A 68,491-nucleotide genomic window follows, 5' to 3' on the forward strand; every position below is an offset into this window, starting at 1 on the left:
CCACCTTGGACGGAGCGCCGTCGATGCGCAAGGACGAGCAATGGACCGCGAGGCTCAACCGCGGAGAAGAGCCCGTGAAGGACCCGCCGGAACCCAAGGCCAGCATGCGCCCAGCTGAAGCAGTTTCCAGCAACCAAGGAGCTTCAATCTGCGGAAGCCAACCTCAGCCGGAACTGTCTGGGCCCGTAGCCGTTGGGCCTTCCGTGCACCTCACGGAGCCAGCCAGCTGTCCCGATAGCCCAAACTGCTTCGCGAGCTGGCCACTCAGCCTGCCTGCGAAGTCTGCCTGCCTCTCTGCTGCGGAGGCTGCCTGCCAGCCAGCCTGCAAAGCCTCTTTGCCTTCCGAAGAGCTGCCTGCCTTCTCGCGAAGTCTGCCTGCAGCCGCGGCCTTCCGTTCCCGCCTGATTTGCTATCTGCCATTTACAAACCGCGCCGAGCTGACGTCGCCTCGACCGGTTTCAAATTCAATATGCTGCCTGCGAAGCTCAACCCTCTGGCACACCAGTAGATCGATGTCCCTCAACCTGCTGACACGCGTCGAATTGAGGTCGCTTAAGTCCTCTGCCTGCCAACGCCAAAGCAAGTCAGTGTTTCCTGCGAGACTCGCTTCCCAAGAGCCGCCGTCACGATGCCTCCCAGTCTTCCCTATGCCTCCAGGGCTCACTAATTCCTCCCTGGGAAGCCTGCCGTGTGAGCTCAATGCCGGGCCACCGCCTGCCTGCTTCCTGCCTCCCTGCGATGTCGGCCTCCCAACGAGAAGCCCGAGGGGCTCAGGAAGGCCAGCGCCTCCCCGCTCAGCCGCTGCGCGCCCGGCTCCTCTCGCACGAGCCTTCCGCGGCCACTGCGTGCTGCATGACCCAGCCTGCCTTGCCTCCGCTGCCTGCTGGTCCTCCCAAACCGCCGAGGCCCCGCGCCCTCACCGCCTGCGCAGCCGGCCCTGCCGTCTCTACCCATTCCGAACCTCTACTCCTCCCAAAGCCGCTCGTTTGCATGCCTTCAGCGCCTCCACCCGTTCCGAGCTTCTACTCCTCCCAAAGCCTCTCGTTGCGTGCCTTTGGCGCCTCCAGGCCTCCGCCGCCGCCTTCCTGGGAAAACTGCAAACCTCCCAAGGCCACCTGTCTCCCCTTCGCTGCCTCCAGGGCAGGTGGGCTAATTATAATCTTAAACTATTTTTGGCTTACTATACAGATAATTTAGTGCAAAGCTATGCACAACAGTATTAGATTTCCGTGGTTTTATCTTCCTTGGTTGGTTTTGGGAAGAGCTATGGAACGTTAAAACAAATGCTGTGTAACAAGCGTGAAACATTCCTTTTGATTCATTGGAGAATTAAAACCAAACCTTATTTCAAAGGAGAGAAGTTTCATATCATGCAACTTTCATCAAAACTGTTTCACATGCCCTTAAATCTTGGGTGGGGGGGGAGGGAGACAATAGTGAACATCGAGGAAGTAGGGTAGTAGTGGCAAATATCTTAGAATAATACTTTGATACAACTATTATAAATTGTTCAGCAATGATTTAACTAAAAGAATTGTGCATACTATATATAAATTGTTACTTTTTAGCAGGAAGTCCAATATTTTTTTCTTTGGATTTTTCCATTTGGCTGAGTTTTTCAGTAGTCCAACATACTATTCTTTTTTATTGGGGTTATATTTATGAATGTATTTTTTAAGCAACAGGCCAGACTCTATTCATATTAATAAGTAGGAAATCTGTTGGACATCAAAGTTATTTTAAAAGTATCATTATGTAGAATTTTTAGTAGTCTGGATTATGAAAGAATTGCAGGAAAATATTAGATAAGACAGAAATAAGCTAAAATAGGGGTGGTGGTGGTGAATCAACTTCTTGTTTCTTGCCCATATTTTCTTACAAGGTACCCCAAAACCAACCAAGGAAGACTGCTGCCTGTTTTTTTAAGCAATAATGATTACAATGAATATGAAATTAATATATAAAGCATGTGATATGGTTCCAGGATCAGAGCTAGTCTATATTTGAATGGCCTGAAGGTGTGTTAACATTCAAGGAAGCTAAAGCTGCAATCTAGGAAAGGCAGTTCTTGGCCCTCTAAGTACTTGGAAAATAGACCACCTGGGAACCATATGTAAAACCACCCTGATTGCCGTATAGAAGAAAGTGTGAAATAGGCTTGTATAAATCATTTGGTGGGATTTCAAAGCATTGGAAAGTTGTGGGAATACTTTGGAACATCTGCTTCATTGACCAGATCTGGAGGAGTGCTCAGAGCCCTGTAAAATAATTTGCCTAGCTTTAGTACAAATGCTAGGACTGAATGGTACTTTGGATTCTATTCCAAACAAAGTACTGAAGAGAATACAAGAATGGAAATATAGTACCCCACCCACAACTCTTTAAAGTAGATATTTCATGAATCCAGGAAAAAGGTGCCGCTGCTTTAAAAAGTACCAAGTAGATGCTGTGGGCTTTACATTCCTATATATTGAAAAACAATGCATAGCCCTAACAACATTATTATTTAATGAATTTAAGTTATTGCCACTGCTTTGAAATTAAATTCAGGTGTATGGATGCCTCTTTCTTTTCTGTGTAATTTATACCTCTGTCTTGACTGGGAATGCTGACATCATCTTGGTCACTCCCACTCGGTCACATGGCTGGCAAGCCACCCCTACCTGGTCACATGGCCAACAAGCCACTCCCACAAAGCAGGCCACACCCAAAGAGTAGGTTCCAACAATTTTTGAAACCCACCACTGATGTAGAGAAAATTAACAGGCTGAAACAAGTGAGAGAACTATATTTTCTTTATTGCTTTTCTTGCCATATTTACCCTCCCTGAAGGCACAGAAAGTAGAAGAGGGAAAAAGGGAGAGAAAGATGGGAATGAGGCTCTAATTTTGTGCTTTCTGTTCATTTGGGAATACCTGACATGGATGTGTAATGAATTCACATCTTCTAGGATTTGGCAACTCTTAACAGGATAGTTTATTAAAAGCTTTTTTAGAACAAAGTTTGGTGGGACAGGATGGGACCAGGGGTGGGTTCCTGCAGGTTCTAACCAGTTCGGTAGAAGAGGTTCCAGAAATTTACCGTGCTGGTTAGAACCCATTCCACTGGTAGACCGGTACTGAAATGTCTCCTCTGGCCTGGTCACTTGCTCACCCCCGCCCATCTGCTCACCCCTCGTCTGCTCACTCCTTCGCCAGTCCGCACTAAGCTAGCCCAGCCCGCGACTCACTGAATTGGCTGGAGTCCAGCTAATCAGAAAGCAGGCTGGAGTCACCCCACCTGCATCTAACACCCGTTTAAAAGTGCAGTGCCAACAGCCTACTTTCCTCTTTTGAAAAGAGTCCTTCTGTTTTAAAAAAGAGCCCTTCTCCGAGCAGGTGTCACATCACGCTAGCTGATCGGGTCCCCCCTTCACTTCGCCTTCCCTGCTGCTCTTGCTGCTTCCTTCAGGTGAGCAACTAAACGTGAGGGTGGGGGGCAGCAGCAGCGGGAGGCTAGGGTATGCCAGCCCGCGGCTTTTGCTAGGGAAGGCCTTCAGGCCATTCCTCATGAAAGCCGCAGGCTGGCATACTCCATGTGGCCGAGAATGGGTGGGTGGCAGCAGGAGGCTAGCGTACGCCAGCCTGTAGCTTTCGCGAGGGAAGGCCTTCCTTCCCTCACAAAAGCTGCAGGAGAGCATATGCAACGTGGCTGAAAGGGGGTTTCCTGCTACCCCGCGTCCCCGCCCTAGTCCCCAGCCTCGCCTGTCTAGCTAAGCCTGCCAGGCGGTGGGCCTAGCTGACCCGGTTGACCCTTGTCCCTTCAGTCCAGCTTACCTGCTGCCTCGTCACCTGCCTGCCCTTCTCCCTGCTGCACCCATCGCATCAGAGATCTCCTGATTCTGCATCCTGGTAAGTGACTCGTTTTTTTCTTTTATGCTTTTAATGTTTTTTTAAAGAATATTTTATTTATTGTGTATAAAATTTTTAAAAATTGTTTTATTTAAAAGTATTGAGTATAGAATTTTTAAAAATGATTTATTTTAATTTATTGTTGGTAGAATCTTTTTTAAATTGTCTTAGACTATTTAAAAAAATATTCTATCAACAATAATTAAAAAGAAATCATTAAAAAATTCTATACTCAATACTTTTCAAAATATTCTATATTCAATACTATATTGTGTATTGAATATTCTGAAATGGTTTCAGTATTTTGAAATGGTTTATTTTAATTTATTGTTGATAGAATCTTTTTAAATGTTTATCTACACATTACTAATGATCAAGTACTAATAATATTTCCTTATACATTTTAGTGACCTTTCCTTACATAATTGGTGTTTTCATCCATACTTTTAGATTTCTAATTTCTGTTTCTGTTAGTTAGCCATTGGTAAAACAAACCCCACGTGAAAAAGTATTCGAAGCCACCTTGATTTTAATTGTCAATTTATTCATTCTTGCACATTCTAATATTTATTCATTTTCATATCTTTGTTTTTCCACTGTTGAGCAAATGCAATTCCAGCAGCTGCTAACATGTGTAAAATTAAATATATATTGTATTCCATTTGAAATACCCAACAAAATATTTCTGGTTTTAAATCCATATCTTGCTTTACCATTGCTTCTAACCACTAACTCTTGAATAGCTACTTGGACTGACCTAAGTACTGAACCTAATTCATATATTCCTGTTTTTTGAACTGAGGAATAAATTTCAGAAAAAGAAATTTGTATTGCTCTGTGAAACTACCTATGAAATTCGGTTGTGGCCCGGCAGGAGCCGTTGGAACTGCCGCCAGACTCCGACAGCGAGGGGTCTTATGAGTCGGCCTTGGAGGAGGTGGAGGACCCTGGACAGGGTGTCAACTCTGAGCAGGGCAAGGAGAGACTGGTTGGCCACCAGGTGGCAGCGGAGCATTGGATCAAATGTTCAGGAAAACATTTGGGAGTTGTTTCAGGATGCACGCAGGCGCAGGGCTACTCGGCTTAAAGAACAACGGAGTAATTACAGGAGGTGATTACGAGCAGCTGATGCTGATTAAGATCCTCTCCTGATTATAAAAGGGACTGTTTGTACCATGCCCTGGTTGCAGGACTCAATGTTCTTGTTCACGTTCATGATTCAGAGAAATCAACTTGGATAAGTGGTTTGCTGTGAGAGCTTGTTTAATTGCTGCCAGAGAGCTTATCTCTTTGTTTATTTTGGGCTTGCAGCCAACAAGAGTCTGGATTGATTAAAACATTCTTTTGTACATCTGTTTTGGCTTTCGTTCCTGGATGGAGAAGGTGGTGGGTCAGAACAAAATTCATTCTTAATCTAACTTCTTAGATGAAAGACTATATCTTTCCTGTTTGTTGCGGGGCATTCTTCCTGAAAAGACTATACATTGTTAGGTGAAAACAGAGGTCCCTTCTGTTACCTGTAGTCCTCAGTTTACAACCATAATTGAGTCCAATATTGTTTTATTTCTTTTGCAGTTAGTATTATTTACCAAGATGAAGAAGGGGCAACAGAATATGACCGCTTTCTTCTCCAAAAAAAACAAGAGATGAGGAATCAGCTGATCTACAACAGTCACCATCACCATCACCAGCACCACCACTTCCACCACTTGAAGTCAGAGAAAGCAGCAAGTCCATCTCCAGATTCTCCTCCACTGAAGTTCCACAAACTTCCTGACTGCTGGAGTTTGCAGCAATACAGAAACTTCCAGGAGAAGTATGATGGACTGGCAGTATCCGACAAAAAGTTAGGTTGTGAGTACTGTGCAAAACCCATGTTGTCATTAGAGAGAGGTATTCATGTTTCTAGAGAGTGGAAACATTTCCAGGTTGTGCCAACAGGATCAACCAAGGAGAATCAACAAGCATCGCTCAGAAAAAAATTAAAGGAACATTTTCAATCAAAAGCAAACCTTATTTGTTTAGAAAGCAGTAAACAACGGGAGCAGGATGCTTTAACCAAATCCATAGGTAAGTCAACTGACAAACATTTGTCCAGTACTTGCAAAATATTTTATACTGTTTACGATCTGGTGCAAAGATGCAATCCATTCTCACACATCAAAGCATAGGTAAATTTGCTAGCTATGGTTGAAGTAGATGTGGGAGTTGGCTTGCATTTACGGAGATCCGGAGTGAATATAGTTGAATTCATTGCGAATGAAATCAAAACTATCGTGTTTTCAAGGATTATTGCAAATTATTGTGCCTAATAATGGATGAAGTCTCAACACTTTCAATGAAAGGCTCCTTGATGTGAGTGATGGCAAGTTGGCCACGCCCACCCAGTCCCATGACAAATCAGCCATGCCAACCCAGTCACATGACCATCAATCCATGCCCACAAGACAAGCCATGTCCACAGAACTGGTAGTAAAATTTTTGACCACCACTGCTACAGACTCTACAAAGAGAAAATTGATGTGAATAAGGGTAAAGAATCTGAAATGAAGCATTCCATGTCAGCAAAGCTGTGTCTCCCATTGGTTCTGCCAGCTTCATGTGTGACAGCCCCCATTCTATGTGGTCACTAAACTATTCTCTCACTTCTGGGTTCTCATTTGGTTTTGAAGCACACCAGAACACTGGCTTCTACAGCCATTCTATGTTATAAATATTGTCAGTCTTTAAGAAACTAAAAAAAACATAACTATAAAGTTGCCTTTCTGGAAAAGAATGCCATAGTTGAACTTAAATGATGAAATAATGTATCTTTTTTACTTTAAACGTAAAGGGAATTTAAAGGAAATTCCCATGAAATTCAATTAAAGACCTGTCCTTGGACTTTTATCTCGACCTTCTTCCAGCAGAAATGCCATTTATTAGCCACTGGGGAAAAGATGAGAATTTTTTAAAAAAACCTTTTACCTCAAGGAACTGGCAGTGTTGTTCTCAATGCCAAGGCAAAGAACAGATCTAAGACACTATCCTTCTGCTAACATTCTTCCCCTTTAAGTGCTTGTTTTCCTTCTGGAGCTGTTGCTCAGAAGTAAAAGCAACCACAATGAGGAACACTACACTTAGCAAAAATACACAATGCAAAGATAGTATGACTGAACGATGCTAGAAAACTTCAGACCACAAATCTGGATCTAAACTTCATCAAATCCCTAGTTTCTTTGAAAGCAAACAGCACCATTTTTCCCACTTGGCTATTCACAATTACTTTAGAAGACATAAAAAAAATATTTGACCATTTATCACTGGAAGAACACTGGGCAAGCAAAACCTCAGAGATAAAAAGAAAAATAAAGAAGATAATTTAAGTTTGGTAAGTTTTTCTCTGTTTGTATTTGTAAAATAAATGATGGAGTCCTTCATCCAGACAGGAGACTTCGAAGCCGTGTCTCTGGTCTGGTTATTCTAATGCTTATTGGTTGGAATTCTTGCTAGCATCTCTCTCTCTCTCACTACTCTCTTTACCTTTCATTCCAAAAATGTTTTTCCTTTTGTGAGGTTTAGTTCTCTAACCAACCTTTATTCTCAATCTTAATCTTTTATGAGTAGGAGGCCAAGAATTTGTAACATCTGCTTTGGATTTTAGTACAGCAGAAAAAAAGGTATCCTGGATAGTTTGGGAATGGACTACCTAGTATATTGTTAGTTTTTCCTAATAAAAGCATACCATATCTGAATGGTAACATAATTGTGTTGCAATCTTTCCACCCTCCGAATGAGTGAATTGGTGCCATTAAGTGAAATTCTGATCATTCTTTAACTAACAATAATTCCAAAGCATTATCATTAAAAAATTAGTGTCCTGTTTATAACATAATAAACAAATATGTATCTTAATAGTGATACCTCATGTTTAGAAACATTATGCCCTGCAACAAATTGTATTTGCTTAAAAGATTACCCTGCGTGCCATTCCTTCTTTTTTTTTTTGACTTTGTCAAATCCAAAAAAGAAAGGATGGTGTTCGTGAGATCAGCATTGATTCTGCTCTGCTTTGTGAATTATCTAAACATGAACTCATTGCTTCTAATGAGTTGACTCAGGACATTTTGGTTCAGTTTCTACTGCCCTCCTGGTAAATTAGGGATGCTGATGAAGCTGCCAGTTTGCTGCTTTCATTACTTTTGGAAAAGGATTTCTTCACCTTCTACCTGGGGTTGGATCTGAATACATAGCTATGAGACAGAGGGTAGCTTATTGAGTTTTGGCTTAGCAGTTTATGCTCTCATTGCAGTTTGCAGACAACATATTCCTTAATGCAGTGTGTGAACCTACCCATGTGGGAATCCAACAATTGTATTCAATAAATCATGGTTAAAACAAATTCTATCTAAGCATGATGCACAAAGCAGTTTTCAATCAGTTTTTATTGCATTTTTATTTTTTCTATACCGAAAATCGCAATCTAAACCCTTAAAGTGAAAGTATTGCATCTCTCTTGAATGTACTCAGTAATCACACCGTTCATTCTTTTCTGCAGGAATGGGAGAAAATAGAATAGGAACTTCAAATGAATCACTGGTGACCAAATTCATCCTGATCGGATTTTCAGAATATCCCAGAGCTCAGATTATTCTCTTTTGCTTCCTCTTGATGGTCTATCTCATTAGCTTTCTTGGCAATGGACTCATCATCATTTTGATCATTGCTGACTCCCGGCTTCATACCCCCATGTATTTCTTCATTTGTGTCCTTTCCACGGTAGACTTTATTATTATCAACAATGCACTTCCTGAGGTTTTAGTGAACTGCTTCATCTACAGGCCCACAATTTCTTTCTCCAGATGTTTAGTCCAAATGTACATAGGCTTATTTCTGGTTGTAGCAGAGTGCATCATTTTGGCAGTCATGGCATACGATCGCTTGGCAGCTATATGCCAGCCCTTATACTACACACAGATCATGAGTTGGAAATTATGCTTTTATCTAGTAGCCATGTCAGTGGCCCTTGCCTTCATGTCAACATTGACCGCCGTACTCGTGCAGCCCACTGACTTCTGTGGCCATCACACCATCAACCATTTTGGATGTGAGCTGCAATCTTTACTGAAACTGGCTTGTTCCAACACAGTCAGTGAGCTCTTTATGCATATCTTCAGCTTCTTTCTGCTATTCCCTCCCTGTGGCTTCATAGTTGTGACATACGTCCGCATAGGCCTGGCTATACGACGTATCAGCTCTACCCAGGGACGCAGAAAAGCCTTCTCCACTTGTAGTTCTCACCTTGCTGTGGTCAGTGTTTTTTATGGAACAATCATGATCATGTACTTGAGACCTGAAGGGAAATCCATTTCTGAAAATGACAAGGTCATATCCTTAGCATACGGGGCTCTGACTCCCATGCTCAATCCTCTGATCTACAGCCTGAGAAACAAGGATGTCAAGGGGGCATTTTGGAAGCTGGTTCAAAGAAAAATCCAGGTATGATGTACATGTATGCTCACCATGCCCCATGTAGGTTTCTACTGCTGACCATTTCTACTAACCTTTTAAAAAGGAATTTAATAACCAGCATTACTGTTCCTAGTAAACCCATGAGGGCATAAGCAATACTGAATGTTAAGGGGGAATGTGTTAGGACTCCAAGAATTATAACTCACAATGCTTTTGGAGAATATCAGGCTGGGGAATATATTCACAAATAAGCTGAGAATTATAGGTGCCAAAATACACCCCTAAATATACTATTGTTTTAGCTTATTGTATATAGCAATACTTTTTGAAAAAGATTTGTTATCCCATATGAGCTCACAGATAAGCCATCCATTAATAAATTGATCTTTGATTTTCTAAGCAAAACACCTGTGCTGGAAAATAAGGAGGTTGATTTCAAAGAGGGAGGGGCCGTATTTCATAGGAATAAGAGGTAATTCAATCCATATATTTTGTATGAGAGAAAAATGGGTGAAGACAGCCGCTCCCTAATATTTTGCAGACTACGGTAAGTTGTAGAAGTTGACAGTAGCATTTTTAATCGGAAAGATTTTGTCTGCTGGTGTGAAACTATAAAGAATCGTGAAGGATGAAAGAAAATAAATAAAGCATGAAACAGGTAAAGGCATAATGCACAATATACAATGTATTGAAGCAGGTTTTGAAGGTTTTGTCTGCAGGTGTGAAACAATAAAGAACTCGCTTGCTTGATTTCGAGCCTGACATTTTCATGAATAGCCAGTTTGGTCTCACAATTAAGGCACCAGGCTAGAAGGCAGGAGACTGTGAGTTCAAGTCCTGTCATAGCCAGGGTGGGTTTGGGTCAGTCATTCTCCCTCAGTCCTATCTACCTCACAGGGTTGTTGCAGGAAAATAGGAGGAGGAAGATGCATTGGATATGTGTGCTGTCTTGAGTTATTTGTAAAAATAATAAGGATAAGATACAAAGAAATAAAGAACAATTTCAAGTAGGTTTACAAGTATTCTATGAAGAGATGCATCAGGATCTCTGTCAGGTGAAGTTAATCGTTCAACCTATAACATTTGTGGTTGTATAGATCTGCTGTGCCAGAGGAATGACTGTAGCCTGTTCAATTTTGCAGGAATCATGAAGGATGAAAGAAAATTTAAAGAAAGAATGAAACGGGGAAAGGCATAATGCACAATACACATTTCATTGAAGCAGGTTTTGAAGATTTGAAAAAGCAGACTCGTTCCCTCTTCCTCACCCAGAAACCTTTTAAAAATCATTATTTGTATACAAAAAAATCCATGCACCCCAACCTGTGGAATACAAGGATAGAACCAAGTTGCTAAATGTTGGTTATATAAGAAATAGCACCGTTTTCCTCCTCCGAGGAGAAACAGAAATGGAAGGAAGATCAGTCTCAGAGGTTGCAGCCCCGAGTCCATCTTGACAGATCTCTTCCATGGCAGTTTTCTCTCCAGCCATACCTAGGAGTAAGAATAAGAATATTGCTTTCCTTTCTACATCACACGCATGATACTTTCTTTGATGAGTACTTCAAGAGATTCAGGAAGTTTCAAGGGAGCTAGTTTTTCATTGAAAGTCCTAAAGCCTATATGCTACTGATACCCAATAGATAGTTTGGACTCCCACATAATCTTGCCCATTAGGGCTATAGAGACTTAAAACCTAGTGTTATCCTGAAAATAAGACAGGGTCTTATAAAATAAGTCCAAATGCTTATTTTGAGTATCAAAAGAAAATAAGACAAAGTCTTATTTTCTTTTGACACTCAAAATAAGCATTTGGCCTTATTTCCGGAGAGGTCTTATTATTTTTGAGTTGCATGAGGTGGTGAGCGTGGTCACCTCATGGCTGATACTGTGTTGTGTGTTACTGGGCCTGCCACTCTTTTTGCGGTGGCCATTAGCATGACAAAAGAAGTGTGGTGGCTACGGTTGCAGGAGCAGCTGTTGGGTAAGGGCAAGTGGGGTGCATGTGGTATGTTCCCCCTCCCTTTCCCCCCCTCTGGCCTCGCCGCCTCACCTCGTGTTGTTTGCGTATCAACCAACCAAAGGAAATGTCGGGGACCGGCTGCGCACACATTTAAATATTTTTGAGGAGGGCTCATTTTTGGGGATGATTTATTTTAGTGCATGCACTCAAAAACTCAATTGGGCTTATTCTCTGGGGAGGTCTTCTTTTCAGGGGAACAGGGTATGTGGTGACCACCAGAGGCTCACAAAATCCTGCCCAAAACCTTAGAGTGTCTCAGAAGGGCACACAGCAGTGTAACTTTTAGATAACTCTAATTGTTGATCATACAATGTCTTTATGAATTGCTTTTAAATGCTGATTGTTGGCTTTAAGAGTTTCCTATCGAATGATCTGCTGCTGTAGCCCCCTTTCCTGCCCATCGTATAATTGGAGGCTTCACAAACTATCTCTCCCTGGTTCTCTTACTACTGTGCTGTTCAAAAATCGACTTCGGATCCCTTGGAGCTTATTCCAAGGTGGTGAGCTGTGGTGATGCAGTAGTTAGAATGCAGTACTGCAGGCTACTTCTGCTGACTGCCAGCAACCTGCAGTTTTGCAGTTCAAGTCACACCGGCTCAAGGTTGACTCAGCCTTCCATCCTTCTGAGAAAGGTAAAATGAGGACCCAGATTGTTGGGGGCAATTTGCTGACTCTATAAACCACTTAGAGAGGGCTGTAAAGCACTATGAAGTGGTATATAAATCTAAGTCTGCTATTGCTATTCTTGGGATCAGAATCCTGGTGTTTAAAGGGCCATTTGCAAATTCTTTTCCTGTCTGTCCCAACTCGGTGCTAAACCTCAACGGTGAACCTGTGTTTTAAAAGATGTATAAATAGTCAGCAAGCAAAAACTGGATAATGGATGTCAAATTACTGGGAAGAAATTTTCCAGCCTATAAAAATAGGCCTCAATATTCACCCGGCTAATCTGTGTGCCAATTAGCCCCCTTTAATCTACTTTCAAATCATGATTTAAAAGACCATTAAACCCAAATTCAAAAGGCTGTTAAACCCCTATTCTAAAGCAACCAGAATTGAATAAAAGCAATAAAAATACAGTGTCGTATTCTGAAAGTATTTTTCTCCACCAATGTTAAAGTTGTACAATAGTCTAAAGAAAGATAATTATCTTTCATGAGCAGCAGTTGATTTGCTACTGAATGCCACAAGTAGAAAGATTTTAATGAGAGATTGACTCACCAGACATTCATCCCATTGGCATCACGCACAACTCTCTTAACACAAGCAATATCATCTGTGATATCATCATTTAAGAAATCTGATGGGAGAAGCAAATAAAAATATGTCCCATCCCATATATTTCAAAGTTATTTTCAAACATTTGCATAAAATTATTATACAAAGCAAAAAAAAAGTAGGAGAAATTCTGAGGATATTGAGCCATGTGGGACACTAGGACCTCATCAAATATGAGTCTGGTGCTCATTAAAACTCAGACCACACTGGATTGGGTGATGTAGAGGCCCAAAGTCATATATGTCTTTCCAGGGGAAGGTAGACAACTTGTGAGAAGCTTAAAAATGGGATACTAAGTGGAGGACCAGATTGAGGAAGGATAACAGGTCAACAAAAAACAATATGTCTAGATATTATTACAAATTATGACCCAAGTAGGAACTCGAAACAATTTTGTGTGGCAGGATGATTAAACACGAATCTTCATGAAGTGATGGGAGCAATTGGACAATTACAGAGACCAATAAAGGAGGAGGATTAGAATTTCCCTACAAAATTTTCAATTGAGTTATTTGGGACATTTCACCTTTTTGCTTTTCTAATGAAATAAATGTCAACCCTTGATAGTAGATCAGGTCAGGAAGCGAACAGTAGAAGGATTGTGGGAATCTAGAGGGGGAGCAGCCAATGTAGCAACGATACATTGTGAGGATTTGACTGTCCGAATCTCCCGATGACACTTTTGTCCCTGGACGGTCCGGCAGGACCTAAACTGTCCCAAAGAGACGGTGACTGGGAAGACAAGACCTTGCTGGTCACAGGGACATCGCAAAGTCCCTGATCGACCCAAGGGAAGTGCTTCCAACCCACGGCAAACAGGCAGCCCCCCCCCAGCTGACATAGTTGGAGACGGCTCCAGGAAGAGAGAAATGAAAGTGTTTCTACCTGGTGAGGTTTTTTTTCTTTTCTTTTAGAAGATTGCGCTCAGAAACTTTTTTCTTAAGATTAATTAGTCCATTAAGCAAGAACAAAGTGGTGTATTTAATCCCTATTGGACTGCCTTAGAAAGTTTTTTGCTCTTGCTTGTAATCTTTTGTGGATTGAGTGATTTCAACGCTTCCGTTTTTTCTGCTTGAGGTGAAGGGATTTTTTCCCCTATTTCCCTTTACTACTTTAACTTTTTTGGCTTAAATTAAAACTCTTTTTAGTTTAATAAATTTCTTCTTCTACTTGTTACAGTATTATATCAAAGATACTTAAGGAAAGAGGTTTTAAAAGAATCGAATCTGCCACTTGAAAGCCCAAGTCTGAAGCTTTTTTTCCTTTGCTGTTGTAGCAATGTTTCTTTTGTTCACTCTTATCTGACTATACTGACTGTGCAAAAAAGGGTTTGGAACGTCTCTTTAAAACCTGACCCAAGGTCACAAATAGTGGTGTGAGGAAAATATTTTGACAAAAAGTGGAAAAGGAAAGAAAAACTTTAGAACCCTTCTTCTTTGAAAACCATAAAAGAACATTTGTCTAAAATAAAAATAGATATATTCTTCAAAATCTCTGGCAGGCTAGAGTGGCAGATAGTACCAAATTCTTCGTCTTGCTCTTTCTCTATATTTTTCCTTACTCTAAAAAATGGAACAATACTCAGATGAAGTAAACTTGTTAATTCAAAACATTTTGGCTGGACTTCAAAACATCTCAGAAGGACTTGAGAGATTTTACAAGAACTGGGACAGACTATAGGATATTACAAAAAAGATGATGGGGTTATAGCCCCAGAAATTAAAGAAGTGAATGAAAATACAGAAAAAAAAGATAAGAACTCAGGTGAACTTATAAATGGAGTAAACATGAGTGAAAGTGGAAAGAAGGGAAGCTGGAAAAGTGACTTTGATAATTTGGTGTTCCACCCCAAACTCCAAGATGTAGGAGAAAAAGAAAAAGCGAAAAAGATGGAGTTAATAAGACAAATCTATTCAGAAACAAACCTGACAACCAAAGTTAAGCTTACATTAATAACAACTCAAGGGCAACAAAACCACATGAGAGATCGTTTAAGCTTCAATGTGCGGAGACAAGTCTTAAACCCTGGAAAGGTTCTGGATATAGAATTGACACAACTGGCGAGAGGTGAAAGACCATTTTGTTACTGGAAAGATACTGATTAATAATGCCAATTGTTGGAAAAAAGCTAGTTAATTTTTGATGATTATTAAGTAGAGATTTTAGTACCTTATAGACTGTTTTAAATTACCACTGAATGTTTATCCATTAACATAAATTTTCTATGATAGTAATAGAGAAATAATAACCCTAGTTAGGATAAATAACCAGGCCATAGAAATGCTAATGTACATTCTGGGTGAATGTCAAGTAGAAATATTAATATTTCTTAGATTGTCTTAAATGTCTAATGTTTATTTTCTTAGCGCGTAATTAACTAATTTGGGATTGAGGGAAAAGTCCTATAAATCTTATTAATAAATCATTGTTTAAAGACGGTTATAAAGTTATAACATTGTGTGGGCCTGGAGAGGAGCGGTGAGGTAATCAGTAAATAACCTTTAGTTAACTACAATAATAACAATGAAATGTTAATGGACAATATTTAATGATACAAACAGGTGTGTTATGGGGGGTGGGAATGCTTAGATATCTTACTTAACCAAATTAATTTTAGAACATGTCATAAAGGTGCAATGGTATTGGAGATCTATCGAAATTGCAAATGAAAGCCAGTAGGTGGTTGTGTCTTCTAATATAAATGATTCTAGATAAAAACATGTTTAAACAATGGTAACCAAATGAGAATTAGGGTACAGGGATAGTAAAATACATAACTTTTCTTGACTTAAAATGTACAACATGATTTGAATGAAGTATATGTAAGGACTGTGGAAGAAACAGACGGAATATATTAGTAACCAATCGATATGCTTTCAACAAGATGTAACGAAAGATGGTTTTTTTTCCTATATTTTTTTTGTTTAACTAAAACAATAAAAAAAATTCTCAAAAAAAAAAAAGGATTTTGGGAATCTATACAACTTCATTGTCGTAAGCCACAATAATAAGAATGGAATTTTAAAAGCTTCTCTCTCCCACCTCACTCACAAACAGGATGAAAGTGGGGTCATTTTCAATCTCTTTCAGATCCTTCCTTCTTTCCCAGGACTGAGATGTCATTCCTTTCTCGTCAATTTTCTCTTAATAGTTCTCCTCACAGCTCTTGCATTCATTTATCAAGATTATATCTCTTCTACTCTGCATAACTTACCACTACAAATCTTATTGCAGCCAGTAGATGTACGGCCCCGGTTATGGTTGCACCAATAGCGGCTGTTTATTTGGAAAATCCCATAGTCGCGACTGCCATTCCTGTTTATCCTACCCACAGCTTGGGTGTCAAAGTTGCTCTCATGAGCAACCATACAGATCCCTGGAAGAAAGCAAACGAGAAAAGGGCTACAAAAGGACTGTGCTGTAAATGAAAAAGCTGTCCTGGTTTCTCACACGGAACATTTAAAACAGAATATTTAACTATCTTCCCATTTTTTTCCCCAATCAAGGAAGGAGCCAAGAAATTCAATACATTTTGGAAACCTTCAGGAGAATTTGGAATAAGCCTGATTGCTGTCTCCAAGATATTCCTGGGGTTGTTAATGGGATATAAAGCCCCCCTCTCTCCTTTTTCTCTCTTTTTTATCTAGGCCTTCCCAGGAGGAGATACTTCTCGATTGTGGATCTTTTGCACTCTGTACCTTTGGAAAATCTTCTGGGATGGCTCCTTTAACCATATCTGGAATTGAAATGATTTGGGGGTGTAGGAAGTTAGCACCCAACCATCTCCTAGAAAAATGAAATATCCTGGGAAATATTGAAAAGGAAAAATATATTTCCCTGGATAAGAAATGGGGAAACATGTCTTTAGGCAGGAAACAGACTCACTTTTAATGCCCCCCACCTTTTTTTATTTGAACATATTTTTATTTCAATTTCATAACATACAATCACATGTATACTATACATAGCCAATATCATATAGTATTAAATAGTAATTACATCAGTTCCTCTTGTCCTCAACGTCCCAAAAAGATTGACACCCATTATTAGCTCTTCTACTCTCCCTACACCTCTTTCTTCTACCTCTCTCTTATTTCCTATCTTCCCTCCCTCTTCCTTTCCTACTCTATTTCCCCTTCCTTTCTCCTTCTTCTCTCTCTACATTCCACTCCTCCTTATCCCCAACCTCCTCATCTTCCCCCCCTACCCTCTCTCCTATCCCTCCCTTCCCACTTTTCTTCTCCCTTCTGCTTCCCACTCTTCCTTTCGTTGGTGTATTTCCGCTTCCATACTACTCTATTTCCTCTTCCTTTCACTTTCTACTCTCTCCCCTTACCACTCCTCCTTATACTCCTCATCTTCCCCCTTCACCCTCTCTCCTATCCCTCTCTTCCTATCTTCTGCTCTTCTCTACTTCCAACTCTTCTATATCCTGACTTCCCTCCATCATTTTCTACTCTACTTCCCCTTCCTTTCTCCTTCTCTTCTCTACCACACCTCCTTATACACCTCATCTTCCCCCTTCACCCTCCCTCCTATTTAATGTGTTTCGGCATCCCCCCCCTTTGTTATGGGCCATTAAAAAGAAAGCCTGGGCCAGACTATTTACATAACAAAGATCTCCCCTTTCAGATCCATGGTGATGGGATTAAGGCATGATAGTATTAGCCCTTTACCCAACTCATGACATGGCATCTGAGAACTCAACCAAACCTGGACTCAAAACACAGCCTAGAGAATTGACCCTGTATGGCCCCCATGGGAGTCTGACAACCAATCAGAATACATTTCTTACACAGGAACAGGAAACGGAGAGGGGGGCCAAACAGAGTATAAAAAACTCAGCAAGTACCTTCTCTCGCTCTCTCCCTCTTCACCCAAAATTTGAAAGCATGTGATCACCTTTCCCCCCAGCATCTCAAGCCATGTGATCCTATGCACCATTAAACCATCTTTCCAAGCAGCTTCCATGTTTCCAGTGTCTTTTCCCCCACTTGGAACTGAACCCAGATGGACATTTTTTTCAACAGGAGAATCTGAAGGAACTTAACGTTTGAGAGGATGCGTATAGCTGCCTATTTGTAAACTGTCTATATTAGTTAAGCCAGTTATTGTTAATAGGCAATACAGTGTTCTAAGCAAATCCCACTTCTGCTTTTGCCCCAAATAGGTGACAAACTGGAGATCAACCACCCTAATTAAAGTCAGAATGTGAATGCAGGTTTAAAAAGGAAAGGCTTCCCTGTCCAGTCATTTTCAATTCTAGAGTGCAGGATGAAACATGAAATCTCCTCAGTTGTGATGGGAAGAAAGGGCATTTTCTCATTCTAAGAAGATAGAACAGAGCTTTTTAATCACTGAGTGGGCTGGATGCAATTTTCTGGAAAGGAATTGCCCCATTTTGCATCCCTCTTGCAAACCTGAATATTTCTAAGGTGGGGAAAAAAGAGAGTAAACTCACAGTCTTCCAAGCTGATATTGAGATATCCATCCATGCCCTTTCGTTTCAGAAGTGAAGCCAGTTCACATCTGGAATATCGTTCGGCTTCACTGGCTGCAATAAGGAGGAAGAGGAGGGTGAGAACTAATGCCTTCATCATTGCTGCGGCTCCTTGGAGGAAGATGTCTGACTTCTCCAGGACAGCTAAGGGATTTTATAGTCCCAGAAATTGGCACATCTGGAGACACTGTAAACAAAGTATGTAGCAACAATAATTCTGAAACCTGAGGTAATTATTCACTGGTCAGCAGAGAGTGGAAAGGGCAAAAGCCAAAGGGAAAGAAAAACACAATTTTAAATGTCATTTCAATTGAAAAATCAAACACAACCAAAATGGGGGAGAAGCATTTTTGTAACCTGCAGTCATGGGTCAAGGGAGTCTGCATAAGGAGTACCAAAATTGTAAAAGTAAGCATTGCAACCGTGTGATTGAAGCCCCACTCATTTTATGTGTCTTGCACTCGATGCACATGAAAAAGGGAGTGGGTTTTCATTGTGGGGTGGCTTCCGACATCTTTATTTTTCTCAGTCCAAGCCCATAGACATTCCTCTCTGGGGGGCCATTGCTTATTTGACTTTTCTGTTTGTTTGTTTCAATTGCAACTGTGGTTTCAGTGTATATTTCTTTTGTCAGGTGAAGTTTGAAGGAAAAAAAACACACTGAAACAACTGAGAAAACTATATTTAATTTCTTTCTTTTCTTGCCATATTTACCCTGCTTGAAGGCACAGAAAGTGGGAGAGGGACAAAGGGAGAGAAGGTGGGAGTGAGGCTCTAATTTTGTCCTTTCTGTTCATATAGGGATACATGACATGGGTGTGTAATGAATTCACACCTTCGAGGATTTGGCATTTCTTAACTGGATGCTTTATTAAAAGCAGTTTGAGAACAAAGGTTGGTGAGGCAAGATGGGACCCTTCTCCTTCAGTTTAGTTTACCAGAGAGAAATCCACTGAATCTACCGCACACACCCTCCCCCAACTAGGCACAGCCATCTAAGGAACTTGTAAGTCCATGTTGCTCTTTTTCCAGTCCAGGATTAAAATGGCTTCTAGCAACCAAAGCTGCCATTTGTCTAACAGAGCAGAGACATGCCATTTCTGGGTGGAGTCCTAGGATTTGGCAATTCTTAACAGGATGCTTTATTAAAAGCTTTCTGAAACACAATATTGGTCCATTAATTCATTTTTATCTTGAACTGGATTGGATTGGATTGAAGTTTGTTTTGCAGTCATGCTGACATTGCTGAGAAAAAAAACCTTACTGTGACGATACTAAGGATATAGAATAAATGAAAGCCCAAGTTGTATCCAAAAATATCTTTACTGCTCTCAGAGCAGATAGCATTTTAAATGTATCTTGGTCTGCTGTTTGTTTAAACAGAGTGTCTTCTCCTTGCAGTCATGGCACATGATGACTTTGCAGTTATATGCTAACCCTTACACTACATACAGGTCATGAGTTGGAGTTTATGAACTTCACTGGTAGCCACATCTGTGACCGTTGATTTCATGTTTACCTTGGTCAATGGGCTTTTGTAGCCCACTGAATTCTGTGGCTATTGCATTATCAACCATTTTGTCAGATTGGGTTGTTACAATTCACATATCAGTGAGGTCTTGATGAATGTTTTCAGCCTTTTTCTCTTAATCCCTCCCTTTGGCTTCATAGTTGTGACATATTGTCAAGCCAGCCTCTTTAAGCAACCAAGAAAGAAAACACTTAACTCAATTTTTTAGAATTAAGAGTACTTTTACTGGTTATGAAAAAATAGCACCTAAGTAAAGCAAGGTCTGAGGCAGAAACGTGTGAAATCATACATATCAAACATTTGCCCAGCCCCTTCCCCCAATAACCCCCATCCCATTGCCCAATCTGCAAATCCCTTAGGTGTCATGTGAGTGCACCTTCAAGAAACATTATCAGGTTGGTATGCAGGACGGTTGGCCTTGACCAACTCCAAACATCGGCCATCCGCATGCACAGTAGATGGTGAGAACTAAACTCCCTTTTTTATTATCACTCCTGTCTCAATACTTCCTAGCCCAAGTACCATTCTCCCCCTCCCCGTTTCCATAGCAGCCGAAAGCAAGAAGCGAAGCAGAGGCTGATATCCGGCCCTCCTTTAGGAAGAGAAAGTCATCCCTGCAGGAAAAACTATGCACATGAAAAAAATTATCAAGGCTTAGCAGGGTACTTAGCGTAGAACTTCTGCAAAAGTCTAGGAGCCCTAACATGAGATTTATCAACCCATTCAGTATGGGAGGAGGGAAAATGCTTCCAGGACACCAGATACTGAATTTGACTCCTATATTTCCTGGAGTCCAAGATGTCTTTAACTTCAAAATGCTGTTCTCCCTCAATAAGAAGAGGAGCAGGGGGAGCAGGTTGAGGTGGACAAAAGGAAGAAGTGTGCTCAGGTTTCAACAGGTTCACATGGAACACATAATAAATCCAACTAAGGTTCTTAGGTAGCTCCAGTCGTACAGAAACAGGATTCATAATTTTCACTATAGGGAATGGACCGACATACTTCGGCCCCAGTTTTTTCAATTTTTGGGTGGTTTGCATAAACATGTTGGACAAAAACCCTTGGTCCTCCACTTTGTATTCTTTCAGCTTCACCCTCTTTTTATCAGCCTGTTTCTTGTGCACCTGGTGAGCAGCCTCCAACGCCTTGCAAGTCATGGGGCCAAAATTGGTGAAGTTGATCACTCCACTCAAAGAGGGACAAAATTTGTGGTTTCTCTTGGGGTAACTCAGGAATCGGTACAAAATCCTATCAAAACACAACTCTAAAAGGGATCAAGCTGGTACGCCACCTCAGCATGTGGTAACAGTTCAGCCCAATTATCTTGATAATTGATAAAACACCGGAGGTACTGTTCCAAAACAGAATTAGTCCATTCACAAGTGCCATTTGTCTGGGGATGGTGGGCGGAACTTAGCCCCTGGGCGGAGCCAATCAACTTCAGAAACTCCTTCTAAAAGAGGGAGGTGAATTGGATCCCCTATCTGAAATTATGCATGTAAGCACTTCATGTAATCGATATACATATGAAATAAACAACTTAAATTTAGCTGATAGGATTTTGGAACAGGGGACAAAATAAACTTGTTTGGAAAACAGGTCGGTGATAACCCAAATCACAGTGTTTTCTTGACTCTCAGGCAACTCGACAATGAAGTCCATTGATATCTCCTTTCATGAGGCCTCAGGGCGGACAACACCCTGGGGTTTCCCTGGTGGTCGTTTTGTGGCTGCACAAATGGGACAACTAGCTATGTAAGACTCAATGTCCTTTTTCAATAAAGGCCACCAAAATTGCCACTTAATCAAATGTAAAGTCTTCACAAATCCATAATGGCCCGCCATTCTTGAATCATGGGCCCGTTGAAGAACAACAGGTTTCGGTTAGTAGGAACATACAATTTAGCTCCTACCCAAGCCAGTCCATCTTTCATGGTGCATTCGTTTGAATGTTTCTTGAACCAGTCATCGGACTCAAGGCCCGCCTTGAGTTTTTACATTAGGTCCGTGGTGACCTCTAAATTTGCTGTTCCTTGGCTCCTAGTAACCACCAGGGCAGCTAGACTTTTTGCTGAGATGACTGGGTGAACAATGCTTAGCCTAGAACTGTTGTACCGGGGAAGCCTAGACAAAGCATCAGCCATAAAGTCCCCCTCTCCCGGAATGTATTTGAGGGTAAAGTTGAAGCGGTTGAAGTGTTCTAAGAAATGTCGCCATGTCCTCAAAGCCCATCTGACCGTGAAAGCTTCCTTCTCCCATATAGCCCATCTCCTCTCTGTCTCTGTAAGCTTAGCAAAAATACATGATGCAAAGATAGTATGACTGTATGATGCTAGAAAACTTCAGACCACAAATCTGGATCTAAACTTCATCAAATCCCCAGTTTCTTTGAAAGCAAACAGCATCATTTTTCCTACTTTGCTTTTCACAATTACTTTGGAAGACATTTTTTAAAAAAACATTTGACCATTTATTACTGGAAGAACACTGGGTAAGCAAAACCTCAGAGATAAAAAAACAAATAAAGAAGATAATTCAATTTTGGTAAGTTGTTGTCTGTTTGTATTTGTAAAATAGATACAAAATAAATCATGGGGGCCTTGATCCAGACAGGAGACTTTGAAGTCATGTCTTCAGAAGGAGCTTTGCCTGGTGTCAGTCATATGTAGTTGCTATGAAGTGGGCACAACAAGCAGATGTCAAACTCCATCGTATCTTTGGGTAGCGGGGGAGTGTTTGAGTGTCTGTATTTCTGTGCGCATCTACAGGCATAGCAGGACTATGTCTTACGTTTGCCACTAAATGATGAGACAGAAATAGGGTGAATGACCTTTAAATTATCCATCTGAACAAAGGCTAATTCAAAAAGATAAGAAGGGACAGAAAATTTTAATTAAAAAGAAGACTGATGCAAAAATAAAATGATTGAGAATGGAACTGTGACTGAAATGTATTGTGTTGTGGTCAGGTTGTTCTAATGCTGATCTTTCTGATAAGGTTGGACTTGTTGCTAGCATCTCTTCTCTCTCTACCCTCTTTACCTTTCAGTCCAAAAATGTTTTTCTTTTTGTGAGATTTAGTTCTCTAACCAACCATTATTCTCAATCTTAACCTTTTATGAGAAGGAGGCCAAGAATTTGATTTATAACATCTGCTTTGGATTTTAATACAGCACAAAAAATGTGACCTGGCTAGTTTGAGAATGGACTATCTAGTGTATCCTAATAAAAGCATCAGCCTATTTTTTATTCTGAATAGTAACATAACTGTCTTGCAATCTTTCCACCCTCCCAAAGAATGAATTGTGCCATTAAGTGAAATTCTGATCATCCTTTAACTAACAATAATTCCAAAGTATTCTAGTTAAACTATCAGTGTCCTGTTTATAACATAATAAAGCAAAGAAAAATAAAGCTAAGGTTGGTATGTTAATGGAGATACCCCAGGTTTAGTAACAACATTATGCCCTGCAACAAATTGTACTTGGTTACAAGGTTACCCTGCGTGCCATTCCTTTTTTTTTTTTTTTTTTTGGCTTTGTCAAATCTAAAAAAGAAAGGATGGTGTTCGTGAGATCAGCATTGATTCTGCTCTGCTTTGTGAATTATCTAAACATGAACTCATTGCTTCTAATGAGTTGACACAAGACATTTTTGTTCAGTTTCTACTTCCTTACTGGTAAATCAGGGATGCTGATGAAGCTGCCAGTTTGCTGCTTTCATTACTTTTCGAAAAGGATTTCTTCGTCTTCTACCTGGGGTTGGGTCTGCATACCTAGCTATGAGACAGAGGGTAGCTTATTGAGTTTTGGCTTAGCAGTTTATGCTCTCATTGCAGTTTGCAGACAACATATTCCTTAATGCAGTCTGTGAACCTACCCATGTGGGAATCCAACAATTGTATTCAATAAATCATGGTTAAAACAAATTCTATCTAAGCATGATGCACAAAGCAGTTTCCAATCAGTTTTTATTGCATTTTTATTTTTTCTATACCGAAAATGGCAATCTAAACCCTTAAAGTGAAAGTATTGCATCTCTCTTGAATGTACTCAGTAATCACACCGTTCATTCTTTTCTGCAGGAATGGGAGAAAATAGAATAGGAACTTCAAATGAATCACTGGTGACCAAATTCATCCTGATCGGACTTTCAGAATATCCCAGAGCTCAGATTATTCTCTTTTACTTCCTCTTGATGGTGTATCTCATTAGCTTTCTTGGCAATGGACTCATCATCATGTTGATCACTGCTGACTCCTGGCTTCATACCCCCATGTATTTCTTCATTTGCGTCCTTTCCATGGTAGACTTTATTCTTACCAACAATGCACTTCCTGAGATTTTAGTGAACTGCTTCATCTACAAGCCCACAATTTCTTTCTCCAGATGTTTGGTCCAAATGTACATAGGCTTATTTCTGGTTGTAGCAGAGTGCATCATTTTGGCAGTCATGGCATATGATCGCATGGCAGCTATATGCCAGCCGTTATACTACACGCAGATCATGAGTTGGAAATTATGCTTTTATCTAGTAGCCATGTCAGTGGCCCTTGCCTTCATGTCAACATTGGTCAACGTGCTCTTGCAGCCCACTGACTTCTGTGGCCATCACACCATCAACCATTTTGCATGTGAGCTGCAATCTTTACTGAAACTGGCTTGTTCCAACACAGTCAGTGAGCTCTTTATGCATATCTCCAGCTTGTTTGTACTATTCCCTCCCTGTGGCTTCATAGTTATGACATACGTCCGCATAGGCCTGGCTATACGACGTATCAGCTCTACCCAGGGACGCAGAAAAGCCTTCTCCACTTGCAGTTCTCACCTTGCGGTGGTCAGTGTGTTTTATGGAACAATCATGATCATGTACTTGAGACCCGAAGGGAAATCCGTTGCTGAAAAGGACAAGGTCATTTCCTTAGCATACGGGGCTCTGACTCCCATGCTCAATCCTCTGATCTACAGTCTGAGAAACAAGGATGTCAAGGGGGCATTTTGGAAGCTGGTTCAAAAAAAAATCTTGATATAATGTACATGTATGCTCACCATGCCCCATGTAGGTTTTTACTGCTGACAATCTCTGTTAACCTTAAAGGTTAATAGGTGCCAAAATACACTCCTAAATACACTGCTATTTCAACTTATTGTACATATAGTAATACTTTAAAAAAAAAGATTTGTTATCCCATATGAGCTCACAGATAAGCCATCCATTAATACATTGATCCTTGATTTTCTAAGCAAAATACCTGTGCTGGAAAATAAGGAGGTTGATTTCAAAGAGGGAGGGGCCGTATTTCATAGGAATAAGAGCAATAGCAATAGCAGTAGACTTATATACCGCTTCACTAAGCGGTTTACAGAGAGTCAGCATATTGCCCCCAACAATCTGGGTCCTCATTTTACCCACCTCGGAAGGATTGAAGGCTGAGTCAACCCTGAGCCGGTGAGATTTGAACCGCTGAACTGCTGATCTAGCAGTAGCCTGCAGTGCTGCATTTAACCACTGCGCCACCTTGGTGATTCAATCCAGATATTTTGTATGAGAGAAAAATGGGTGACGACAGCCGCTCCCTAATAGTTTGCAGACTAAGTTGTAGAAGTTGACAGTAGCATTTTTAATAGGAAAGATTTTGTCTGTAGCTGTGAAACAATAAAGAAATTGCTGGCAAAAATTACCTTGTGTCATTCTTGATTTTGAGCCTGACATTTTTATGCATAGTCAGTTTAGTCTCACAATTAAGGCACCAGGCTAGAAAGCAGGAGACTGTGAGTTCAAATCCTGTCACAGCCATGAAAGCCATCTGGGTGGGTTTGGGTCAGTCACTCTCTCTCACAGGATTGTTGTGTAGAAATAGGAGGAGGAAGATGTGTTGGATATGTGCGCTGTTTTGAGTTATTTGTGAAAGAACAAGGGTGGGATACAAATAAATAAATAAGAATTTCAAGAAAGTTTACAAATATTGTATGAAGAGATGCATCAGTATCTCTGTCAGGTGAAGTTAATCGTTCAACCTATTACATTTGTGGTTGTATAGATCTGCTGTGCCAGAGGAATGATTGTAGCCTGTTCTATTATGCAGGAATCATGAAGGATGAAAGAAAATTTAAAGAAAGAATGAAACAGGGAAAGGCATAATGCACAATACACATTTTGTTGAAGCTGGTTCCCTTTTCCCCACCTAGAAACCTTTTAAAAATCATCATTTGTATGCAAAGAAATCAATTTATCCCAACATGTGGGATACAAGGATATAATCAAGTTGTTAAACATTGGTTATATAAGAAATAGCATCATTTTTGTTAGGTAAGCTCCCCGTTGGGAGAGCGGGTACGTTCAGAGAAGCGTTGTGAGAGTTGTGTTGGAGAACACACAAGCCAGCATACAGAGACACTGCAGTTTAAATAGGCTTTTACTTTTGTGGAAATAGAAATATCAGAGTCCATCAAACAGACCAAGTCATACACGGATGAGACAGTCAGTCATCAACATCTTTCAGTTAAGGGATAATCCAAATAACATAGTCCATAATCATACAAACAGTCCGGTACTCAAAGTTTGCTAGCAGTTGCAAAACTTACAATAGCTCACAGCACTTTCTAACAGCCAGCTTCCAAAACACTCAGATCAGATCAGCCCAGCATCTAACAAACAGAGAACTAACAGTCATTCTGGCTCCCACTTATGGTCGATTGAGGAAAACAGCAACCAATCACATTTTACGGTATGATTTAAAGAAACAAGTATAGCATTGTTACATAATTTATATATTGCCAACCCAACCGTTGGATTATATTCCTAACAGTTTTCATCCCAGGAGGAGGAAGAGAAATGCAGGAAGATCAGTCTCAGAGGTTGCAGCTCCGAGTCCATTTTGACAGATGTCTTCCTTGGCAGTTGCCGTTCCAGCCACACTTAGGAGTAAGAATAAGAATATTGCTTTCCTTTCTACATCACACACACGATTTTATTTATTTATTTATTTTATTTATTTGAAACATGATTGTTTCTTTGATGATTACTTCAAGAAATTCAAGAAGTTTCAAGGGGGCTAGTTTTTCATTGAATGTCCTTTTCCCCATCTTAAAATCAAAGGAAAATAATTGTTTTAGATAAAATAGTCCTGAGTTTCTACTTCTCATATTAAGGCTATATGCCACTGATGCCCAATAGATAGTTTGGACTCCCACATAATCTTCCCAGAATCCTTGTTAGGGCTGAAGAGACTTAAAGTATGTGATGAGTGCCAAAATCCTGCCCAAAACTTCTCCGGTCCGGCTGCACCCGAGCTGGTGGAGCACCCGCAACCACCGGCCCATCGCCAGGGAGAAAGCCAGTGCAGGTGAGCCGTGTGGTTGCTCCAATCGCACAGGCGCTCCACCAGCTCGGGTGCAGCCGGACCCAAAAAGTTTCTCTTCTCAGAAATGTCTTCTCAGTAAAGCTGTGGCAGCCTGCCTGTCCCTTTCAGGTGCTTCGACCCCCGGGAGGGAGGGGGCAAGGGGGAGCATAAAGGGAGCTGAAGCTCCTCTGTAAATGGAGGGAAAGGAAAAAAGTTTGGATTCTCCCTGCTGCAGCCTTTAAATTGCAGAGAGAAGCCGAACTCCCCCCCCCGTTTCACAGAGGAGTTGCTGCTCCCTTTATGTGAATGTGTGATATTTTGCAAGGACTGGGAAATCTCTCATGCAGTCTCTGAACAAGAAAAATGTATTTGCATGTTAATGGGGGAAACAGGTGGGCTAATTATAATCTTAAACTATTTTTGGCTTACTATACAGATAATTTAGTGCAAAGCTGTGCACAACAGTATTAGATTTCCGTGGTTTTATCTTCCTTGGTTGGTTTTGGGGAGAGCTATGGAACGTTAAAACAAATGCTGTGTAACAAGCGTGAAACATTCCTTTTGATTCATTGGAGAATTAAAACCAAACCTTATTTCAAAGGAGAGAAGTTTCATATCATGCAACTTTCATCAAAACTGTTTCACATGCCCTTAAATCTTGGGTGGGGGGGAGGGAGACAATAGTGAACATCGAGGAAGTAGGGTAGTAGTGGCAAATATCTTAGAATAATACTTTGATACAACTATTATAAATTGTTCAGCAATGATTTAACTAAAAGAATTGTGCATACTATATATAAATTGTTACTTCTTAGCAGGAAGTCCAATATTTTTTTCTTTGGATTTTTCCATTTGGCTGAGTTTTTCAGTAGTCCAGCATACTATTCTTTTTTATTGGGGTTATATTTATGAATGTATTTTTTAAGCAACAGGCCAGACTCTATTCATATTAATAAGTAGGAAATCTGTTGGACATCAAAGTTATTTTAAAAGTATCATTATGTAGAACTCTTTTTAGTAATCTGGATTATGAAAGAATTGCAGGAAAATATTAGATAAGAGAGAAATAAGCTAAAATAGGGGTGGTGGTGGTGAATCAACTTCTTGTTTCTTGCCCATATTTTCTTACAAGGTACTCCTGCCTGTTTTTTTAAGCAATAATGATTACATTGAATATGAAATTAATATATAAAGCATGTGATATGGTTCCAGGATCAGAGCTAGTCTATATTTGAATGGCCTGAAGGTGTGTTAACATTCAAGGAAGCTAAAGCTGCAATCGAGGAAAGGCAGTTCTTGGCCCTTTAAGTACTTGGAAAATAGACCACCTGGGAACCATATGTAAAACCACCCTGATTGCCGTATAGAAGAAAGTGTGAAATAGGCTTGTATAAATCATTTGGTGGGATTTCAAAGCACTGGAAATTGTGGGAGTACTTTGGAACATCTGCTTCATTGACCAGATCTGAAGGAGTGCTCAAATAATTTGCCTAGCTTTAGTACAAATGCTAGGACTGAATGGTACTTTGGATTCTGTTCCAAACAAAGTACTGAAGAGAATACAAGAATGTAAATATAGTACCCCACCCACAACTCTTTAAAGTAGATATTTCATGAATCCAGGAAAAAGGTGCCGCTGCTTCAAAAAGTACCAAGTAGATGCTGTGGGCTTTACATTCCTATATATTCAAAAACAATGCATAGCCCTAACAAACATTATTATTTAATGAATTTAAGTTGTTGCCACTGCTTTGAAATTAAATTCAGGTGCATGGATGCCTCTTTCTTTTCTGTGTAATTTATACCTCTGTCTTGACTGGGAATGCTGACATCATCTTGGTCACTCCCACCCGGTCACATGGCTGGCAAGCCACACCCACCCATCACATGGCTGGCAAGCCACACCCACCCTTCACATGGCTGGCAAGCCACTCCTACCTGGTCACATGGCCGGCAAGGCACTCCCACAAAGCAGGCCACACCCAAAGAGTAGGTTCCAAAAAATTTTGAAACCCACCACTGATGTAGAGAAAATTAACAGGCTGAAACAAGTGCGAGAACTATATTTTCTTTATTGCTTTTCTTGCCATATTTACCCTCCCTGAAGGCACAGAAAGTAGAAGAGGGAAAAAGGGAGAGAAAGATGGGAATGAGGCTCTAATTTTGTACTTTCTGTTCATTTGGGAATACCTGACATGAATGTGTAATGAATTCACATCTTCTAGGATTTGGCAACTCTTAACAGGATGGTTTATTAAAAGCATTTTTAGAACAAAGTTTGGTGGGACAGGATGGGACCAGGGGTGGGTTCCTGCAGGTTCTAACCAGTTCAGTAGAAGAGTTCCAGAAATTTACCGTGCTGGTAGACCGGTACTGAAATGCCTGCCCTGGCCTGGTCACTTGCTCACCTCTGCCCATCCGCTCACCCCTCGTCTGCTCGCTCCTTCGCCAGTCTGCACTAAGCTAGCCTAGCCCGCCACTCACTGAATTGGCTGGAGTCCAGCTAATCAGAGAGCAGGCTGGAGTCACCCCACCTGCATCTAACACCCGTTTAAAAGTGCAGTGCCAACGGCCTACTTTCCTCTTTTGAAAAGAGTCCTTCTCTTTTGAAAAAAGAGTCCTTCTCTGAGCAGGTGTCACATCGCGCTAGCTGATCGGGTCCCCCCTTCACTTTGCCTTCCCTGCTGCTCTTGCTGCTTCCTTCAGGTAAGCAACTAAATGTGAGGGTGGGGGGCAGAAGCAGCGGGAGGCTAGGGTATGCCAGCCCACGGCTTTCGTTAGGGAAGGCCTTCAGGCCATTCCTCATGAAAACCCCAGGCTGGCATACTCCATGTGGCTGAGAATGGGTGGGCGGCAGCAGGAGGCTAGCGTACGCCAGCCTGCGGCTTTCACGATGGAAGGCCTTCCTTCCCTCACAAAAGCTGCAGGCTAGCATATGCCATGTGGCTGAAAGGGGGTTTCCTGCTATCCCGCGTCCCCGCCCTAGTCCCCAGCCTCGCCTGTCTAGCTAAGCCTGCCAGGCGGTGGCCCTAGCTGACCCGGTTGTCCCTTGTCCCTTCAGTCCAGCTTACCTGCTGCCTTGTCACCTGCCTGTCCTTCTCCCTGCTGCATCCATCGCATCAGAGATCTCCTGATTCTGCCTCCTGGTAAGTGATTCATTTTTTTCTTTTATGCTTTTAATGTTTTTTTAAAGAATATTTTATTTATTGTGTATAAAATTTTTAAAAATCGTTTTATTTAAAAGTATTGAGTATAGAATTTTTTAAAATGATTTATTTTAATTTATTGTTGGTAGAATCTTTTTAAAATTGTCTTAGACTATTTTAAAAAAATATTCTATCAACAATAATTTAAAATAAATCATTAAAAAATTCTATACTCAATACTTTTCAAAATATTCTATATTCAATACTATATTGTGTATTGAATATTCTGAAATGGTTTCAGTATTTTGAAATGGTTTATTTTAATTTATTGTTGATAGAATCTTTTAAAATGTTTATCTACACATTACTAATGATCAAGTACTAATAATATTTCCTTATACATTTTAGTGACCTTTCCTTACATAATTGGTGTTTTCATCTATACTTTTAGATTTCTAATTTCTGTTTCTGTTAGTTAGCCATTGGTAAAACAAACCCCACGTGAAAAAGTATTCGAAGCCACCTTGATTTTAATTGTCAATTTATTCATTCTTGCACATTCTAATATTTAGTCATTTTCATATCTTTGTTTTTCCACTGTTGAGCAAATGCAATTCCAGCAGCTGCTAACATGTGTAAAATTAAATATATATTGTATTCCATATGAAATACCCCCAAAAATATTTCTGGTTTTAAATCCATATCTTGCTTTACCATTGCTTCTAACCACTAACTCTTGAATAGCTACTTGGACTGACCTAAGTACTGAACCTAATTCATATATTCCTGCTTTTTGAACTGAGAAATAAATTTCAGAAAAAGAAATTTGTATTGCTCTGTGAATCTACCTATGAAATTTGGTTGTGGCCCGGCAGGAGCCATTGGAACTGCCGCCAGACTCCGACAGCGAGGGGTCTTATGAGTTGGCCTTGGAGGAGGTGGAGGACCCTGAACAGGGTGTTGACTCTGAGCAGGGCGAGGAGAGACTGGTTGGCCACCAGGTGGCAGCAGAGAATTGGATCAAATGTTCAGGAAAACATTTGGGAGTTGTTTCAGGATGCACGCAGGCGCAGGGCTACTCGGCGTAAAGAACAACGGAGTAACTACAGGAGGTGATTACGAGCAGCTGATGCTGATTAAGATCCTCTCCCCTTATAAAAGGGACTGTTTGTACCATGCCCTGGTTGCAGGACTCAACGTTCTCGTTCACGTTCATGATTCAGAGAAATCAACTTGGATAAGTGGTTTGCTGTGAGAGCTTGTTTAATTGCTGCCAGAGAGCTTATCTCTTTGTTTATTTTGGGCTTGCAGCCAACAAGAGTCTGGATTGATTAAAACATTCTTTTGTACGTCTGTTTTGGCTTTCGTTCCTGGACGGGGAAAGGGGGGGGGGTCAGAACAAAATTCATTCTTAATCTAACTTCTTAGATGAAAGAGTATATCTTTCCTGTTTGTTGCAGGGCATTCTTCCTGAAAAGACTATACATTGTTAGGTGAAAACAGAGGTCCCTTCTATTACCTGTAGTCCTCAGTTTACAACCATAATTGTGTCCAATATTGTTTTATTTCTTTTGCAGTTAGTATTATTTACCAAGATGAAGAAGAGGCAACAGAATATGACCCCTTTCTTCTCCAAAAAAACAAGAGATGAGGAATCAGCTGATCCACAACAGTCACCGTCACCGTCACCAGCACCACCACTTCCACCACTTGAAGTCAGAGAAAGCAGCAAGTCCATCTCCAGATTCTCCTCCACTGAAGTGCAGCAATACAGAAACTTCCAGGAGAAGTATGATGGACTGGCAGTATCCGACAAAAAGTTAGGTTGTGAGTACTGTGCAAAACCCATGTTGTCATTAGAGAGAGGTACTGTATATACTCGAGTATAAGCCTAATTTTTCAGCCCACTTTTGGGGCTGAAAAAAGCCGCCTCGGCTTATACTCGAGTCAGTGAAAAATTTGCCCGAAATGGAGGAGAAAAAGGGGCGGGGCCATGCCGCTGGGTGACACTCGTGAATGGCCCAGTGCCCCTGTGAGTTTCCCCTCCCTCTGTGTCAGTTTGCCGCGCAGCGCGCACCGCACCATCCCCCCTCCTCACGTTCTAATGTAATGCAGGGCTGTCTTACGATTCCCCTTCCTCCCCCTCCTGCCGCTCTGCAACGATGTCCCACCTCCTCCTTGTTATGGCAAGCAGCCACATAGCGATGTCCCACCTCCTCTGGTACAGTGATCCAATGATAGGAATCACTGTGCCGTGTGTCATAGGAGGTGGGACATCGCTCCCGCGGCTGCACGGGACATCATCATCACAGCGGGACATCAGCATCATGAGGTGAGTGAAGTATTTCATTGAATACACTGCTAGTTTACTGTTTTTCTTTGAAATAAATATTCAAAAACATTATTGGTATCTATTTTTATTTTTGAAATTTACCGGTAGCTGCTGCATTTCCCACCCTAGGCTTATACTCGAGTCAATAACTTTTCCAGTTTTTTGTGGTAAAATTAGGTGCCTCGGCTTATATTCGGGTCGGCCTATACTCGAGTATATACGGTATTCATGTTTCTAGAGAGTGGAAACATTTCCAGGTTGTGCCAGCAGGATCAACCAAGGAGAATCAATCGCTCAGAAAAAAATTAAAGGAACATTTTCAATCAAAAGCACACCTTATTTGTTTAGAAAGCAGTAAACAACGGGAGCAGGATGCTTTAACCAAATCCATAGGTAAGTCAACTAACAAACATTTGTCCAGTACTTGCAAAATATTTTCTACTGTTTACGATCTGGTGCAAAGATGCAATCCATTCTCACACATCAAAGCACAGGTAAATTTGCTAGCTATGGTTGAAGTAGATGTGGGAGTTGGCTTGCATTTACAGAGATCCGGAGTGAATATAGTTGAATTCATTGCGAATGAAATCAAAACTATCGTGTTTTCAAGGATTATTGCAAAGAATCTAAAGGTGTGCCTATTAATTGATGAAGTCTCAACACTTTCAATGAAAGGCTCCTTGATGTGAGTGATGGCAAGTTGGCCACGCCCACCCAGTCCCATGACCAATCAGCCATGCCAACCCAGTCACATGACCATCAATCCATGCCCACAAGACAAGCCATGTCCACAGAACTGGTAGTAAAATTTCTGACCACCACTGCTACAGACTCTACAAATAGAAAATTGATGTGAATAAGGGTAAAGAATCTGAAATGAAGCATTCCATGTCAGCAAAGCTGTGTCTCCCATTGGTTCTGCCAGCTTCATGTGTGACAGCCCCCATTCTATGTGGTCACTAAACTATTCTCTCACTTCTGGGTTCTCATTTGGTTTTGAAGCACACCAGAACACTGGCTTCAACAGCCATTCTATGTTATAAATATTGTCAGTCTTTAAGAAACTAAAAAAAAACATAACTATAAGTTGCCTTTCTGGAAAAGAATGCCATAGTTGAACTTAAATGATGAAATAATGTATCTTTTTTACTTTAAACGTAATGGGAATTTAAAGGAAATTCCCATGAAATTCAATTAAAGACCTGTCCTTGGACTTTTATCTCGACCTTCTTCCAGCAGAAATGCCATTTATTAGCCACTGGGGAAAAGATGAGAATTTTTAAAAAAAACCTTTTACCTCAAGGAACTGGCAGTGTTGTTCTCAATGCCAAGGCAAAGAACAGATCTAAGACACTATCCTTCTGCTAACATTCTTCCCCTTTAAGTGCTTGTTTTCCTTCTGGAGCTGTTGCTCAGAAGTAAAAGCAACCACAATGAGGAACACTACACTTAGCAAAAATACACAATGCAAAGATAGTATGACTGAACGATGCTAGAAAACTTCAGACCACAAATCTGGATCTAAACTTCATCAAATCCCTAGTTTCTTTGAAAGCAAACAGCACCATTTTTCCCACTTGGCTATTCACAATTACTTTAGAAGACATTAAAAAAATATTTGACCATTTATCACTGGAAGAACACTGGGCAAGCAAAACCTCAGAGATAAAAAGAAAAATAAAGAAGATAATTTAAGTTTGGTAAGTTGTTCTCTGTTTGTATTTGTAAAATAAATGATGGAGTCCTTCATCCAGACAGGAGACTTCGAAGCCGTGTCCTTGGTCTGGTTATTCTAATGCTTATAGGTTGGAATTCTTGCTAGCATCTCTCTCTCTCACTACTCTCTTTACCTTTCATTCCAAAAATGTTTTTCCTTTTGTGAGGTTTAGTTCTCTAACCAACCTTTATTCTCAATCTTAATCTTTTATGAGTAGGAGGCCAAGAATTTGTAACATCTGCTTTGGATTTTAGTACAGCAGAAAAAAAGGTATCCTGGATAGTTTGGGAATGGACTGCCTAGTATATTGTTAGTTTTTCCTAATAAAAGCATACCATATCTGAATGGTAACATAATTGTGTTGCAATCTTTCCACCCTCCGAATGAGTGAATTGGTGCCATTAAGTGAAATTCTGATCATTCTTTAACTAACAATAATTCCAAAGCATTATCATTAAAAAATTAGTGTCCTGTTTATAACATAATAAACAAATATGTATCTTAATAGTGATACCTCATGTTTAGAAACATTATGCCCTGCAACAAATTGTATTTGCTTAAAAGATTACCCTGCGTGCCATTCCTTTTTTTTTTTTTTTTTGACTTTGTCAAATCCAAAAAAGAAAGGATGGTGTTCGTGAGATCAGCATTGATTCTGCTCTGCTTTGTGAATTATCTAAACATGAACTCATTGCTTCTAATGAGTTGACTCAGGACATTTTGGTTCAGTTTCTACTGCCCTCCTGGTAAATTAGGGATGCTGATGAAGCTGCCAGTTTGCTGCTTTCATTACTTTTGGAAAAGGATTTCTTCACCTTCTACCTGGGGTTGGATCTGAATACCTAGCTATGAGACAGAGGGTAGCTTATTGAGTTTTGGCTTAGCAGTTTATGCTCTCATTGCAGTTTGCAGACAACATATTCCTTAATGCAGTCTGTGAACCTACCCATGTGGGAATCCAACAATTGTATTCAATAAATCATGGTTAAAACAAATTCTATCTAAGCATGATGCACAAAGCAGTTTTCAATCAGTTTTTATTGCATTTTTATTTTTTCTATACCGAAAATCGCAATCTAAACCCTTAAAGTGAAAGTATTGCATCTCTCTTGAATGTACTCAGTAATCACACCATTCATTCTTTTCTGCAGGAATGGGAGAAAATAGAATAGGAACTTCAAATGAATCACTGGTGACCAAATTCATCCTGATCGGATTTTCAGAATATCCCAGAGCTCAGATTATTCTCTTTTGCTTCCTCTTGATGGTCTATCTCATTAGCTTTCTTGGCAATGGACTCATCATCATGTTGATCATTGCTGACTCCCGGCTTCATACCCCCATGTATTTCTTCATTTGTGTCCTTTCCACGGTAGACTTTATTATTATCAACAATGCACTTCCTGAGGTTTTAGTGAACTGCTTCATCTACAGGCCCACAATTTCTTTCTCCAGATGTTTAGTCCAAATGTACATAGGCTTATTTCTGGTTGTAGCAGAGTGCATCATTTTGGCAGTCATGGCATACGATCGCTTGGCAGCTATATGCCAGCCGTTATACTACACGCAGATCATGAGTTGGAAATTATGCTTTTATCTAGTAGCCATGTCAGTGGCCCTTGCCTTCATGTCAACATTGACCGCCGTACTCGTGCAGCCCACTGACTTCTGTGGCCATCACACCATCAACCATTTTGGATGTGAGCTGCAATCTTTACTGAAACTGGCTTGTTCCAACACAGTCAGTGAGCTCTTTATGCATATCTTCAGCTTCTTTCTGCTATTCCCTCCCTGTGGCTTCATAGTTGTGACATACGTCCGCATAGGCCTGGCTATACGACGTATCAGCTCTACCCAGGGACGCAGAAAAGCCTTCTCCACTTGTAGTTCTCACCTTGCTGTGGTCAGTGTTTTTTATGGAACAATCATGATCATGTACTTGAGACCTGAAGGGAAATCCATTTCTGAAAATGACAAGGTCATATCCTTAGCATACGGGGCTCTGACTCCCATGCTCAATCCTCTGATCTACAGCCTGAGAAACAAGGATGTCAAGGGGGCATTTTGGAAGCTGGTTCAAAGAAAAATCCAGGTATGATGTACATGTATGCTCACCATGCCCCATGTAGGTTTCTACTGCTGACCATTTCTACTAACCTTTTAAAAAGGAATTTAATAACCAGCATTACTGCTCCTAGTAAACCCATGAGGGCATAAGCAATACTGAATGTTAAGGGGGAATGTGTTAGGACTCCAAGAATTATAACTCACAATGCTTTTGGAGAATATCAGGCTGGGGAATATATTCACAAATAAGCTGAGAATTATAGGTGCCAAAATACACCCCTAAATATACTATTGTTTTAGCTTATTGTATATAGCAATACTTTTTGAAAAAGATTTGTTATCCCATATGATCTCACAGATAAGCCATCCATTAATAAATTGATCTTTGATTTTCTAAGCAAAACACCTGTGCTGGAAAATAAGGAGGTTGATTTCAAAGAGGGAGGGGCCGTATTTCATAGGAATAAGAGGTAATTCAATCCAGATATTTTGTATGAGAGAAAAATGGGTGAAGACAGCCGCTCCCTAATATTTTGCAGACTACGGTAAGTTGTAGAAGTTGACAGTAGCATTTTTAATCGGAAAGATTTTGTCTGCTGGTGTGAAACTATAAAGAATCGTGAAGGATGAAAGAAAATAAATAAAGCATGAAACAGGTAAAGGCATAATGCACAATATACAATGTATTGAAGCAGGTTTTGAAGGTTTTGTCTGCAGGTGTGAAACAATAAAGAACTCGCTTGCTTGATTTCGAGCCTGACATTTTCATGAATAGCCAGTTTGGTCTCACAATTAAGGCACCAGGCTAGAAGGCAGGAGACTGTGAGTTCAAGTCCTGTCATAGCCAGGGTGGGTTTGGGTCAGTCATTCTCCCTCAGTCCTATCTACCTCACAGGGTTGTTGCAGGAAAATAGGAGGAGGAAGATGCATTGGATATGTGTGCTGTCTTGAGTTATTTGTAAAAATAATAAGGATAAGATACAAAGAAATAAAGAACAATTTCAAGTAGGTTTACAAGTATTATATGAAGAGATGCATCAGGATCTCTGTCAGGTGAAGTTAATCGTTCAACCTATAACATTTGTGGTTGTATAGATCTGCTGTGCCAGAGGAATGATTGTAGCCTGTTCAATTTTGCAGGAATCATGAAGGATGAAAGAAAATTTAAAGAAAGAATGAAACGGGGAAAGGCATAATGCACAATACACTTTTCATTGAAGCAGGTTTTGAAGATTTGAAAAAGCAGACTCGTTCCCTCTTCCTCACCCAGAAACCTTCTCAAAGTCATTATTTGTATGCAAAGAAATCCATGCATTCCAACCTGTGGAATACAAGGATAGAACCAAATTGTTAAATGTTGGTTTTATAAGAAATAGCACCGTTTTCCTCCGAGGAGGAGAAAGAGAAATTGAAGGAAGTTCAGTTTCAGAGGTTGCAGCCCCGAGTCCATCTTGACAGATCTCTTCCATGGCAGTTTTCTCTCCAGCCATACCTAGGAGTAACAATAAGAATATTGCTTTCCTTTCTACATCACACGCATGATACTTTCTTTGATGAGTACTTCAAGAGATTCAGGAAGTTTCAAGGGAGCTAGTTTTTCATTGAAAGTCCTAAAGCCTATATGCTACTGATACCCAATAGATAGTTTGGACTCCCACATAATCTTGCCCGTTTGGGCTATAGAGACTTTGAAAAAGGTTTTATTTCTTTTAAAAAACACAAATATTTCATCATTCGTCAATCATTAAAACATTGAAGTACAATTTTTTTTGTATGCCCCTCCCTCCCTCCACCCCCCCAACCCCCCTCATCCTTCCCCCCCCCCCCGACTTCCCAGAACCCGTACACGGTATGGATTTTTAACTAACACAGTCTAAAATCTATTGAGAAAAAAGAAATAAAGAAATTAATGACATTCTACATTGACCTTAGCTTCTTCTTACTGAACTAACTTTAAACAGTTTAAATCATTTCTGATCTTAAGCATAGGCTAACTGGAATTTCTTGGTCCCGTATTTATTTTGTATATAGTCAATCCATTTTTCCCAGTCTCGTTTATATCTCTCATTTGAGTGATCTTTAAGATATGCTGATATTTTAGCCATCTCGGCTAAGTTTGTGACTTTCAATGTCCATTCTTGGATTGTAGGCAAGTCTTCCTTCTTCCAGTATTGCGCCACCAAAAGTCTTGCTGCCGTTATTAGGTGCAGAATCAAGTTAGTCTCTACCACTGTAAAGTCAGTACATATACCTAGTAAAAATAACTGAGGAGTAAACTTTATCCTTCTTTTAAAAATATTTTGCCTAACCCACCAGGGCTATAGAGACTTAAAACCTAGTGTTATCCTGAAAATAAGACAGGGTCTTATAAAATAAGTCCAAATGCTTATTTTGAGTATCAAAAGAAAATAAGACAAGGTCTTATTTTCTTTTGACACTCAAAAGAAGCATTTGGACTTATTTCCAGAGAGGTCTTATTATTTTTGAGTTGCATGAGGTGGTGAGCATGGTCACCTCATGGCTGATACTGTGTTGTGTGTTGCTAGGCCTGCCACTCTTTCTGCGGTGGCCATTAGCATGACAAAAGAAGTGTGGTGGCTACAGTTGCAGGAGCAGCTGTTAGGTAAGGGCAAGTGGGTTGCATGTGGTATGTTCCCCCTCCCTTTCCTCCCCTCTGGCCTCGCCACCTCACCTCGTGTTGTTTGCGTATCAACCAACCAAAGGAAATGGCGGGGACCAGCTGCGCACACATTTAAATATTTTTGAGGAGGGCTCATTTTTTGGGATGACTTATTTTAGTGCATGTACTCAAAAACTCAATTGGGCTTATTCTCTGGGGAGGTCTTCTTTTCAGGGGAACAGGGTATGTGGTGACCAGAGGCTCACAAAATCCTGCCCAAAACCTTAGAGTGTCTCAGAAGGGCACACAGCCGTGTAACTTTTAGATAACTCTAATTGTTGATCACACACTGTCTTTATGAATTGCTTTTAAATGCTGATTGTTGGCTTTAAGAGTTTCCTATCGAATGATCTGCTGCTGTAGCCCCTTTCCTGCCCATCGTATAATTGGAGGCTTCACAAACTATCTCTCCCTGGTTCTCTTACTACTGTGCTGTTCAAAAATCGACTTCGGATCCCTTGGAGCTTATTCCAAGGTGGTGAGCTGTGGTGATGCAGTGGTTAGAATGCAGTACTGCAGGCTACTTCTGCTGACTGCCAGCAACCTGCAGTTTGGCAGTTCAAGTCACACCGGCTCAAGGTTGACTCAGCCTTCCATCCTTCTGAGAAAGGTAAAATGAGGACCCAGATTGTTGGGGGCAATTTGCTGACTCTATAAACCACTTAGAGAGGGCTGTAAAGCACTATGAAGTGGTATATAAGTCTAAGTCTGCTATTGCTATTCTTGGGATCAGAATCCTGGTGTTTAAAGGGCCATTTGCAAATTCTTTTCCTGTCTGTCCCAGCTCGGTGCTAAACCTCAATGGTGAACCTGCGTTTTAAAAGATGTATAAATAGTCAGCAAGCAAAAACTGGATAATGGATGTCAAATTACTGGGAAGAAATTTTCCAGCCTATAAAAATAGGCCTCAACATTCACCCGGCTAATCTGTGTGCCAATTAGCCACCTTTAATCTACTTTTAATCTACTTTCAAATCATGATTTAAAAGACCATTAAACCCAAATTCAAAAGGCTGTTAAACCCCTATTCTAAAGCAACCAGAATTGAATAAAAGCAATAAAAATACAGTGTGTCGTATTCTGAAAGTATTTTTCTCCACCAATGTTAAAGTTGTACAATAGTCTAAAGAAAGATAATTATCCTTCATGAGCAACAGTTGATTTGCTACTGAATGCCACAAGTAGAAAGATTTTAATGAGAGATTGACTCACCAGACATTCATCCCATTGGCATCACGCACAACTCTCTTAACACAAGCAATATCATCTGTGATATCATCATTTAAGAAATCTGATGGGAGAAGCAAATAAAAATATGTCCCATCCCATATATTTCAAAGTTATTTTCAAACATTTGCATAAAATTATTATACAAAGCAAAAAAAAGTAGGAGAAATTCTGAGGATATTGAGCCATGTGGGACACTAAAAAAAGTAGGAGAAATTCTGAGGATATTGAGCCATGTGAGACACTAGGACCTCATCAAATATGAGTCTGGTGCTCATTAAAACTCAGACCACACTGGATTGGGTGATGTAGAGGCACAAAGTCAGATATATCTTTGCAGGGGAAGGTAGACAACTTGTGAGAAGCTTAAAAATGGGATACTAAGTGGAGGACCAGATTGAGGAAGGATAACAGGTCAACAAAAAACAATATGTCTAGATATTATTACAAATTATGACCCAAGTAGGAACTAGAAACAATTTTGTGTGGCAGGATGATTAAACACGAATCTTCATGAAGTGATGGGTGCAATTGGACAATTACAGAGACCAATAAAGAAGGAGGATTAGAATGTCCCTACAAAATTTTCAATTGAGTTATTTGGGACATTTCACCTTTTTGCTTTTCTAATGAAATAAATGTCAACCCTTGATAGTAGATCAGGTCAGGAAGCGAACAGTAGAAGGATTGTGGGAATCTAGAGGGGGAGCAGCCAATGTAGCAACGATACATTGTGAGGATTTGACTGTCCGAATCTGCCAATGACACTTTTGCCCCTGGACGGTCCGGCAGGACCTAAACCGTCCCAAAGAGATGGTGACTGGGAAGACAAGACCTTGCTGGTCACAGGGACATCGCAAAGTCCCTGATCGACCCAAGGGAAGTGCTTCCAACCAGTGGCAAACAGGCAGCCCCCCCCAGCTGACATAGTTGGAGACAGCTCCAGGAAGAGAGAAATGAAAGTGTTTCTACCTGGTGAGGTTTTTTTCTTTTCTTTTAGAAGATTGCCCTCAGAAACTTTTTTCTTAAGATTAATTAGTCCATTAAGCAAGAACAAAGTGGTGTATTTAATCCCTATTGGACTGCCTTAGAAAGTTTTTTGCTCTTGCTTGTAATCTTTTGTGGATTGAATGATTGCAACGCTTCCGTTTTTTCCGCTTGAGGTGAAGGGATTTTTCCCCCTATTTCCCTTTACTACTTTAACTTTTTTGGCTTAAATTAAAACTCTTTTTACTTTAATAAATTTCTTCTTCTACTTGTTACAATATTATATTAAAGATACTTAAGGAAAGAGGTTTTAAAAGAATCGAATCTGCCACTTGGAAGCCCAAGTCTGAAGCTTTTTTTCCTTTGCTGTTGTAGCAATGTTTCTTTTGTTCACTCTTATCTGACTATACTGACTGTGCAAAAAAGGGTTTGGAACGTCTCTTTAAAACCTGACCCAAGGTCACAAATAATGGTGTGAGGAAAATATTTTGACAAAAAGTGGAAAAGGAAAGAAAAACTTTAGAACCCTTCTTCTTTGAAAACCATAAAAGAACATTTGTCTAAAATAAAAATAGATATATTCTTCAAAATCTGTGGCAGGCTAGAGTGGCAGATAGTACCAAATTCTTCTTCTTGCTCTTTCTCTATATTTTTCCTTACTCTAAAAAATGGAACAATACTCAGATGAAATAAACTTGTTAATTCAAAACATTTTGGCTGGACTTCAAAACATCTCAGAAGGACTTGAGAAATTTGACAAGAAATGGGACAGACTATAGGATATTACAAAAAAGATGATGGGGTTATAGCCCCAGAAATTAAAGAAGTGAATGAAAATACAGAAAACAAAGATAAGAACTCAGGTGAACTTATAAATGGAGTAAACATGAGTGAAAGTGGAAAGAAGGGAAGCTGGAAAAGTGACTTTGATAATTTGGTGTTCCACCCCAAACTCCAAGATGTAGGAGAAAAAGAAAAAGCGAAAAAGATGGAGTTAATAAGACAAATCTATTCAGAAACAAACCTGACAACCAAAGTTAAGCTTACATTAATAACAACTCAAGGGCAACAAAACCACATGAGAGATCGTTTAAGCTTCAATGTGCGGAGACAAGTCTTAAACCCTGGAAAGGTTCTGGATATAGAATTGACACAACTGGCGAGAGGTGAAAGGCCATTTTGTTACTGGAAAGATACTGATTAATAATGCCAATTGTTGGAAAAAAGCTAGTTAATTTTTGATGATTATTAAGTAGAGATTTTAGTACCTTATAGACTGTTTTAAATTACCACTGAATGTTTATCCATTAACATAAATTTACTATGATAGTAATAGAGAAATAATAACCCTAGTTAGGATAAATAACCAGGCCATAGAAATGCTAATGTACATTCTGGGTGAATGTCAAGTAGAAATATTAATATTTCTTAGATTGTCTTAAATGTCTAATGTTTATTTTCTTAGCGTGTAATTAACTAATTTGGGATTGAGGGAAAAGTCCTATAAATCTTATTAATAAATCATTGTTTAAAGACGGTTATAAAGTTATAACATTGTGTGGGCCTGGAGAGGAGAGGTGAGGTGAGGTAATCAGTAAATAACCTTTAGTTAACTACAATAATAACAATGAAATGTTAATGGACAATATTTAATGATACATACAGGTGTGTTACGGGGGGTAGGGATGCTTAGATATCTTACTTAACCAAATTAATTTTAGAACATGTCATAAAGGTGCAATGGTATTGGAGATCTATCGAAATTGCAAATGAAAGCCAGTAGGTGGTTGTGTCTTCTAATATAAATGATTCTAGATAAAAACATGTTTAAACAATGGTAACCAAATGAGAATTAGGGTACAGGGATAGTAAAATACATAACTTTTCTTGACTTAAAATGTACAACATGATTTGAATGAAGTATATGTAAGGACTGTGGAAGAAACGCACAGAATATATTAGTAACCAATCGATATGCTTTCAACAAGATGTAACGAAAGATGGTTTTTTTTCCTATAATTTTTTTTTGTTTAACTAAAACAATAAAAAAATTTCTCAAAAAAAAAAGGATTTTGGGAATCTATACTACTTCATTGTCGTAGACCACAATAATAAGAATAGAATTTTAAAAGTTTCTCTCTCCCACCTCACTCACAAACAGGATGAAAGTGGGGTCATTTTCAATCTCTTTCAGATCCTTCCTTCTTTCCCAGGACTGAGATGTCATTCCTTTCTCGTCAATTTTCTCTTAATAGTTCTCCTCACAGCTCTTGCATTCATTTATCAAGATTATATCTCTTCTACTCTGCATAACTTACCACTACAAATCTTATTGCAGCCAGTAGATGTACGGCCCCGGTTATGGTTGCACCAATAGCGGCTGTTTATTTGGAAAATCCCATAGTCACGACTGCCATTCCTGTTTATCCTACCCACAGCTTGGGTGTCAAAGTTGCTCTCATGAGCAACCATACAGATCCCTGGAAGAAAGCAAATGAGAAAAGGCCTACAAAAGGACTGTGCTGTAAATGAAAAAGCTGTCCTGGTTTCTCACACGGAACATTTAAAACAGAATATTTAACTATCTTCCCATTCTTTCCCCAATCAAGGAAGAAGCCAAGAAATTCAATACATTTTGGAAACCTTCAGGAGAATTTGGAATAAGCTTGATTGCTGTCTCCAAGATATTCCTGGAGTTGTTAATGGGATATAAAGCCCCTCTCTCTCCTTTTTCTCTCTTTTTTATCTAGGCCTTCCTGGGAGGAGATACTTCTGGATTGTGGATCTTTTGCACTCTGTACCTTTGGAAAATCTTCTGGGATGGCTCCTTTAACCATATCTGGAATTGAAATGATTTGGGGGTGTAGGAAGTTAGCACCCAACCATCTCCTAGAAAAATGAAATATCCTGGGAAATATTGAAAAGGCAAAATATATTTCCCTGGATAAGAAATGCGGAAACATGTCTTTAGGCAGGAAACAGACTCACTTTTAATGCCCCCCCCCTTTGTTAATGGGCCATTAAAAAGAAAGCCTGGGCCAGACTATTTACATAACAAAGATCTCCCCTTTCAGATCCACGGTGATGGGATTAAGGCATGATAGTATTAGCCCTTTACCCAACTCATGACATGGCATCTGAGAACTCAACCAAACCTGGACTCAAAACACAGCCTAGAGAGTTGCCCCTGTATGGCCCCCATGGGAGTCTGACAACCAATCATAATACATTTCTTACACAGGAACAGGAAACGGAGAGGGGGGCCAAACAGAGTATAAAAAACTCAGCAAGTACCTTCTCTCGCTCTCTCCCTCTTCACCCAAAATTTGAAAGCATGTGATCACCTTTCCCCCCAGCATCTCAAGTCATGTGATCCTGTGCACCATTAAACTATCTTTCCAAGCAGCTTCCATGTTTCCAGTGTCTTTTTCCCCACTTGAAACTGAACCCAGATGGACATTTCTTTCAACAGGGGAATCCGAAGGAACTTAACATTTGAGAGGATGCTTGTAGCTGCCTATCTGTCTATATTAGTTAAGCCAGTTATTGTTAATAGGCAATACAGTGTTCTAAGCAAATCCCACTTCTGCTCTTGCCCCAAACTGGTGACAAACTGGAGATCAACCACCCTCATTAAAGTCAGAATGTGAATGCAGGTTTAAAAAGGAAAGGCTTCCCTGTCCAGTCATTTTCGATTCTAGAGTGCAGGATGAAACATAAAATCTCCTCAGTTGTGATGGGAAGAAAGGGCATTTTCTCATTCTAAGAAGATAGAACAGAGCTTTTTAATCACTGAGTGGGCTGGATGCAAGCTACAATGCAACAACCTCAACAATCACCGGCCATTGATCAAGGAGTCACAGCAACAAGCTCAGAAGCCATGGGAGGAGCTAGGCCAAAGGTTAAACAGACCATGCAGGAGGCTCTAAAAAAAGCTTCAGGCAACCAAAGATGACAACTAAGATTTTGACATGGAATGTCAATGGACTGAACTCTCCACAGAAGAGAAAGAAAATATTTCACTATCTTAAACAGTTCAAGAATGATATAATTTGTCTGCAAGAAACTCATATCAAATCAACTGATCAAAAATATTTGTTTAACCCCAAACTTGGTCAACATTTTGTGACCTCTGCTATGGAAAAGAAAAATGGTATAGTTGTATACTTAAGAAAAGACATTAAGGCTGAACTAATTGAAGCAAATCCCTTTTGAAGATATATTGTGCTAGACCTAATCTTAGAAGGGAAAAAGACATTACTTTGGGGAATTTATGCTCCTAATCAACAGCAAGACGGATTCTATAGAAATCTTCATGCTAAATTAGTACAGTGGGACTATAAGTCTTGTATACTATTGGGTGACTGGAATGGCGTGATTGACACTAAAAGAGATAAGAAGACCTCTCGCCCAAATACTAAAACGCGAGCTAAGCTACCCAAACCTTTTTTTGACATGATGGACGACTTTGAATTGAGAGATATTTGGCGAGAAAGAAACGCAGAGGAATATGATTTCACCTTCTTTTCCGATAGACATCAATCCTTTTCAAGGATTGATTTTATACTAATCACTAATGATTTACTTTCTAGGGTGAAGAAGACAAAGATTGCGGCGAAGGCCCTTTCGGCTCATAACCCAGTTTGGATGGAATTGGGAAGGATAGTGCAGGCAAGAAGGTCTTGGAGACTGAATGAAAACTTATTCAGATATGAAAAGTACATTAACGATTGTAAAAAATTGTTATCTGAATCTGTTCTGAATATGAATAAGGGGACACCAATGGAATTTGTATGGGATGCAAGCAAAGCGTATATGAGAGGAGTACTGATGAATATAAACAAAATACATAGACATAAACAAGGGCTAAAACAAAAAGAATTGGAAGAGGAAATTAAAGGGAAAGAGTTGGAGTTAACATTGAATCCAGGCGATACAAAGGTTAAGGAAGCAATTACCATATTAAAATCCCAATTTGATATGTTGATCTCTGACCAGCTAGCCACTAGTTTATTATATGCAAAACACAACACTTTTTGTAACGCAAATAAACCGGGCAGATGGTTAGCTTATCAGATTAGGAAAAAAAGGAAAACTCGAAATGTAACCAAATTGATTTATAGAGGGAAGGAGGTGTTTCAACAGGAGGAGATTCAAAAGGCATTTCGGGAATTTTTTACAGAATTGTATAAAGGGGACAAAATTAAGGGTTTAGATATAGACAAATACTTAGATAAAGAGAAATTACCCCTAGTTAGAGAAGAGTACAGGCAAAAGTTGAACCAACCAATAACTTCAGGGGAAATCTTGCAGGTAATTAAGCAACTAAAGCTAGGGAAAGTGCCAGGCACAGATGGCTTGACAGCGGTTTACTATAAAAATTTACAGTTAGAAATGGTAGAACCTCTTAGAGAACAAACCTGAATATTTCTAAGGTGGAGAAAAAAGAGAGTAAACTCACAGTCTTCCAAGCTGATATTGCGATATCCATCCATGCCCTTTCGTTTCAGAAGTGAAGCCAGTTCACATCTGGAATATCGTTCGGCTTCACTGGCTGCAATAAGGAGTAAGAGGAGGGTGAGCACTAATGCCTTCATTGCTGCGGCTCCTTGGAGGACGATGTCTGACTTCTCCAGGACAGCTATGGGATTTTATAGTCCCAGAAATTGGCACATCTGGAGACATTGTAAACAAAGTATGTAGCAACAATAATTCTGAAACCTGAGGTAATTATTCACTGGTCAGCAGAGAGTGGAAAGGGCAAAAGCCAAAGGGAAAGAAAAACACAATTTTAAATGTCATTTCAATTGAAAAATCAAACACAACCAAAATGGGGAAGAAGCATTTTTGTAACATGAAAGATCCTGGGTCAAGGGAGTCTGCATAAGGAGTACCAAAATTGTAAAAGTAAGCATTGCAACTGTGTGATTGAAGCCCCAATCATTTTATGTGTCTTGCACTCAATGCACATGAAAAAGGGACTGGGTTTTCATTGTGTGGTGGCTTCCGACATCTTTATTTTTCTCAGTCCAAGCCCATAGACATTCCTCTCGTGGGGGGGGGCATTGCTTATTTGACTTTTCTGTTTGTTTGTTTCAATTGTAACTGTGGTTTCAGTGTATATTTCTTTTGTCAGGTGAAGTTTGAAGGAAAAAAAACACTGAAAAACTGAGAAAACTATATTTAATTTCTTTCTTTTCTTGCCATATTTACCCTCCTTGAAGGCACAGAAAGTGGGAGAGGGACAAAGGGAGAGAAAGGTGGGAGTGAGGCTCTAATTTTGTCCTTTCTGTTCAGATAGGAATACCTCACATGGGTGTGTAATGAATTCACACCTTCAAGGATTTGGCATTTCTTAACTGGATGCTTTATTAAAAGCACTTTGAGAACAAAGGTTGGTGAGGCAAGATGGGACCCTTCTCCTTCAGTTTAGTTTACCAGAGAGAAATCCACTGAATCTACCACACACACCCTCCCCCAACTAGACACAGCCATCTAAGGAACTTAGAGGGTAAGTCCATGTTGCTCTTTTTCCAGTCCAGGATTGAAATGGCTTCCAGCAACCAAAGCTGCCATTTGTCTAACAGAGCAGAGACATGCTCACCTGGATCAGAATGCCATTTCTGGGTGGAGTCCTAGGATTTGGCAATTCTTAACAGGATGCTTTATTAAAAGCTTTCTGAAACACAATATTGGTCCATTAATTCATTTTTATCTTGAACTGGATTGGATTGAAGTTTGTTTTGCAGTCATGCTGACATTGCTGAGAAAAAAACCCTTACTGTGACGATACTAAGGATATAGAATAAATGAAAGCCCAAGTTGTATCCAAAAATATCTTTACTGCTCTCAGAGCAGATAGCATTTTAAATGTATCTTCGTCTGCTGTTTGTTTCAACAGAGTGTGTTCTCCTTGCAGTCATGGCACATGATGACTTTGCAGTTATATGCTAACCCTTACACTACATACAGGTCATGAGTTGGAGTTTATGCACTTCACTGGTAGCCACATCTGTGACCGTTGATTTCATGTTTACCTTGGTCAATAGGCTTTTGTAGCCCACTGACTTCTGTGGCTATTGCATTATCAACCATTTTGTCACATTGGGTTGTTACAATTCACATATCAGTGAGGTCTTGATGAATGTTTTCAGCCTCTTTCTCTTAATCCTTCCCTTTGGTTTCATAGTTGTGACATATTGTCAAGCCAGCCTCTTTAAGCAACTAAGAAAGAAAACACTTAATTCAATTTTTTAGAATTAAGAGTACTTTTACTGTTTATGAAAAAATAGCAGCTAAGTAAAGCTTCTGCTGAGGCAGAAACGTGTGAAATCATACATATCAAACATTTGCCCAGCCCCTTCCCCCAATAACCCCCATCCCATTGCCCAATCTGCAAATCCCTTAGGTGTCATGTGAGTACACCTTCAAGAAACATCATCAGGTTGGTATGCAGGACGGTTGGCCTTGACCAACTCCAAACATCGGCCATCCGCATGCACAGTAGATGGTGAGAACTAAACTCCCTTTTTTATTATCACTCCTGTCTCAATACTTCCTAGCCCAAGTACCATTCTTCCCCTCCCCGTTTCCATAGCAGCCTAAAGCAAGAAGCGAAGCAGAGGCTGATATCCGGCCCTCCTTTAGGAAGAGAAAGTCATCCCTGCAGGAAAAACTATGCACATGAAAAAAATTATCAAGGCTTAGCAGGGTACTTAGCGTAGAACTTCTGCAAAAGTCTAGGAGCCCTAACATGAGATTTATCAACCCATTCAGTATGGGAGGAGGGAAAATGCTTCCAGGACACCAGATACTGAATTTGACTCCTATATTTCCTGGAGTCCAAGATGTCTTTAACTTCAAAGTGCTGTTCTCCCTCAATAAGAAGAGGAGCAGGGGGAGCAGGTTGAGGCGGACGAAAGGAAGAAGTGTGCTCAGGTTTCAACAGGTTCACATGGAACACAGAATAAATCCAACTAAGGTTCTTAGGTAGCTCCAATCGTAAGGAAACAGGATTCATAATTTTCACTATAGGAAATGGAGCGACATACTTCGGCCCCAGTTTTTTCAATTTTGGGGTGGTTTGCAGAAACTTGTTGGACAAAAACACTCGGTCCTCCACTTTGTATTCTTTTGGCTTCACCCTCTTTTTTCAGCCTGTTTCTTGTGCACCTGGTGAGCAGCCTCCAATGCCTTGCAAGTCATGGGGGCAAAATTGGTGAAGTTGATCACTCCACTCAAAGAGGGACAAAATTTGTGGTTTCTCTTGGGGTAACTCAGGAATCAGTACAAAATCCTGTCAAAACACAACTGTAAAAGGGATCAAGCTGGTATGCCACCTCAGCATGTGGTAACAGTTCAGCCCAATTATCTTGATAATTGATAAAACACCGGAGGTACTGTTCCAAAACAGAATTAGTCCATTCACAAGTGCCATTTGTCTGGGGATGGTGGGTGGAACTTAGCCCCTGGGCGGAGCCAATCAACTTCAGAAACTCCTTCTAAAAGAGGGAGGTGAATTGGACCCCCCTATCTGAAATTATGCATGTAGGCACTCCATGTAATCGATATACATATGAAATAAACAACTTAGCCAATGATTTAGCTGATAGGATTTTGGAACAGGGGACAAAATAAACTTCTTTGGAAAACAGGTCGGTGATAACCCAAATCACAGTGTTTTCTTGACTCTCGGGCAACTCGACAATGAAGTCCATTGATATCTCCTTTCATGAGGCCTCAGGGCGGGCAACACCCTGGGGTTTCCCTGGTGGTCATTTTGTGGCTGCACAAATGGGACAACTGGCTATGTAAGACTCAATGTCCTTTTTCAATGAAGGCCACCAAAATTGCCACTTAATCAAATGTAAAGTCTTCACAAATCCATATTGGCCCGCCATTCTTGAATCATGGGCCCGTTGAAGAACAACAGGTTTCGGTTAGTATGAACATACAATTTAGCTCCTACCCAAGCCAGTCCATCTTTCATGGTGCATTCGTTTGAATGTTTCTTGAACCAGTCATCGGACTCAAGGCCCGCCTTGAGTTTTTACATTAGGTCTGTGATGACCTCTAAATTTGCTGTGCCTTGGCTTCTAGTAACCACCGGGGCAGCTAGACTTTTTGCTGGGATGACTGGGTGAACAATGCTTAGCCTAGAACTGTTGTACTGGGGAAGCCTAGACAAAGCATCAGCCATAAAGTCCCCCTCTCCCGGAATGTATTTGAGGGTAAAGTTGAAGCGGTTGAAGTGTTCTAAGAAATGTCGCCATGTCCTCAAAGCCCATCTGACCGTGAAAGCTTCCTTCTCCCATATAGCCCATCTCCTCTCTGTCTCTGTAAGCTTAGCAAAAATACATGATGCAAAGATAGTATGACTGTATGATGCTAGAAAACTTCAGACCACAAATCTGGATCTAAACTTCATCAAATCCCCAGTTTCTTTGAAATCAAACAGCATCATTTTTCCCCACTTTGCTTTTCACAATTACTTTGGAAGACATTAAAAAAAAAACATTTGACCATTTATTACTGGAAGAACACTGGGTAAGCAAAACCTCAGAGATAAAAAGACAAATAAAGAAGATAATTCAATTTTGGTAAGTTGTTCTCTGTTTGTATTTGTAAAATAGATACAAAATAAATCGTGGAGGCCTTGATCCAGACAGGAGACTTTGAAGTCATTTCTTCAGAAGGAGCTTTGCCTGGTGTCAATCATATGTAGTTGTTATGAAGTGAGCACAACAAGCAGATGTCAAACTCCATCGTATCTTTGGGTAGTGGGGGAGTGTTTGAGTGTCTGTATTTCTGTGCGCATCTACAGGCATAGCAGGACTATGCCTTATGTTTGCCATTAAATGATGAGACAAAAATAGGGTGAATGACCTTTAAATTATCCATCTGAACAAAGGCTAATTCAAAAAGATAAGAAAGAACAGAAAATTTTAATTAAAAAGAAGACTGATGCAAAAATAAAAGGAATGAGAATGGAACTGTGACTGAAATGAATTGTGTTGTGGTCTGGTTGTTCTAATGCTTATCTTTCTGATAAGGTTGGACTTGTTGCTAGCAAGTCCAAGAGAAGGAGGCCAAGCATTTGATTTATAACATCTGCTTTGGATTTTAATACAGCACAAAAAATGTGACCTGGATAGTTTGAGAATGGACTATCTAGTGTATCGTTAGTTTTTCCTAATAAAAGCATCAGCCTATTTTTTATTCTGAATAGTAATATAATTGTCCTGCAATCTTTCCAACCTCCCAAAGAATGAATTGTGCCATTAAGTGAAATTCTGATCATCCTTTAACTAACAATAATTCCAAAGTATTATCATTAAACTATCAGTGCCCTGCTTATAACATAATAAAGCAAAGAAAAAGAAAGCTAAGGTTGATATCTTAATGGAGATACCCCAGGTTTAGTAACAACATTATGCCCTGCAACAAATTGTACTTGGTTACAAGGTACCCTGCGTGCCATTCCTTTTTTTTTTTTTTTGGGGGGGGGGGGGCTTTGTCAAATCCAAAAAAGAAAGGATAGTGTTCTTGAGATCAGCATTCATTCTACTTTGCTTTGTGAATTATCTAAACATGAACTCATTGCTTCTAATGAGTTGACTCAGGACATTTTTGTTCAGTTTCTACTTCCTTACTGGTAAATTAGGGATGCTGATGAAGCTGCCAGTTTGCTGCTTTCATTACTTTTCGAAAAGGATTTCTTCGTCTTCTATCTGGGGTTGGGTCTGCATACCTAGCTATGAGACAGAGGGTAGTTTATTGAGTTTTGGCTTAGCAGTTTATGCTCTCATTGCAGTTTTCAAACAACATATTCCTTAATGCAGTGTGTGAACCTACCCATGTGGGAATCCAACAATTGTATTCAATAAATCATGGTTAAAACAAATTCTATCTAAGCATGATGCACAAAGCAGTTTTAAATCAGTTTTTATTGCATTTTTATTTTTCTATACTGAAAATGGCAATCTAAACCCTTAAAGTGAAAGTATTGCATCTCCATTGAATGTACTCAGTAATCACAGCATTCATTCTTTTCTGCAGGAATGGGAGAAAATAGAATAGGAACTTCAAATGAATCACTGGTGACCAAATTCATCCTGATCGGATTTTCAGAATATCCCAGAGCTCAGATTATTCTCTTTTGGTCCCTCTTGATGGTGTATCTCATTAGCTTTCTTGGCAATGGACTCATCGTCATGTTGATCATTGCTGACTCCCGGCTTCATACGCCCCATGTATTTCTTCCTTTGTGTCCTTTCCACGGTAGACTTTATTCTTACCAACAATGCACTATCTGAGGTTTTAGTGAACTGCTTCATCTACAGGCCCACAATTTCTTTCTCCAGATGTTTGGTGCAAATGTGCATAGGCTTGTTTCTGGTTGTAGCAGAGTGCATCATTTTGGCAGTCATGGCATATGATCGCTTGGCAGCTATATGCCAGCCGTTATACTACATGCAGATCATGAGTTGGAAATTATGCTTTTATCTAGTAGCCATGTCAGTGGCCCTTGCCTTCATGATGACATTGGTCAACGTGCTCTTGCAGCCCACTGACTTCTGTGGCCATCACACCATCAACCATTTTGGATGTGAGCTGCAATCTTTACTGAAACTGGCTTGTTCCAACACAGTCAGTAAGCTCTTTATGCATATCTCCAGCTTCTTTGTGCTATTCCCTCCCTGTGGCTTCATAGTTGTGACATACGTCCGCATAGGCCTGGTTATACGACATATCAGCTCTACCCACGCTCTAGCATGTAGATGCATGCTCACCATGTCCCATGTAGGTTTCTATTGCTGATAATCTCTACTAACCTTTTAATAAGGAATTTAATAACCAGCATTACTGCTCCTAGTAAACCCGTGAGGGCATAAGCAATATTGAATTTTAAGGGGGAATGTGTTAGGACTCCAAGAACTAGAACTCACAATGCTTTTGGAGAATATCAGGTTGGGGAATATATTCACAAATAAGCTGAGAATTTTAGCTGCCAAAATGCACCCCTAAATATACTATTGTTTCAGCTTATTGGTGGATAGGCTTCTCCTCAAATATATACAGTAATACTTTTAGAAATCTACTTGTTATCCCACAGATAATAGATGCTCACAGTTTAGCCATTCATTAATAAGCTGATCCTCAATTTTCTAATGCAAAATACCAGTGCTGGAAAGTAATGATGAGGTGGATTGCCAAGAGGAAGGGACTGTATTTCATAGGAATAAGAGGCGATTCAGTCCAGATATTTTGTGTGAGAGAAAAATTGGTGACGACAACTCATTCTTAATAGTTTACAAACTAGGTTGCAGAAGTAGATAGTAGCATTTTTAAATTGGAAATATTTTGTCTGTAGGTGTGAAACAATAAAGAACTCGCTGGCAATAATTATCATGTGTCATTTTTGATTTCGAGCCTGACATTTTCATGAAAAGCCAGTTTGGTCTCGTGGTTAAGGCACCAGGCTAGAAGGCAGGGGACTGTAAATTCAAGTCCTGTCATAGCCATGAAAGCCAGCTGGGTGGGTTTGGGTCAGTCATTCTCTCTCAGTCCTATCTACCTCACAAGGTTGTTGCAGGAAAATAGGAGGAGGAAGATGCATTGGATATGTGTGCTGTCTTGAGTTATTTGTAAAAAATAATAAGGATGGGATACAAATAAATAAAGAACAATTTCAAGTAGGTTTACAAGTATTATATAAAGAGATGCATCAAGTTAATCGTTGAACCTATAACATTTGTGGTTGTATAGATCTGCTGTGCCAGAAGAATGATTGGATATGTGTGCTGTCTTGAGTTATTTGTAAAAATAATAAGGGCGGGATACAAATAAATAGATAACAATTTCAAGTAAGTTTACAAGTATTGTATGAAGAGGTGCTTCAGGATTTCTGTCAGGTGAAGTTAATCTTTCAACCTATAACATTTGTGGTTGCACAAATGAGGAATGAGGCACAAATGAGGCACAAAAGAGGAATGATTGTAGCCTGTTCAATTATGCAGGAGTCATGATGGATGAAAGAAAATTTAAAGAAAGCATGAAACAGGAAAAGGAATAATACACAATATACATTTTATTGATGCAGGTTTTGAAGATTTGAAAAAGCAGACTCGTTCCGTCTTCCTCACCTAGAAACCTTTTAAAAATCATCATTTGTATGCAAAGAAATCAATTTATCCCAACATGTGGGATACAAGGATAGAATCAAGTTGTTAAATGTTGGTTATATAAGAAATAGCATCGTTTTCATCCCAGGAGGAGGAAGAGAAATGCAGGATCATTAGTCTCAGAGGTTGCAGTCCTGAGTCCATTTTGACAGATCTCTTCCTCTACAGTTCTTTTTCCAGCCTTCCCTAGGAGTAAGAATAAGAATATTGCTTTTCTTTCTCCATCACACACATGATTGTTTCTTTGATGATATAACTGTTCCTGAACAGATTCAAGAGATTCATGAAGTTTCAGGGTAAAGTAGTTTTTCAATGACTCTCCTTTCCCGAGGTTAAAATCAAAACAATTGTTTTAGCTAAAATAATCCTGATTTTTTATTTCTCATAATAAAGTCTACATGCTCCTGATGCCCAGTGGATACTTGGAATCCAACATTAACTTCCCAGAGTCCATGTTAGCCAAGGCTGAAGAGACTTAAAGTCCAAGGTATTTGATGAACACAAGAGGCTCACAAAAGTCTGCCCAAAACCTTAGCGTGTCCCAGAAGGACACATAGTACAGTAACTTTACTCAACAATTAGAGTAACTCTAGAGGGAGGAGCCAATGTCACGATGAGATGGTTGTATGGTCTCAATGCTCTGAGACCACAATCAATACTTTTGCCACTGGGTGGTCCAAACAGACCTAAACCGTCCCGAAGAGACGGTGAACAGGAAGAATACATCTTGCGGATCTCGGGGATATCGCAAAATCCTTGAGAGAAGCAAGAGAAGTTCTTAAACCCAGTGACAAAAAATCCAGCCACAGGCTGACAAAGTTGGGGCGGCCCAAAACGGAAGGATATGGAAAGAGAAAGTGTTTTTAGCTGATGAGGAATTTTTATTGTTTTAAAAAAGAGTCTGCCTATAAAAACTCAAAAACCAATTTAAATTGCAGAATAGAAGAACCAAGTGGCAGAATTGAATTTGGAATGGTTTTGGACAGTGGTTATCTTACTTTTTAAATGTTATTTACATGCATTGAATCTATGCAAGCCTTTTGAAATGGATGGATTAAGTTTTCTTCTATCTTCTCTTTGTGAATCTCTGTAATTTACAGACTAAAGCTTTCCTCTTTATTGCTGTGAGTATTTACAAAAAGAAACTCTCCGCTCCAGAAGCTGGGAGGTACTTGGAGTTTGAGTATTCAAAACGGAACATTTTTTTCCCTTTTCTTTCACGGATTGCTTTGACTTGGCGCCTCAAGGCTTTGTTTTGGCTACACACTGATAAGAAAGCACAGATGTCTCTTTGAAATTTGACCAGAGAGGAGAAAAAAAGTGTTCTTTGTGAATCTATGCTTCAATATTGTTGATCTTTTAAGATAGGGTTGCTGTGTTTGTCAGAATGACACAATCCCAAGGAAAAATAGAGGTCTTGACTTTGCAAGATATACTTTCAGAACTAAAGAAATTATTAAATAAGGAAGAGAAACAACTGGAATACGTAGAGCACATAACAAGAAAATATGATGAAAAAATTGAAAATGTTCGTCAAATGCAAAACGGGGTGATTGAAACTCAAAACACAGAAGTGGAAAATGAATATAAAGAGACTAAACCTGCTGATATCTATGGTAATTGGTTTGTTCCTGAAAATGGAAAGAATGGAATACAGAAAGAGAAATTAAACGGAGAGGAAATCTACTTCAAGGGTCAAGATATAGAAGAAGATAAAATTAAAGAACCTATGGACTTAAAGAAAGAAATTCCACCAGCAAAAGTTTTGAAAACACTGCTGACAATCAAAGACAAACTGAATAAAAACACAGAAAGAGGGCATCAAGATTATATGAGCGATCTTATAAGCAAGGACTAAGAGAAGTCCATACAAAGCTGATCAAGAAGATGACTAGAGGATTGATACCACAAATGGCAGAAGATATGAGATTGTTTTGTTATTAGAAAGATACAGGTTGATAGATGGAAGAATATAACTTAAAACTAGTTAAACTTAGTGAAACTTAGTAATAATAGATATAATTAAATAAATAATTGATAATGATAATAATGTATACAATGTGTAGTGTTATGATAGGTAATAATTGGATATGAATATTAAATGGTATGCATGAAAGGAAGATTAGAAATCCTTTTGGATTATATATAAAAGTTAATAAAAAAGAATTAAGTTAGATACAGTTAAGCTTTGATTATTAGGGGTAAAATGTTATGATACAGGATATAGTCAAATAAAGGAGGGATAATGATGACAACCTACATACATATATATGAATATAATATAAGGAAACTAGATGAAAATTCCCAACAGCGATTTGGAAAGGAGGATTAGAAAAGTCTGTTATTGAATATTATGGATGTTTAGCTAGAACAGGACATAAGAATTTAGTGTTATTGGAGGATTTTAGTAATATTAAATGAAATGCCAGTATGTGGTTATGCATTAAATTTCGGTTTATTTTATGATAAAGGACGTTTAAATAATTATAGTCAAATATAAATGGAGATATAAAGATAACATGTATAAATATTTCAGTTAAAATACTTGAGTCAATATGAATTATGGTTGATCACTGTGGAAGAGATGCACGAAAGCCTTTTGTAACCAACGGATACACTTTCTACAGTATGTAAGGAAGGAGATTTTATGTGTTGTGTTTGTTTTGAAAAATAAAAAAATAAATAAAAACAATTAGAGTAACTCTAATTGTTGACCACTCTAATTGTTGGCGATACAACTTCTTCATGGTTTGCTTTTAAATGCTGAGTGCTTAAAAGTTCTCCATTTAATGATCTGCTGCTGCAGTCCCTTTTCCTATTCATCCTATTCCTGGAAGCTTCACAAACTATTTCTCCCTGCTTGTCTCAATATTAGATTCTTTACAGATCCAGTTCTCAAATCTCTGAGGGGGCTCAGTTGTGAGATCAGAATCCTGGTGTTTAAAAGGCCGTTTGCCAAATTCTTTTCCTGCCTGTCCCAATTGAGTGCTAAATCCTGACGGTGAATATGTGCTTAAAAGGATCTATAAATAGCAGAAAAGAACAAAACTAGATAACAAATGTCAAATTGCTGGGAAGAAATTATCCAGCTATAATAGGCATCAACCTTCCCCCTTCTTAGCTGTGTGCCAATCCACTTTTAATCTACTTTTAAACTGGGATTTAAAAGACTGTTAAACCCAAATTCAATAAGCTTCTAAACCCATATTCTAAACAACCAGAATGCACGTATAGCAGATGTGGGTTGCTGCCGGTTTGGCCTGGATCGGGCGAACCTGTAGTAACAGCAGCAGGAGTTGAAGTTTGAAGTTTGAAGTTTTATTTTATTTGTATACCACCCTATTCCCTAAAAGGGACTCAGGGCGGCGAACAACTCCAACGGGAAGGGGAACATGCAAATACAAAATAGACGTTTAAAATGACCAACAACCACACCTGTTGAGAGGGGAAGGGAGCTCATCAACCCCAGGCCTGCCGACACAGCCAGGTCTTAACGGCTTTTCGGAAAGCCAGGAGAGAGTTGAAGGTCCGAATCTCCGCGCGGAGTTCGTTCCAAAGGGCCGGAGCTGCAACAGAGAAGGCCCTCCCCCGGGTTGTAGCCAGATGGCATTGGCTGGTGGATGGAACCCAGAGGAGGCCGACCCTGTGCGATCTAATGGGTCTTTGGGAGGTAATTGGCAGCAGGCGGTCTCTCAAGTACCCAGGTCCAATACCATGAAGGGCTTTATAAGTAATAACTAGCACCTTGAAGCGTATCCGGAGACCGATTGGAAGCCAGTGCAGCTCGCGGAGGATAGGTGTAACGTGGGTGTATCGAGGTACACCCACAATCGCTCGCGCGGCTGCATTCTGGACAAGTTGAAGTCTCCGAATGCTCTTCAAGGGCTGCCCCATGTAGAGCGCATTGCAGTAGTCCAGTCTTGAGGTCATGAGGCTCCATCCACCCGCCTGGAAGCTTCTGCACATGCGGGAGCGCTCCTGAACCGGTAGTAAAAAAATTAGCAACCCACCTCTGACGTATAGCAATACAAATACAATTGCCATATCAAGAAAATATATTGTACACCAATGTTAAAGTTGTGCAATTGTCTAAAGAAAGGCAATTAATTTTAATTCAGTTGTTACTGAATACTACAAACAGAAAGATGTTAATGAGAAATTGACTCACCAGGCCGTCATCCCTTTGGGATCACTCACAACTCTCTTAGCACAAGCAATATCATCTATGATGTCATCATTTAAGAAATCTGATGGGAGAAGCAATTAGTATATTACTTCAGATGTTTCAAAGTTATTTCCAAATATTTCATAAAATTATTATATAGAGCAGAAAAGCACAAGTAAGAGAGATTGTGAGAATATTGAGCCATGTGGGACACTGGGACCTGGCCAAATATGGGCCTGGTGCTCATTAAAACTCAGACCACACTGGGGTAGGTGGTGTAGAGGCAGAAAGTCAGATATGTCTTTGCGGGGGGGGGGAGGTAGACAACTTGTGAGAAGCTGAGAAATGGGATACTAAGTAGGGGACCAGATTGAGGAAGAATAACAGGTCAACAAAAAACATGGTGGCTAGGTATTATCACACATGATCCAGATAGGAACTGGAAACAATTTTGAGAGACAGGATGATTCAATATGAATTCATGATGGATGCAATTGGACAATTACAGAGGCCAACGAAGGAGAAGAAGGAGTAGAATTTCCCCACAAAATTTACAATTGAATTATTTGGGACATTTCACTTTTTTGCTTTTTTAATGAAATAGGTATCAGACCCTGGTAATAGATTAGATCCAGAAACAAACACTACAAGAAGGAAGTCTATACTACTTCATTGTCGCAATAATAACAGAAAGCTTGCCAAATCTTCGCTTTCCCACCTTATACACCCAACAGGATCAAGGTGTTATTGTTTTTTTCTTTCTCTTTTGGAGCTTCCTCCTTTCCCAGGACTGAGTTGTCATTACTGTCTCTTCAACTTAATAGTTCTTTCAATAGGTCTTGCATTCCTTTATCAAGATTATCTCTCTTCTACACTATGTAGCTTACCACTGCAAGGCTTGTTACACGTATTATGTGAATGGCCCCGGTTATCATTGCACCAATAGTGGCTGTTTATCTGGAATATCCCATAGTCGACACTCCGATTTTTGTTTTTCCGGTTCATAGCTTGGGTGTCAAAACTGCTCTCATGAGCAACCATACAGACCCCTAGAAGAAAGCAAATAGGGAAAGGGTTACAAAAGGACTGTGATGTAAATGAAAAGGCTGTCCTTGTTTCTCACACAGAACATTTAAAACAGAATATTTAACTATCTTCCCATTCTTTCCCCAATCAAGGAAGGAGCTAAGAAGTTCAATACAATTTGGAAATCTTCAGGAGAATTTGGAATCAGCCTGATTGCTGTCTCCAAGATATTCCTGGGGTTGTTAATGGCATATAAAGCCCCCTTTCCTTTTTCTCTCTTTTTTATCTAGGCCTTCCAGGGAGGAGATACTTTTCCATTCTGTATGGAACATTGCTGCACCCGTAGAAAACTTTCTGGGATGGCTTATTCAACCATTTCCAGAATTGATATGATTTGGGGGGATCTAAAGGATCTTACCTTTGAGAGTATATTTATCCTAGGATGGATAACCCCCTATTCTTAACCGAATAAATAAAATATTAACAAAACCAGTTATTGTTAAAAGACAACAGAGACTGAAATAATTAAAGCAAACCCCAGTTCTGCTGTTCTCCCAAAAAGGCAACAATAGGTGATCATTCCCCCTCATTCAAATTAGGGTGTTAATGCAGGGTGAAGTGTGACAGCTCCCCAATCATTTGGGATGGGAAGAAAGGATATTTTGAACCAAAGTTCATTGGGTGAACTTTTTCTGGAAAGGAATTGGCCCATTTTGCATCCCTCTTGCAAACCTGGATTTTCCTAATTGGAGAAAAAAAGAGAGTAAACTCACAGTTTTCCAAGCTGACACCCGCAAATCCAGCCATGCCCTGTTGTTTCAGAAGTGAAGCCAGTTCACATTGGGATAATCGTTTGGCTTCACTGGCTACAACGAGGAAGAAGAGGAGGGCGAGCACTAATGCCTTCATTGCTGTGGCTCTTTGGAAGATGATGTTTGAATTCTCCAGGAGAGCTGTGGGATTTTATAGTCCCAGAAATTGGCACCCTTGGAGACATTGTAAACAAAGTATGTAGCAACAATAATTCTGAAACCTGAAGTATTTATGCACTGATCAGCAGAGAGTGGAAAGGGCAAAAGCCAAAGGGAAAGAAAGAAAAATTCACTGTCATTTTTAATTTTATAAGAAGTCAGAAACAACTAAAACGGGTGAGAAAAGCATTTTTAACACTCTGAGTGATCCTGGGTCAAGGGAATCTGAATGAAGCCCCAACCATTTTTTTGGTCTTGCACATGAAAAAAGGAACAAGACATTCATTGTGTGGTGGCTTCTAACGTTTTCAGATCTCCACCCATTGACATGCCTCTCTATGGGACTCAATGCTTATTTCTGGTTTCAGTTGGTTTTTTTGTTTGTTTCAATTGCAACTCTGGTTTCAGTGCATTTTTCTTTTGTTGGATGAGGTTTGTAGAGAAAAGAAACATGTTGAAATAAATAAGGAGATTGTATTTTATTTTGTGATTTTCTCGCCATGTTTACCTTCCTTGGAGGCACAGAAAGTGGGAGAGGGACAAAGGGAGAGAAAGATGGAGACGAGGTTCTAATTTTATACTTTCTGAACAAATAGGAATGCTTGATATGGATGCATTATGAATTCACACCTGCTAGGAAATGGCTATTTTTAACAGGATGCTTCACAGGTAGTCTTCAACCTATGACCACAATTGAGCCCAAGTGAGAGATTAGTTAAGTGAATTTTGCCTCATCTAATGACCTTTCGTGCCCCAGTTGTTAAGTGGATCACTGCACTTGTTAAGTTAGCAATAACATTGTTAATTGGCTTCCCCATTGACTTTGCTTGTCAGAAGATTGAAAAAGAGGATCACATGACTCTGGGACGCAGAAATGGTCATAAATATGAACCAGTTGCCAAGCATCTGAATTTTGATCATATGATCATGGGGATGGTGAATACGACTTTTGGAGGAAACATAAGTTGATAGAATCAAAACTTCCATGCCTTCAAAATAAACAAAGGATGTGCAATATTATTGTGATGGGTTTATAACTCTTTTGTTACCTTTCAGGGTATGAAATGGCATGAAACAAATAGGCAGGTGTTCTGACCCCTTCCTCCATCCAGTAACGAAAGCCGAGACATGCTTAATGAGAATGTCCTTTAATAACAAGTCCAGACTCTCGGTGGCTGAAAGCCAAGTAAACAAACAGATAAGGACCTTGGCAACAAGTCCAACAAACCTTGGCAGCAATTCAAACAAACTCTGGCAGCAATCCAGCCTGCCAAGTTAGTTTCTCTTAGGTCAAAGTGTTGACTTCTGCAAAAAGGGTGTGGCACAAGCAGTCTTTTTTATAGTCTGGAGAGGAGCCTAATGACCATCAGCTGAGCGTAATTACCTCCTGTAATTACGTAATTGTTCTTGACGCCGAGTAGCTCTTCGACGGTGTGCATCCCGGAACAACTCACTGTTGGTTTCTGGATCACTCTCCCTTGTCTCCTCCCCACTGACCCAAGCTCAGGCGCCACCTGGTGGCCAACCAGTCTCTCTGCACCCTGCTCGGAGTCGGAACCTTGTCCAGGGTCCTCCACATCCTCCAGGGCCGACTCATAGGGCCCCTCGCTGTCTGAGTCTGGTCGCAGCTCCAACAGCTCTTGCTGGGCCACAACAGGTAGGTATATAAGAAAGAAAGTTATCCTATAGGTCCGTTACCACGAACCTATAGCATGCGTGCCAGAAGTGGCATACAGAGCCATCGCTCCGGGCACACCAGCCATCACCTGTTGCTCTTTTGGGTATCGGCGGGCAAATGTACGCCGGCCAGCTGGTCATGGGATTCACAGGAGTACCGGAAACTGGAATAACAGCTCCCCACCATGCATGGACACACTGGGAAGCTGAGCTTTTGGTTTCCAGCATGCGTGCATGCCGGCTAGCTGGTCTTCGCTCGCACATGGTGCACAAAAATTACGGTGCTCCTGCCTGTATGCACACGTGCTCTCATTTTGACACATGGTGCCGAAAAACTTCGCCAACACTGCTATAGATTGTTGCTGTTTAACTAGTGTACAAACTTAATCCCTTTGGAGACTCAGAGAAATTCAGTAGCAATTATTTTTCCCCACAAGTGAACACAACATTGCTTTGTGAATATCTCAGGCCAACTCTTGGCCCAGCTCTATATGGGGCTCAGTTAAATACCAACATTGATGATACTTACCAGGAAGAGTGCAAACTAATTTCTTAAACAAATTGTTCAAATAGGAAAAGGCATTCCAGTGCAGCCCTGGGGCAGGAAGTAGAGCTGCAAAGAGATGAAACACAAGCAAGGCTTAGTGGTTTTTAAACATTCATTAAAGATTAATTTCCAATTCCAAGTCTTGACTCCTATTGCCAGAAAATTGCTGTTCCTCTTCAAAGATCGTATTGAAGATAAACTTCCAAAATTGGGATTTGTGCCAGAGCTGCTCTGATACACAGTGGCCAAATATACTCTGCTATTGGAAAGAGAACATCCTAGTTTCTATTCACAAAGGGAAAGGTGCCCATCCTCCAGAGTTACATACAGTCACTGAAAGGACTTCAGTCTACAAGAGGAAACGTGATATTAACTGCATTCTAATAAATATAAATGAAATTATTGGAAATTATTGGAAACCAATTCAAAATGGTTTTGCTCCTGGAACTATTAGCTGGGAAGCCTACTATTCTTCATTATAGAATTCATGGTCAATAAAGCCAAAATTACAGACATCCACTGGCAAAATAAGGCTTTGGGACAAGCTGAAACACCTAAATCTCAAAGCTTGAGCGTCAACTTACAGTTAGTTAGATCTGTGCTCTGCTAAGGTGTTGTTTCTCATCACCTAAATTGGCTTCCATGTTTTCAGAGAAAGAGCTCAAAAAAAGCTTTCAGGCAATAGAATTGTAAAGATTATAAACTACCCTAAACCACAACATATATATTTTAACCCTAGTCAGATAGATTTACTTTATAAACCTCCTGTTTACTTTTAACTAAAAAAAAGATCTTTAATCCCATCAAATTGATTTCTTATAATGTTCTCTGTCTCCTTTCAGGAACAGAATATAGCATACAGAATAACAGTTGATAGGGAACTTGGAGGTCTTCTAGTCCAACCCCCTGCTCAAGCAGGAAGCCCCATACCATTCCAGACAAATGGTTATCCAACATCTTCTTGAAAACCTCCAGTGATGGAGCATCCACTGATTAATTGTTCCAACTGGCAGGAAGAATTTCTCCTTGGTTCTCAGTTGCTTCTCTCCTTGATTAGTTTCCATAAATTACTTCCTTTCCTGCTTTCTGGTGCTTTGGAGAATAGATTATAATAGCAATAGCAATAGCAATAACAGTAGACTTATATACCGCTTCATAGGCCTTTCAGGCCTCTCTAAGCGGTTTACAGAGTCAGCATATTGCCCCCAACAACAATCCGGGTCCTCATTTTACCCACCTCGGAAGGATGGAAGGCTGAGTCAACCCTGAGCCGGTGAGATTTGAACCGCTGAACTGCTGATCTAGCAGTCAGCCTGCAGTGCTGCATTTAACCACTGCGCCACCTTGGCTCTTCTTGAGATTGACACTCTTCTTGTTTGTAGCAGCCCCTGAGATATTGGAACACAATTTTATTAGAGTAGCACATTTTTCTTGTAAATTGGAGTAAGCTATCCAAATTACTCTTCTGATTCATTATTTGTATATCCATTTTTATTATGAAGACATTAGCTGGTTTCATTTGTAAATCCATTTTAGCATCTTTTTCCATATTACTTTTATGCTCTGGAATTTTTAAATCCAGTTTCAGATCCACAAGATATTTTTTCTATATCACCCTTGATTTTTTTAAAAATCAATTCCATATTTAAATTAGCCTCAGTCTCTATTTTATCTAATAAAATGTTGTTCTACATCCTCTGTTATAGTACCAGACAATCATGCATGCAATTTCTGAGTATATTGTTCCCAAACTGCCTTAATTTAATCAACCTTAATGTTCCCTCTTCCAAAGGAGAGTTTCTTACAGTTAATTTATATATTGTTTTGTAAATGTTTAAATACCCCACAGGAAATATTCTATCCCCTAATGTTCCAAAATGAACATTCTAGCTCCCTCCACCCCCCCTTTTTTTTTGCTGTTTTCAGGAAATGGGTTTCATGCAACTCCCTTGAGTCCTTACTTGTGTGAGGCTCACAGCCAATCAAAGAATGAAGGTCAGATTCCAAAACTGAGAATATACATCTTCATCTCAATAGGATCTCCCTCTCTCCCTCCCTCTCCCCCTCTCTAGCTATCATCTATCCATCCATTCATTCATTGAGATGCGGTGGCTTAGTGGTTCATTGACTGGTCTGAGATGGTCTCAGCTCCATCGGTTCAAGCCCAGACCCTGCATGGCAGGATAAGCTCCCGTCACCCTCCTCAGCTTCTATCCATCTTACATTTCAAAAGCATGTTCTGTATAAGTAGGTAGATAGGTACCACACTTCAGTGGGGAGACGAGCTGGTGATCTTTGCAGACTGACTGATTCCTGATAGCTCTGAAGCTTCCTGGCTGCAATGCCCTGTTACAAGGTAGCTCTGGGAAGTGACGGGGCTTTGGGTAACACTGCAGGAAAACCCGCTTGTCTTTTCACTGGTGTGAAGCTAGCTTGCCCTCCAGTGGCACAACTTGGGAAGTGTGCAAGTATGTCTTCGATCTGGTACCTTGACAAGACAAACGACTACTCTACAATAGCTCCTGGCTAGTGTAACAACACCATACGCTAATAATCATAATCATATTCATAATTCATTTCACTCATGCACTCATTCAACCATGAAGACAACTGTTGTGGGAGAAGGTCTTGGGGAAGGATTATCTCTGCCATTTAAAGCAAAATCTTTACTTATGATAAATAGGGATTAATAAGGTGATAAATTGAGAAAAACCCTGAGAAAATCTGCCTGGGGAGAGTAAATCCAGCATAAAAGTGTTCTAACTGAAGTCTCCAACAGTGGCTGTCAAAGCTGCCGCCTGTTACATTCTCTGTGCCTTCCAGCATCCAATGAAGAACAACACTTTGCAAAGAATAATACTTCTCTTGGTACATCTAAATGAGTCGCTTGTCATTGGGTCTATATCAAAGAATAGCATCTCACTACTTTACATTATAGAATATGTGCAGGTTTCCTGATGGGAAACTAGGTTCCACCACAAATGTGCGTACGAGAAAAGTGCGTGTGACTAAAGCGCGGTGACAAAACCGCGCCGTCAAAACCGCGGAGACGAATGAGCGCTCAAGCGCGCCGACAGAAGCGCACTGTAACATAACCCTAAACCTAACCCTAAACCTAACCCTAAACCTAACCCTAAACCTAACCCTAAACCTAACCCTAAACCTAACCCTAAACCTAACCCTAAACCTAACCCTAAACCTAACCCTAAACCTAACCCTAAACCTAACCCTAAACCTAACCCTAAACCTAACCCTAAACTTAAACCTTACCTTAACTTAAATCGCGCTTCTGTCAGCGCGCTGTTGTCGGCGCGCTTTTGACATTGCGGTTTTAGCACCGCAGTTTTGTCGGCGCGCTTTTGACGTTCGCGGTTATGTCATGCCACGGGGAAACTATTTAGCCATTCCTTCCTTCCTTCCTTCCTTCCTTCCTTCCTTCCTTCCTTCCTTCCTTCCTTCCTTCCTTCCTTCCCTCCCTCCCTCCCTCCCTCCCTCCCTCTCTCCCTCCCAGTGATCTACTAATGTCAGTTGAAGTTCCTGCTGTCCAAATCTCATGAAAAACAGACTATAGAATCATGCTACATGATATGTTTCTTATTGCTGACATTACCAAAGACATGCTGGCTAATGGGACTATGTATTTATATAATGTTAAATTTAATCCAAAGGGCAGAGCTTTTCTTTTCTTTTTTTAAATTAGATTGCAATCCTGTAGACATTTTAAATACCGGTAAGTCTAATTGAACTCAATGGGTCTCAGTTCTCACAACTCCACATACTGTAGTTTGGGTTGCTTGTGAAGAGGTTTCAAGGAGATGCTTAGAGGTTATTGTCTGAAAATTAAAGGAAGTCAGAAAACAGTTAACTATAACTGCAGTCTCAGTAGATCTTGGAGGGCATTTTGGGGAAAGTACAAGTGTTTCAACAAATTGGAATGATAAATAGAAGTCCAAGTATACAATTAATTAAAGATCAATCAAAATCCAAAAGATGAGTGCCCTTGATCCCAATCCAAACAATTTCATTTCATAATCTTTATTTCTTGGCTGCCAGCAATAGAGAATTGAGAGGGCTCTTAACCAGGCAATTGGCTCTTAAAACACACTCAGATACACAAAATCCACCTGATTTCAGGAAGGAGGAAATTTTTGACTTTTGTTTCCTGATTTGCCTTCCAGGAAGAACTTATTTACTGCATTTTTAAAAAATATTTTTTTTAATTTTTGAATAAACACTAACAGACAAAACACAACAAACACCACAAAAATATCTTCCATTACAAATTGTAAAGAGTGTGTCAGTTGGTTACCAAGAGCTTTCGTGCATCCCTTTCACAGTCATCACCTACAATTCATATCAAGTTATATGTTTTAAATCAAATATATTTTATATATATTACTATCATCATACCTCAATCTTCATATGACTATGATTGTTTTTACGTCCCTTTATATAAAATATTCCAAAATTTAAAGCAAAACCACATGATGGCATTCTGTTATCTATTTTCAATATCATCCAGCAACATTACATCTTTATGATACTTTCTAAATAAAAATTAATTATGTTTAATAATAAAGTTTCTAGACCTCCTTTCTTAATCACTGTTTACAATTTATATCCAATTTCCCTTTTATCATATCAATACAAATATTACATTATTATCATTATCAATCATTTATTTAACAATATCCATCATCATTTCATTTTTATTTTTTATTTTTTGGTCTTAGTTTAACTAAATTTGACTTACTCTTTTTTAATATTATAAGCTTTTATACATAACAGAGTTTCTAAATTTCCTTTCATGATCACCATTTAGAATTTATACTAAATTTCCTCTTATCAAACCAATACATATGTGTACATTGTTATCATTATCAATTATTTATCTAACTATATCCATTATCACTTCATTTTTAACATAATGCTCTAATTTTAACTAAATTTGACTAATATTTTGTATATTAGTTTTCATATCTCAACCTGTGTCTTTTCAGTAATAGTGCAATCTTATGTCTTTTGCCATTTGTGGAATTAGTCTTCTGGTTATTTCTTTAATCAAATTTGTGTGGACTACTCTTCGCAACTTGTTGCTTTTTACATATCTTGTAAAATCTCTAGACCCTCCATCAGCTTCTTTAATCAGCTTATCTTTGGTTATCAGTAGTGCTTTTGTCAAAGTTTCTCTCCTTGAATCCATCAATTCTTCTCTTTTTTCTTCTTCTATATCTTGAAATCTGGGGTAGAGCTCTTCCATATATCTTCCCTTTCCATGTTCCACTCTTTCCATCTCCAACCAGACTCAGTTCACTGTCAGTATCCACAATTATCTTGCCACTTTGTTCATTTTTCTGTTGCTTTTTTAGGACTCTAACCTCCACTTTTTCCATTTGCTGGATATCTTCAATTTTTCCATCGAATTTTACTGCATTACAATCTATATTTTCTAATCTCTTCTCAATTCTCTTTGCTGTTTCTAATAAAGTTAAAATGATCAAAGAGAAAAAAGAGAAAGCAATATTTCCAGGACTTAACCTCCAACCGCTAAGTGGCAGTGTAACTTCTTTTCCCTCTGATGTTACTACTCTCTTTATATTCCGTTTATATCTTCTTTATATTCCAGGCTTAAAAGAAACAAAATTCTTAAATGGAGCAAAATAAAGAGAAAAAACCCATCCAAACCAATATTATAAAAAAATAAAGAAAAAGGTTTAATCCATAGGTTAAAAAAAGAAATAGAAGAAGAAA

General features: G+C 39.7%; 6 protein-coding genes and 1 pseudogene across 6 annotated transcripts; 4 read left to right on the forward strand and 3 right to left on the reverse strand.

The window, feature by feature from the left end:
• Nucleotides 1-8,427: 8,427 nt before the first annotated feature.
• Nucleotides 8,428-9,445, forward strand: LOC148048308 (olfactory receptor 13H1-like). The gene has a single exon (XM_087707904.1). The coding sequence runs from the start codon at nucleotides 8,430-8,432 to the stop codon at nucleotides 9,372-9,374; it is 945 nt and encodes a 314-aa protein (XP_087564030.1). The 5' UTR covers nucleotides 8,428-8,429; the 3' UTR covers nucleotides 9,375-9,445.
• Nucleotides 9,446-10,742: 1,297 nt separating this feature from the next.
• LOC148048309 (lysozyme C, milk isozyme-like) lies at nucleotides 10,743-18,254 on the reverse strand. Its single transcript, XM_087707905.1, has 4 exons — nucleotides 18,104-18,254; nucleotides 15,857-16,018; nucleotides 12,586-12,664; nucleotides 10,743-10,835 (listed from the first exon to the last, which is right to left on the reverse strand). The coding sequence occupies exons 1-4, from the start codon at nucleotides 18,240-18,242 to the stop codon at nucleotides 10,769-10,771; spliced, it is 447 nt and encodes a 148-aa protein (XP_087564031.1). The 5' UTR covers nucleotides 18,243-18,254; the 3' UTR covers nucleotides 10,743-10,768.
• Nucleotides 18,255-23,756: 5,502 nt separating this feature from the next.
• LOC148048310 (olfactory receptor 13H1-like) lies at nucleotides 23,757-24,703 on the forward strand. The gene has a single exon (XM_087707906.1). It carries the CDS (start codon nucleotides 23,759-23,761, stop codon nucleotides 24,701-24,703), a length of 945 nt encoding a protein of 314 aa, XP_087564032.1. The 5' UTR covers nucleotides 23,757-23,758.
• A 10,569-nt stretch (nucleotides 24,704-35,272) lies between these two features.
• Nucleotides 35,273-36,529, forward strand: LOC148048311 (olfactory receptor 13H1-like). Its single transcript, XM_087707907.1, has one exon. The coding sequence runs from the start codon at nucleotides 35,363-35,365 to the stop codon at nucleotides 36,305-36,307; it is 945 nt and encodes a 314-aa protein (XP_087564033.1). The 5' UTR covers nucleotides 35,273-35,362; the 3' UTR covers nucleotides 36,308-36,529.
• Nucleotides 36,530-37,701: 1,172 nt separating this feature from the next.
• LOC148048312 (lysozyme C, milk isozyme-like) lies at nucleotides 37,702-46,767 on the reverse strand. Its single transcript, XM_087710692.1, has 4 exons — nucleotides 46,632-46,767; nucleotides 43,489-43,650; nucleotides 40,169-40,247; nucleotides 37,702-37,768 (listed from the first exon to the last, which is right to left on the reverse strand). Exons 1-4 carry the CDS (start codon nucleotides 46,765-46,767, stop codon nucleotides 37,702-37,704), a joined length of 444 nt encoding a protein of 147 aa, XP_087566818.1.
• Nucleotides 46,768-52,230: 5,463 nt separating this feature from the next.
• Nucleotides 52,231-52,990, forward strand: LOC148048313 (olfactory receptor 13H1-like; annotated as a pseudogene).
• A 5,508-nt stretch (nucleotides 52,991-58,498) lies between these two features.
• Nucleotides 58,499-60,519, reverse strand: LOC106549225 (lysozyme C, milk isozyme). Its single transcript, XM_014066814.2, has 3 exons — nucleotides 60,319-60,519; nucleotides 59,407-59,568; nucleotides 58,499-58,601 (listed from the first exon to the last, which is right to left on the reverse strand). The coding sequence occupies exons 1-3, from the start codon at nucleotides 60,452-60,454 to the stop codon at nucleotides 58,519-58,521; spliced, it is 381 nt and encodes a 126-aa protein (XP_013922289.2). The 5' UTR covers nucleotides 60,455-60,519; the 3' UTR covers nucleotides 58,499-58,518.
• Nucleotides 60,520-68,491: the final 7,972 nt, after the last annotated feature.

Source organism: Thamnophis sirtalis, unplaced genomic scaffold (assembly GCF_051295495.1).
Source record: "Thamnophis sirtalis isolate CommonGarterSnake01/CBP01778 unplaced genomic scaffold, rThaSir2_p1.2 scaffold_3, whole genome shotgun sequence".
In the NCBI taxonomy this organism is placed as follows: Eukaryota; Metazoa; Chordata; class Lepidosauria; order Squamata; family Natricidae; genus Thamnophis; species Thamnophis sirtalis.

What these genes read in the sequence shown, in the direction of transcription:
- LOC148048310 (XM_087707906.1), top strand. Translation starts at nt 23,759, where the DNA reads ATGGGAGAAAATAGAATAGGAACTTCAAATGAATCACTGGTGACCAAA.
- LOC148048312 (XM_087710692.1), bottom strand. Translation starts at nt 46,767, where the DNA reads ATGAAGGCATTAGTGCTCACCCTCCTCTTACTCCTTATTGCAGCCAGT. An exon ending in CAATATCAGCTTGGAAGACT is followed by an intron (nt 43,651 to 46,631) that starts GTGAGTTTACTC and finishes GCTTTCTTCCAG; the next exon opens with GGATCTGTATGGTTGCTCAT. An exon ending in GCCAATGGGATGAATGTCTG is followed by an intron (nt 37,769 to 40,168) that starts GTGAGTCAATCT and finishes TGTTACTCCTAG; the next exon opens with GTATGGCTGGAGAGAAAACT.
- LOC148048309 (XM_087707905.1), bottom strand. Translation starts at nt 18,242, where the DNA reads ATGATGAAGGCATTAGTTCTCACCCTCCTCTTCCTCCTTATTGCAGCC. An exon ending in CTGCAATAAGATTTGTAGTG is followed by an intron (nt 12,665 to 15,856) that starts GTAAGTTATGCA and finishes TTCTCCCATCAG; the next exon opens with ATTTCTTAAATGATGATATC. An exon ending in GCCAATGGGATGAATGTCTG is followed by an intron (nt 10,836 to 12,585) that starts GTGAGTCAATCT and finishes TCTTACTCCTAG; the next exon opens with GTATGGCTGGAGAGAAAACT.
- LOC106549225 (XM_014066814.2), bottom strand. Translation starts at nt 60,454, where the DNA reads ATGAAGGCATTAGTGCTCGCCCTCCTCTTCTTCCTCGTTGTAGCCAGT. An exon ending in GGGTGTCAGCTTGGAAAACT is followed by an intron (nt 59,569 to 60,318) that starts GTGAGTTTACTC and finishes GCTTTCTTCTAG; the next exon opens with GGGTCTGTATGGTTGCTCAT. An exon ending in GTGTAACAAGCCTTGCAGTG is followed by an intron (nt 58,602 to 59,406) that starts GTAAGCTACATA and finishes TTCTCCCATCAG; the next exon opens with ATTTCTTAAATGATGACATC.
- LOC148048311 (XM_087707907.1), top strand. Translation starts at nt 35,363, where the DNA reads ATGGGAGAAAATAGAATAGGAACTTCAAATGAATCACTGGTGACCAAA.
- LOC148048308 (XM_087707904.1), top strand. Translation starts at nt 8,430, where the DNA reads ATGGGAGAAAATAGAATAGGAACTTCAAATGAATCACTGGTGACCAAA.